Raw genomic sequence first — 72,089 nt, 5'->3', positions numbered from 1 at the left:
AGCCGATGGAATCGTGCAGACCCTAGCCCCTAAGCGATTAGCTCAGCAGTTAGTGGGGAGAGGGAGTGCACCCACAGTATTCCAGCACCGAAGAAGCAGAGATTGCCAACTACTCAGGCTTATAAGCCACCTTCGCCTGTGGTGTTGGAGCAGCCGTCGCAGAATCAAAATCCTCCGTCATAAAAGGAAAGTGCAACACCACTAGATCTGGACTTGCAGCAAAGAAATTAACATACTTTGCATCTTCGAGGGGGCAAAACCTTCTATGGTAGACGTGGTAAGTGGAAATCGTTCTCTACGACAAGGATTAACACTGAACTATTATCCCATAATCTTGAATGATGGAGTCAAGGTAAGCAAACTAAACCCTAAAGGGGTTAGAGAGCAAACTGCTAAATGGAAAGTGGCACTAGTAGGATACATAATATGTGGTAATCCCAAGTTCAAAGAAATTCTTCGCTTTATATATGGGATATGGAACTTTGTGTCCACTCCACAAGTATATCTCTATGATGATGGGTATTACATATTCCGATTTGATTGTGAAGAGGAGAAAGCCAAGGTACTTAGTGAAGGGTCAATCACTTTCAATCATAGACCTATGATCCTACAATAATGGAAACCTGATTTTTAACTACCAACTGAACCTATATTGGCGCTGTTGATTTGGGTTACATTTCTAACTCTCCTTGTTCAGTTTTGGGACCCTGAGAATTTGGTAATGATTGCTAGTTGAATTGGTAAACCTATATGCACGGATAAACTAACATCATAAAGGGATAGGATATCATATGCATGAATGCCGATTGACATTGATGTATCTATTCCACTACCTGAGGATGTAGTGATTGAAGATCCAGCTGGGTGCTATAGATACCAAGTAGTGGATTATGAATAGTGGCTGCTCTTTTGCCAAGATTGTTGCCTGTTAGGGCATAAGAGTGGAAGTTGTAAGCCTAAAAACCCACAGCTTGAGACAAAGCAACAACCAAAGAAGAAGAAGTAGGACAGACAGGTATAGAATGCAAAGCTGGAAGAATAGGTGATTGTAGAACACCCAGCTCCACAGCAGCCTATTGAACATGCTATGATGGGAAAACAATGAGAAATAGTAATTCTAACTATTGTTCAACATGCTCCAAGTGCAGAACCAGCAACACAGACAATAAGTCCAACTGTTGTTCAACCTTCTCCAAGTGCAGGACCAGCAACACAGACAGTAAGTCCAACTGTTGCTCAACCTTCTCCAAATGCAGAACCAGCAACAAAAACAGTAAGTCCAATTATTGCTCAACCTTCTCCAAAAGCAACACAGATAGGAGGGGACGGGCTTGCTGAGAATGAAGAAGAGCAGGACCCTGCAGCAGTTGAGAAAATGAAAGCTAAATGTAAGAAAAAGATGGAAGCAGTTGAGAAAATAAAAGTTAAAGGTAAGCAAAAGATGGTGGAACACTCAAGGAAATAAGAAATTGGTCAAGATTTGGCAGTAGACATTGAAATGGTTGCACATATGCTGAGTCACAATCAGGCTCGAGCTTTGGGAATCCATATGATAAAGCCCCCCCCCCCCCCCTTGATAGTCTTTTCATGGAATATAAGAGGGCTCAATAGAGTTGTCATGCCCCGAACCATGGCGTGGGCATAACACAGTACTCGGTGCCTGACTGCATGTGATCGAGCGAATTACATGGCTTGCTGAATCATCATGAGGCATACATGAGCAGAAATATAACATGAAATACATGATGAGCTTTTGTAAAACATAGTAAGTCATAATATTAAACATAAGTACTTGGTTAAGTCATGAATGCTGATAATATCATAAATGAGCCAAACTGGCTAACCGACTCTAGAAGTCTAACATGACACTTGTATTATCTATGAAACCTTTAACATGAGTCTGAAACATGTAACATACCTGCTGGAACAAGGCCCCCAGCATACTTTTAGATGCAAAACTAAATAAAGAAAGACAATGTCTAAACCCCGAATGAGATGGGGCTCACCAATAAGCTGGTACGTGCAGATCCTAATGAGCAGAGGTATCGTCCTATAAATTCGTACTTGCATAGTGAAATGCAGGCTCCCGGGCAATAAAAGGGGACGTCAGCACATTGAATGTACTGGTATGTAAAACAATTGTCATACCCTATTTTAACCTAAGTCAAAATAGTTTACAACATCCGGGTAATTCCGGGGTTATTTAAGGTTAAGGAGTCGCCACCTAATTATTATGGTGAATTAGGGCACCTAAAGATTATTAAAGTATTAATCTAGAGTTGATTTTATTAAAGTCTACGAAACCAAAAAGATCTAGGTAAGGGTTCAACTAACCTAGAGGGAAGGTATTAGGCATCCTCTAAGTTCCATTAATAATGGTTAATCCGACCGGACTCAAATTTTAATTAGGCTAAGTGTAAATATAGTATTTAAATTTAAGAAAAATGGCTTGTAAATGTTGCTGAGGTTTTTAAAAGAAAATATAATAATACTATTTAAAATAATACTTGTAAATATTGCTAAGGCTTTAAAAAATACTATTTAGAATAAGACTTATACCAAATATAATGATCTTGCATAAAAAGGGAAATAAAACTTATAAATATTGCTAAGGCTTTAGCTAAAGATGCTATTTAAAATAAGATTTGCATAAAGTATATAAGTGGAAGAAAGTGGGATTTATGCAGCGTTTTAATAAATATCTGACATAATTCAAGTGGCGAGGTATTAATTGGTTTTTGCATTTCTGGTAGTATAAACAAAATAGCGGATGAGAGTTTTTCTTTATTTTTTATTAATTATTCTTTAAGAATATGCATAATTGATTCAAAACTTAGAGAGTTATTTATAAAATATATTTGATTTTATGTTTGCGTATTAGTGATGTTTCGAAATTTCTAAGATAGTAAAAGCGAATCATGATTCTTTTGACTCAAAATATATGGTCATGTTATTTGGAAAATCCGTCATTCTAAAATAAATATTATAGATTATAAATCATTTTATCCTAAAAAGAGGAATGAAGCCTATGGGGGGTAATTGCCGGTTTCTCTACCATCGTACTAATCTACTAATTCTGCTAAGGTTCATCTAATCTAAGCAAATAAAACAACTAAAGTGTTAGTCATGTAATTGCAAATCAAATACATAAATAAAAATGAAATAGAAGAGTAAAACAAAAATGATTTAAATGGGCTCAGCCCATTTTAGGACTGCTACTGTTCATGCTGTTGGGCTTCGGCCCAGTGAGGTTTGACAGATTGCCTCGGGTGGCTGATGGGCTGACTCGAGAGAGATTTCGCTGGGCTTTGCCCAATACCAAATGCGGGAGGTGACGAGTCCCTCGGACTCGTATGCGGTGGTCATGCATACAAAATGAAAGAAAAGAATTAGTATATGATCCACAAATAAGGTCAAACGCATAAAATTAAATTCAAAGGAAAGGATAGATCAGTGACCCATTTTGACCACAGTTCTGTCATCTCAGTACCATCATCATCGTTTTGGGCATCACAATTTATATTAAAAACCTCGACAAAATTTCTGGGAAGATCACAAAGTAGACGGCATGCTCCAAGTAAAAGAAAAACTCGTTTCTTTAAGGATCAACAGCTTAGAAGTGCCTGTTCACGCTATTTTTTATCTCCAAAATATTGACCGCATATGATTCTCCGAACCTTCTAACCTTTTAACAAGTGCTTAATTAAATTAAAATGGAAATCTATCATTAAGGACTTTTAGGCCAACTGTTTCACAATCAAGTAAATTTACTAACCACAATAACTAGATGAAAGGTTACTAAGACCATGTAATATCACCATGAACGCGTATACATATTCTATATCAAACTAGATTTATCTCTTGTAGGCTTTAATCTCAGGCAATTATGGCATTGTGTAATCGCTACATTTATATGGAACATCTAAAGGCGTCGTGACAGCATTGTGCTCCAACATAAACGTAGCAGGCAGTAATCGAACACAGGTTCTTAACTAGCCTATTCGACTTTTAACAACGGCATTTAGATTGAACAGGATCATTTAACCAATATATCATATAAACTAACATCTTATTGCCTACTTTGCTAATTAGCAAATAAATCACAAATGGATATGCTGCCCTGCTGTCTATTACACCAAAAAAACATCCTAATACCACATTTAGCCAAAATATGACCAGGAACAGCGAGAAAATTAACTAAGACAACTGAAAGGGGAAAATCACCTAATAGTAGTATTGTACCAACTGTTTCATACAGTTATCCACACGTCATAATGATGAGAAGCACAAAAGAAGCTATTTTAATGCTAACTGATATTCAATAAGACCACTCACTTGGAACACGAAATTTCAGTCATATCTAGAATAGTAAATATTAGCCTCCCAGGTTCGCTACGATTCTTTAAATAGAATTCTTATCAGAATGAGAGTGAAAGAAAAGACCAAACTTATGTCGAGGTGTGCTAATACAATCTCAAAATAGTTTCAAATTCGAACATGATACTCAGCTAGGATTCAGCTAACCATCAAACTGTAAAATGATGTCCTCGTATCATAACGACTACTAACAGATTATCCCACTTTATTCAACTTATCAATTGGCCGAAATGGAATCACATAAGTAGATGCATCAAACACAGCATATTAAAACTCAGAGAGCAGATTGACAAGAGAAAACTTAATTTACAAATGAAAGACAGTTATAGAGATGATTCAGTGCTGATCTGTTTTTAATCATATACATAATATACCTAAGATATATATACCGCGGTGTACATATCAGATGTATACCGAATGTATATCTTTTTACCTTGATAATCTACTGTATATCCTATGTATATTCGACTTTAACTAGGTTCTGAGTCCTGGAAATTCAGTCCAAACAATCAAGCTACAGTATACGTCTTTCAAGTTCATTTTAGCAGTTATCATCCTATTCTAACAGCTCCCAAACATCAAATAAATAACATGACGACAAAGAACTACATAATCACTAAAGAAATACAACCGAATAAGCTGAAAATTTAACTAAAACAGGAGCTAGAGACTATGAGCCATGAGTGTATCGAGGTTTACCTTTTTTGTGTGCAGTGAACTGAAGGCTTCGAGTTTCGAATCTGAACGCGACGAACGATTCGAATCTCAAGTCGCGACGAATCAGAAGCCAAACGCGAATTTTTGCAGAGACAGTCGGTATTTGTTTTTCTAGTTGTAAAAAAAAAAAAGGTGTTTAGAAGGGTTCAAAGAGGCTGAAGGAACTCTTACCAGCTAAAGCTCGAAAGGAAGCAAGCTTTTTGGGGAAGATGATGGTGTATTTTCAATTCGTCCCCGGCTAAAAAGTTGAGGTGTATTTATAGGAGTCGAAACTAGGGTTTTCACTCGTTTTTTTTGGGCGGGATTTGAAGCTGAAGCCAACGTTTGAACAGATTCCTACTGCTCAGTAAATCAGATCTCTGAAAAGCATTCTTGGCTTCTTGTGATCGATGTTGACCGAATCATTGAGATGATATCACGAAAATGCTAAGCGAATAGCAAAAAGAGAACGTCTGAAACAAAAAAAAGTCTTGCACTAAAATGGAGTAGCAAGGTCTGTCTATGTTGATTTCAATCTGGTCATTTTCTTGAAGAAGAAAGGGTGGTTTTTCTTGAATTGGAATGAAGAGAAGAGGACAAAAGGGTGCGGCTGAAAATGAAAGGGAAACCTAACGATTCTAAAGAGAAAGTTGGACCGGGTGTAGCTAATTGGGCCTGACCGAAAAAAGAAAATGGGCTGCTAAGTTTGGCTGAACATTGGGCCAGTTAATGGCTGCATTGTTGGCCCCTGTTTTTAATTCTTCATGCTTCCTCATAAAATTATAACTTGGAAAGTGTATTTAATAATCACACAATTAGTAATTGATAGTAATAAGGATATAATTCAATGTTACAAATTTATTAGCAATGGAAAACTATAGATAATGTAATAATAGCGTAAGAAATATTATCCAGCTTAACTTTTACGATTAACAAGTAATAAATAAGTAGTAACGTGAGGGTAATATAAAAATACTAATTATGATAAGGCAGCGTTACCTGCAAATAATAGCAGCAATAATAATAACATAGTAATGAGTAAAATTATTTAGATTATCAATAAAATTAGAAGCCCACGGAACTAAATCGGAATAAACGAGGGACAAAATTGGGTGTCAACAACAATTGAATGAAATAAACGTGGCACATGAAAGTAACATGATAAGGGCGGAAACTGAACTGAAACTTGGTAACGAAGATGAGTATCTGACATGAACATGAATGCATATATAACATGAGTAAAAGCATTTTAAGTTGGGAGAGCATTAATATAACCGACATGTAACCACCACGTTAACATGTGGCGTCTGATCTCTACCCGACCAGCTAAGCCATTTTATACCTCGCTGGGGTACAAGACATGAATGGATCCAAATCCCTCAATGGGGAAAAAAAATGAAGGAATCGTCCTAACTGGGCGAAGCGATCCTTATCCTACGATAGCAAACGAATTTTCAGGCTGTCTGAGCCTTCTAGGTAATCTGTGCAACTCCCAAAAACATGAACATGATATAGTTGGCTAAGAAGCCCATGATTTTTGTGAAATAACTTGTAAACATGGTTTCATGAAATAACTTGTAAGCATGTTCTGAAGTGATATAACATAAACATGGTTTCATATCAAATAGCTTGTAAAACATAGGTTTGAACAATATGGTTACATAATATACTTGCATGAAAGCATGTAAAACATGTAGAGTGTTTTCTTGAAAACAACATAATGATTTATAACTTGCAGGTAGGAACCCATGGAATGCAAAGTATGGGTTTTCATGGATTGCAGACTGATTCTCAATAATTAAAATGATGTATCAAGAACACAATGAAGAATTTATAATAATTTAATACATAATATCACATGGGGCATGGACCTAGGGTTATCATGAACATGGATAAAACCCTAGTTTTGGTGTAACTTATATGATCATGGAAGAATGTGGCGTCGGGGAAGAACAAAGATGTTCTTGCACATGGATAGAAACCTTACATACCTGATAATGCTCCAAAACTTGAATTAAAGACTTGAACTTTGAAGAAGATTTCCAAAATCTTGAATCTTGAACCTTGAGATGGGTTTTCTTGAAAATCCTAGGTTAGGAATGATTACTTCTTGTTTAGATTACAAGGATATATATTAGAATTGACTTAGAATGATTAGAATAGGCTTACCTTGGTGTTCTTGATGATGGGAGAGGGTAGGAGGTCGTTCTAGGGCTTGAAGGAATGAAAAATAATGATTTAGACTAATTTGGACGAATATATACTGTTCTGGAACATTAAATTTTACGGCCAGCAAAATACTAGCCGTATTTTGAAAAATGGGCCATATTTTAAAATACGGTCCGTATTCTGTGTGGACTGCATTGCGACTCTTCAGTAAAATGGTCATAACTCTTTGCACAGATGTCCGTTTGACCCTCATAATATACCGTTGGAAAGGTATTTCAAAGCTATACAACTTTCATTAAGAAAGTTTTTCCAAATTCCAAATACATTTTGAAATACGGTCCGTATTTCAAAATACAATCTGTATTTAACAATGAAACCTTCCAATGCCAAATTCCAGAATGCTCAATGATCTTTGGTGCCAACTTACGACTTGAAATACAGGCCGTCTACTAAAATGCTGTCACTGTTCATGGGCGTAAACCCCCATCTTACAATTGAAGAGGAAATTCCAATTCCTACATTCTTTTTCTGGTTTTCTAAGTCTAGAATCATGATCAAAGCTTAGGTTAAAGGTACCGGGTGTTACAAGAGTCTTTAAACAGAAGGAACTAAAATCCTTCTTAATAAAGAATAAAGTTGATTTGTCGGGATATTTGGAAACAAAGATTAAGGAAAGGAATGTAGAGCGAGTGAATAAAAAGCTAGGGGCTGAATGGGTGGTTGCCACTGACTACTCAATCAATCCTAGTGGTAGAATATGGTTATGTTAGAGAGACAATGAAGCAAGGGTCATAATATTAATCTCTAAACCTCAGGTTGTGCACTGCTTTGCGGAAGATAGAAACTCTCAATTTGCTAGTTATGTATCATTTGTCCATGAGAGACATGAAATATAGGCTGTTCTTAGGCAAATACACACATCCATGGATGCATCTTGGTTGACCTTAGGATACTTTAACGCATTACTTACAGCAGGGAACATAACTACTTCAGTACACCCTACTGAAATTCAAGACTTTCAGGACTGTGTTGATGACATTGGACTGGGGCAACTGAGTAGGAAAGGGTGCAGATTCTCTTAGTGCTATAAGAGGGGAGTTGAGGATAGAATTTTTAGCATGATAGACTGGGCCTTGGGTATGCAGTATGGAGAATTAGAAGCATATTATCAGGATCCTGGGTGCTCTGATCATTCACCAATCCTAATCAACACTAGCACTATTAGACATAATTTACCCAAACCTTTTAGGTTGGTGAATGCTTTGTTGAAGCAAGAATCTTTTAAAGAAGCAGTGCATCAAGCCTAGACTCATTAGGTTGAGGGATTCCCTATGTTTAAAATATGTAGGAAACTTAAGCTAATTGAAGAGAGTACTAAGTCAATGCAGAAAGAATTGACATCAGTAGACAAGAAGATTGTTGAACTGCAGGATTAAGTGCATAAGATCCAGCAGGCAATGCAGAATGACTTGTACAATGAACAATTAATTTAGAGGAGAAGAAAACTTTATGTGAACTGGAGAATGGTCCAATGTTCATGAGCATGTTCTTAGACATAAGTCAAGAGCTACTCGGATCTCACATGGAGACTCAAATGAACAAAGGGTGAGATTGCTTCTATCTTGAATCAAGGGGTGAGATTGACTGATCCTGTGCAGGTTCAAGCAGGGTTTATCCAGTTCTTTAAATTCTTGCAAGGAACTTGTGCTATATAGGTGCCTTGTCTTGGTACCAATATTGCCAAACTTGGACCTTGCCTGACCTTAGGCCATGAACAAGAACTGATTCAGCCGGTAACAAGGGAAGAAATACTCCAAGCACTGAAAGATATGCCCAGTGACAAGGCACCTAGCAAGGATGGATTCAATGTGGAATGTTTCATGGAATCTTGGGAGGTGATAGGAGAGGATGTATTACTGGTTGTGATGCAATTTTTTTTAGAATGGTAAACTCCTAAAGGAAATCAATTACACAACCATGTACAAGCTAATTGCTAAGGTGCTCACTACAGGTTGAAACTGGTGGTGGATTACATAGTTGGGCCATCCCAATCTGCTTTCATATCAGGAAGGAATATACTAGACAATGTGTTGGTGGCTTATGAACTGATCAAAGGCTTTACTCAAAGGGATTGTCCTTAAGATACATGGTCAAGATGGGTATCAAAAAAGCTTGTGACTCGGTTGAGTGGGTATTCCTAAAAATGGTACTGTTAGAGTATGGCTTACCCATGAAGTTTGTTAACCTGATTATGCAATGTGCAAGTACAGTAAGTTACTCCCTTTTGTTCTATGGTGGACAAGCACCAAGTTTCATGGCCAAGAAAGGACTCAGACAAGGAGACTCGATGTCCCCATACCTCTTTGTCTTGGTGATAGAATATTTAAACAGGTCACTTAAGCAATTACGACACAATCTAGCCTTCAAATATCATCCAAGGTGTGGAAAACTGAAGATAGTACACATCTGCTTTGCAGATTTGCTTATGTGTTGTTGGGCAGATAAAGAACCAATCCAACTCATGCTTCAAGCCTTCACTCATTTTTTAGATGTTTCTGGTTTGAGAGCCAATATGGACAAAAGTTTCAGTTTCCAATTTCGTGAACAGAGCATTTGCGATGGTTCAAGTAATAATAGTAATTCTGGCACTTATAGGAGAAAAGGAAATCGATCTCCACCTTTCGTCTCCTTTGAATCCACTATCTTCTATAAGTGATAAATTTTTTTTTTTATCTGTACCGGTGATAGATTCATCTTCCGATTCGATCTATGTTGATGCCAAGATGGCTTCCACTAACGCAGAAATGAAACGTACAACATGAAGCAGAATAAGAAGACTAAGTATCACTATGTTCCGCATAATTTCTCATCCCTTGATCAGGTTTGCTCTTCGTTTTGTTAACCATTAGTCTTATTAATTAAATAGATAACAAAAGTCCAACATTTCATTGAAATGATGGCCCACTTATTGCGGCTTCTTCTTTCTTTTGATACTAGAGAAAGCTATTTTTGTGATTTAAAAAAAAAAAAAAAAAAGACTTAAAATTGTTGCCGACCAAGAGAGAGATATCTTTTTGTCTTTACAACAAGCTGATATTATTCAAAAGTATGCTTCAAGGTTTGTCCTCTTCATCGATGATTTCTGCCAAACAAAAACTTTCATAGAAAGAAAACAAAGACACTCTTTAATGAGGATATTCATTTTCTTTTCCTTTTTGAATACGTTCTTGGAATGAATTGTAGCATACACATCATCTTCCTTCTGTTCTTGAAAACAAGTATAGTTTTTAATCTTTTGTAAGACCGTAATATTTTTACTTAGAGGATTCACGGTTATTGGTGAGATTTTTTCATTGTTAATGCAGAGGCCATGTTAATTTTTATATTAAATATATAAATACTCATACGTATATGAAATGTCAATTCGTTAAACAAAAAATATGTATGTAATGTTTGAATATCTTACTAATGTTTTTGCAGGTAGTAAGACTTTCTTGATAGATTATGGAAGTGTTTAACAGGAATTTGCTCCCTGAAGTGTGATACAAAAAAGAGAAATCATATCATGTTTAAGTCAAGGGACATGTGCATACTATTAATAGGACAACACATACATTTGAAGAGGTCGGTCTTTTGTGGTAGTAAATCAAGATATAAAATTAGTTTTTTCCTACCGTGACAACAATTTATGCATTGTGAATAGCTTAATTCCATTTATCTGAAGAGGAAGTGATTTTGTGGTATATGTTTCTATTTTCAGCATTCTAAATCAACTTTTGTTGAATTTTCTTTTTCAAATGAATAACATTTTACTTGTATGTTGCTTCACATCAACTACTAACTTGTGGCTCTTGGTATGTCTTTTATTTATGCTTTTCTCCGTGTTTTTCAATACTAGCAGTTTAAAAGTTGTTTATTCTTTCCACACAGACATTTGATAGAAATAGTTATCACTTTTAAGTATTTCTTGAAAGAAGAATATAATGTCAGTTAGACATTTACCAAAATGAAATTGAGCTTCGCATCTGACTTTGTTTATAAATATTTATTAAAGCAGAATAACGAAACATAGCAATTGAATTGTTTTATTAAACATTCCAAATATTCACGTGCTAGATGGTCTTGGGATATTTTGTCTGGTCTCATGTTACAGGAAAGTCGTCGCGCTTGAATCGGTTGGTAAACTTACGTACTATTGTTTGTTCAAACATTTTGTTGAGCTATAAGTTTGTTTTGGTGTGTTCATTTGGATAGGATATTTACTCAAATGGTCAAAGATAAATTTGGCCATTCTTTTCCGTTACAAAGTAAATTTATTATTGGGTTCGGTGTTGAACTACATTGACGAGTATACCCTACAGTACATTTTTCAGGAGAATATTCACATTTATGATATGCTTTTGTACATTATATATAGAGTTGCAGAGAATATATTGAGCTTGGTTTGACTTACTTTTTCGATCTTGACTTTAATATTATTATTCTTTGAATAGATATCAGCATAACCACTGCTATTTCATAGTTCAGTAACGAAAAGTTGACAAATTTTTAATGACCACGCGAAGCGCTGGTCAATTAACTAGTTGAATGTGTATAGTTGAACGATCGATCCTTTATACGATTGTGGTTGGTTTATCATGTAAGATTGTGGTTGGTTGACGACGTTGGATCGTTCGAGCTAAATTTTAACAAACACATGAAGCTTATAGGTGCGTAAACTTGAATTTGTGAAACTAGTATAGTAAATATTGGTTTGTTTGGGGTTAGAAGGTGAGTTGAAGCCTTGAAGGTAGAAGGAGAAGCACATAACGGACATGCAGAACCCCAAAAAACTAAAATTGTTCATTTACTATCTCTTTTTTTTTCTACGTTAAATAAACACGCATTACATAGAGTAATGCACTTATTCCCTCACTAATGGGTCATACCAAAGTATCAGAATTAAACTCAAAATAAAATAACTACTACTACACCTTAGTTCCAGACAATTTTGGGATCGGAGCGAATAATAAACCACTTTTGAATCACCAAGTGGTAATATTATAAATTTTCGGATTCATTTGTGTATCACCTTGCAAATAAAATCCATCTTCCTTCACTATCCATCTGCACATATGAGTGTGAGGATCAAGTTGTGAACCTCTAATACATCCATGGTAAACATTGAACACTTCAAAAGCTTTGTCTTTTTGACCCCACCAAAAGTGACAAAAAAATAATGTGTCAGTAAATATTGTCTCACGAAATGACCATTCAATTTTGTCATTCTGAACAATGTCATGGAATCCAATATCAGTTTGTTTAGAAGCACAATGAACTTTCAAGATTGAATTGGGAGGAAGGTTATTCACAACTTGAATATAGTATTTTTTGCCGGCAAAAACTTCGCTAAACTTATTGCTTTTTACTTGTAAAATATTTATGAACAAAATGAATAATAGAAAATATGTTTTGATGTAGGAATAATTCATCTTGAGAGGTGAATTAAATCATTTTTTTGCAGCAAGAATTGGTTTGTTTTTTCTTTTTGTTGTTGTTTCTTTTTTTTTTTTTTTTTTCCGAAGGAAGTTGTTAGCTATAGCTTACACTTCTTTGTCATTGATACTTGAATTTATGGTGCACAATTGAGGCACTCATAGTTACAATGCAACGGTAATGACAATTTCAATGTGAGTTATATAAGGAAGGCCGTAAAAAATGCGATCATTTTTCCTGTTATTTTTTAGTTTAAGTTTGGTGCATCGTCAGTGTACCACTTTTTTTACACAATCATGTAATTTTAAAGGTATATACAATAACTTGCTTACATTATTAATTAATTGTTTGCCTTTTTAAATAAGAATGTAATTTACAAAAGATAAATAGCATTAAAGGAAAGTTGAGTTACTTGTATTCTAACCAAAATTATCTCCTTATTTGCTGGTAACGAAATTAATTCCTTCTCTAATGTTGTTTACGATTTTGATTTTTCATGATTTTTCTCAGGATCATTACTGAAGTAATTCTTTAACTCTTCAAAAATTGTGAACCTCGTAATAAGTAATTCTTCAAGCACCTCATATATTGCAAACTCTGGGGGAGCTTCTTTTTGTTTAACAGCAATTCTTGCTGCATTTCCAACAAATATCGAATTTTTTCTTTCCGTTTATAAGTATCTAAAGGATCACTGTATCTTAAAAGGATTTTCATACTTTCTCCAATATTTTGCCATGCTCTTTAGTTAGATTAATGGATGGAAGTTTTGTTAAGGTTGAATACTTTAACAATGGAAGATGAGATGAGACGATAAGAAAAAGTAAAGAGAAACCAAAAAAAATAATAGATCTAAGGAAGAGACAATTTTCTTCAGCAAAAAAACATGCAATTCAAAATTGAATTCCTTGAAATCCATTTTAAAGTCATCCTCTTCCAAAAGTTTTTCATGAATATGGGGGGATTGGAGAAATCGAAGTTCACGTGGTAAAAGAAGTCAAGAGAGAGAGAAAGCATCAATTATTTAAGAGTGATGATGGAGATGGACGTTTAAGGGAAGAGAGAGTAAGGGAATAAAGAAAAATTCACTGAGTAAATTTTAGAAAAAGAGAAAAAATAGGCGTATCAATATTGGTACCTGCTATAGCATGTCAATGTTACCTTATAGTGCAAAAAAATGGTACACTGACGGTGCACCAAATTTAAACTCGTTATTTTATAACAAGTTGATAACCCGTGAATTACAGTGTTGTTTTGAAAGATTGTAAAACACCTTTTTCAATTTAGTGTTTTACAATATAGGGAAAAGGGTCAAAAATGTCCCTCTATTTTGGAAAATGAGCTAAAAATACCCTTCGTTACAAATTTGGGTCAAAAATACCCTTCCCATCATTAAAGTTTTCAAATATACCCTTGTCTTAACGGAAATCCACAACATAACCGATTTTATTTTTAAACCTGCTTCATTTTAACCGACCCAACTACATAAAAAATCCATATGCGATCAACTTGTTCTATAGTACTACATTTGGAGCTACTACGCACAGGAGTGGGTAACCCATATGGGTTTTTATTTAGTTGGGTGGAGTTTAAATGAAGCGGGTTTAAAAATAAAATCGGATTATGTTGAGAATTTCCTTAAGACAAGGGTATATTTTAAAACTTTAATAACAGAAGGAATATTTTTTACTCAAATTTATATCGGAAGATATCTTTATTCCTTTTCTCAAAATAGAGGGCTATTTTTGACCTTTTTCCCTACAATATACCTAAAAAATGTGCATTCCGCAAGGTAATTTTTTTTAATTGAAGTGTTGCTCTTGCTTTTGTAGTTTGGACACGACCTACTGTCTCAACATCACTCGTCCATAGAAACTTGTGCATAAAAACTTAATTAATTGAATTAGGACCCTTTTGGCCATGAGAATTTTTCACTTTATTTGGAAATCAGCATTTGACTATGAAAATTTCAAATAACAACTTGAAGTTGTATTTGAAATTTGAAAAACAACTAAAACCTTATTTTCACTTATTTTACTTTCATTACATTCAAACAACCAAATATTCTTTGCAAAAACTATAACCAAACACAACTCCAACTTTAAAATTCCAAATAAAGTGAAAAATATTTGATTTTTAAGACCAAATGCATACTTATACTTCTTACATAATACAAACACCTTGGAACAGAATATTTGAATAGAGGATATGTCACTTTTAATGATCTGCAACCTGCCAGCATAGTACATGTATCTAGATGTCTAGGAGACATTACAACTAAAATAAGAATAATATTGAAAGAAAACAATAATATCCAGAGGGCTGTGAGAAGACCCTGCATGTCAAGCTTCTATCCAATTAAGGATGGAACTATTGAAGTATAGACATCCTTTCGGTGCTAAGGGATATCCTTAAATATCTGAGGGTAGTTCACCTTTTGAGAATCCTAGATTTTGAAGGACTTCATGTTGTAGTAGTAAATCAACACCTTTAAAATATAAATAAATAAATAGAGCTCTTCTCTATGTTTGCAACTAATTTAGAAGTCATGGAGAACCTTTGGAACGGATTTAACACTAGTTATACAAATATAGCGTCTCCACTATAGAAAAACGAAAAGTCATCTGCACATTCCAACTGATAATATACATTTTGGCACACTTTGAGTGGTATTTAAACCTTGGTTATTGCTTAAGAGTAGCCTAGTTAGGTATTCTATTACTAAGCACAAAAAGGAAGACACAGACTCACCCTGTTTGATCTCTCTCTCTTTTTTTTTTTTTTTTTTTTTTTTGATGAAATGGTGCTGAAGGTTTTCCATTAACAATGATAAAGTATGAGACAGTTTCACATTTTACATTACCCAACTAACAATAACAGACACCTTAGCGGAACTGTAGAACCATTGGGATCTATTATAAATATCACAATTCCACAGAGTGATAGGTTTTCCTTATGTCTATATATCTTCACTACTGAAAAATCATTATTTTTTCATTGAAATTTTTTACTGAAAAAATGTTTAGAGGCTATTTTCACAGATATATTCTGATTGAATCACTGGCAAAAATAGTACTATTTTCACACAAAAGAATTAAGAAGTTTCTCAGCGTTTCAATAGAAATATGCTTTCCACCATGTGTTTTTTCAGTGAGCTGGTTCAATAAAATTGAGGAGAAAATCATGTCTTATAACACAAATTTTTCATTGGATGTGGGTGGGAAAACCTCTATTTTTGATAGTGCGTCTAACATACATCTACGGAATTTATTAGTCCTTTATTCCATATCCCTTTTTTTAAGATATTCTTCCATATCCTTTCACCAGTTCACGACTCAATATGATATTATTAGTAATATTCCTTCCTGGCACAAAGGCAGATTCTCAACTATCCACAAGCAAATTGTCACTTTATGCAGTCTCTTACTTAGGATAATTTTGAAATGATTTTATCCAGTAAGGTACAACAAGAAATAGGTCTAAAATCAGTGATTTTAGCGGATGATGTACCAGCTTTGAGACAAGGTTGACAATGGTGTAGTTTATGGATTTGTACCTCGGTGTAGCAGAGTAAAAGAACTCCAACAAGAGATATGTTTAAACCCGGTAATTACTCCATCCTCCCTCCGTCCTAATTTAAGTGTCTTAATTAGACTAAACACGAAGTTTAAGAAATAAAAGAAAACTTTTGAATCTTGTGATCTTAAATTAAAGTTGTGTAAAGTAGCAAAAAGTCATTTAAATCCTGTAGTCTTGAAACTTGTCATGTATGATATTTGAATTGAAAAACTTACTAAATAGAAAGAGACACTCTTTTTGGGACAGAGTAAAAGCAAAAGACACTTAAATTGGGACATATGTGTAGATATGGTTTAAATTTGGGCTTTTAACATATCTGACCACTCGGTCAAAAAAAAAAAAAAATTACAGTCGCAAACCAATATAAAAAAAAATATACATTAATTATGTATATAATATACATAATTATACAATTTTCAGCTATCATTGGTGGACGGCTATACAAGGTAAGAAACTTGAAAAAAAAAAAAAAAACATAGTGCGCCATGATATTAGAAAGTTCCAAAATTGTCTACAAACTAGAGATTTAGTACATTATTTTCCTACTTAAAAAAAAAAAAAAAAAAAAAAAAAAAAAAAAAACTAATTTGAGGATGTGAATTCTCTGTTTAGTCGCCTGTGTATGAAAATCAATTAGTAGATGTTGGTTCATACCTAAGTGCCTTAGCCTACTGCTAATTAATTTAGTAGGGGGGAATTGGGAAAGTCTGATTCAAGAATAACATTTGATGATCTTTGAATTATATAGGGTGATAAAGGAAGAAAAAAATATGCTACAAGCTGAAGAGGATGAAAGCTAAGCTACTTGAAATTTTCTCTTACACCTTTGTGTTACTATATTGTAAGCCAGAACAGAACTTTTTATTAATACACATATATATACAAACGACAACAACACAACAACATAACCAGTGAAATCCCACAATGTGGGATCTGAGGAGGGTAAAATGTATGCAGACCTTACCCCTATATACGGAGTCTAGACAAAAACTACTGGGTTATGTGTGAACCCACATATTCTACTTTGGATTCGCCCCTGCGCATTACATAGAAGAATGCACTTATTCCCTCACTAACGGATCATGCAAAATCATTCAAATTCAAAAATATAAAACAACAATAACAACTATTACTACACATACGCCTCACAACCCCGGACAAGTTGAGGATCGGAGCGAATAATTAACCACTTTTACATAACCCAAGTGTAAACTACATATTTTTTCCCGTTATCATCTTCCAAAAAAAATCCTACATCCGTCACTGTCCATCTGCATAGATGAGTCTCAGGATTAAGTTGTGAATTTTTAATACATCCATGGAAGGCATTGAACACTTCAAAAGCTTTGTCTTTTGAACCCCACCAAAAGTGACAAAAAAATAGTGTGTTAGAAATATAGGCCTCATGGAATGACCATTCAATTTGGCCATTTTGAACAAGGTCATGGAATCCAATATCATTATTTTTAGAAGCACAATGAACTTTCACGGTATTAGAGATGTTTGTATTAGGAGGAATGTTATTCACAACTTGAACATGGAACTTTTTGGCAGCAAAAATATTTTTGCTTCTTACTTGTAAAATATTTATGGTCAATATGATCAATAGTAGAAGAGAAGCTTTGATGTAGGAATAACTCATCTTGTGAGGTTAGTGTTTTTTTATTTTGATTTTTGATTTTTTTTTTCTTCTTTTCCTAAGGAAGTTGTTAGCTTACACTTATTTGTTATTGGTACTAATTGAATTTATAATGCAAAATTGAGGCACTCATAGTTGCAATGGAATGGTAATGAGGATTTTAATGAAGAATGTGAATTATGTAAGGAAGGCCATAAAAAAATGCGAGGTTTTTTCGTGTTATTTTTGTGATCAATCAATAACCCGTGCGCTGCGTAGGGCAGTTCGTTTTAGTGAGATGTAAATATTTTTTGTAATTTGGATACATAATGATTTATAGGAGTAATATTGATAATATTATATCAATGACATGCTAGTGTAATCCATATAGGTATTTATCCAATGCTGGAAGATAGATGCAATGATCTTGATTCTTTTTAATCATCGCTAAATAGAATTAGCGACAGACCTTATTATTTAGCTACAATATTTGTCAGTCGCTAATTTTTATTTTTTAATAATGAAACTGTTAAAGAAATGGCCAAGTAACTCAACCCCAAAGCTAATTAGAGGAAAGGATTGCCCAAGCGAGGTCCCACCCCCACACCCACCCCAAAGCTGGATATTTGGAGCGTACTGAACAATTTAATATAGGGGTCAAACATCGAAAAACAAGAATTGGGATGTGTCGTGCTCAGATATCATGTTAAAAAAAATGAACTTTGGCCTAACTCAGCCTCGAAAGCTATAGCTCAAAAGGTGAGGATTGGCCAAGCTATATTAAGGTCTATGATTGATGTGGAACTCTTTCACAGAGACAATGAAATTGTGCATGAGGTAAATGACTTCATAATATTTTAGATTTCAGGAGAAGCGACAATATACCTTAATTCTATTTAGTAATACTAGTAGTATTTTTCTGTAGATAACTTATCCTGAAAATTGATTGTATAAATTACGTACTATTAAAGAAAAATGTATGAATAGGTAGGAAAAAAGATGTATGAACAGTAGTAGTATTTTTTCTATAAGTCTCACTGATCAGTAAATAAATTATACGTATTTAAGTCCACCTTATCTTTTGTGGCCTGATTTGTACATATTTAAATATCTTAATGTGAAAAAGAACAACGGGTTTTAGTCAAACTAAAGTCGATTTTAGAAGTGATAGGTCTAAACTCAGTGATTTTAGAAAGATGATGTATCTTTTTGAGACGAGTTGACAATGGTGCAGTTTATGGAGTTGAATATACGGTGGATCATATCCCTTCCTTCCATTCCACTTTCAGTCCCTATAATAATAGGAGAGGGACTTATTGCAACAAAAAGTTACATGGCCTTAGAGGATTCCAACAAGAGATATGTTAAAACTCAGTAATTATATTCTTAGCTAGATAGCATTAATGACATAAATTTTATTAAAGAATTGTTTTTTGGGTACCTTAAGGTGTGAAATTATATTGATTAAATAAGTATTTTGAGGTAGCGCGAGTGAAATAATATAAATTAATTATTTCCAGGTACTGTCCAAGAAATCCCAGAAACTATTTTTCACTTGTAACCTTTCTGAAAGGTTACAACCTTCTGTCTACGTTCTTCGTAAAAAGAAACATTATTCACCCCATAGACACACAATTATTAGAATAGTAATTGTATCATGTCTCAAGCTTTCTTTTTCATTTTCTTTTGTTTCCGCATTTCTCTTCTTTTCTTCCTTGCTTCTAGCTCCATCAAAATTTTCTAACAGTCTATTGTTGTGTTGGGTATCCCTAGGGGTGGATTCAGAGACTAACATGCGGGTTCACAAGAATTCATATATCATAAATAGTTAATTGTGAACACAAATAAACTTTAAATTCTGGATCTGCCTCTAATCCCCGACTATATTTTGTTATCTGCTTTTATGCAAATATAAATAAGGTATATGCTTCTTATATAAATTACTTTTTATATTAGTAAATTCAGCGATTAATTTCCTATCGTGGATTGATCGATTAAAGTGTAATATTGGTTTGTTTGGAGTTAGAAGGTGAGTTGAAGGTAAACATATCAGAATTTGCACACAATTAATTGACATGCATATATATAGACCCAAATATATATGCTTGCGCTAAGAGATGAACCAAAATATATACTAAAGTCATTCATTAATATACAATAATAATTAGGTCACAATTAAATATTTATAGATATTTGATAGTTTTTTGATGCATATATACATGCTGATCTAGACAAAAATCATTGGGTCCGTGAACCCATATCCTACTGTGGATTCACCCCTGCGCATTAAGAATTTGCCCTTATTCCCTCACTAACTGATCATACAAAAATATTCAAACTCAAAATAAAACAACAACTATCACTACTACCCCAAAGTCCCGAACAAGTTAGGGATCGGAGCGAATAATTGTTAACCACTTATACCCCCAATTGTAAATTAAAAATCTTCTCCCGTATACATCTTCCAAATAAAATCCTACATCCGTCATTGTCCATTTGCATAGATGAGTGAAAGGATCAAGTTTTGAATCTTCAATACATCCATGGAAGATATTGAACACGTCGAAAGCTTTGTCTTTTGAACCCCACCAAAAGTGACAAAAAAATAGTGTTCATAAAATATTCCTCACGGAATGACCATTCAATTTTGTCATTTTGAACAAGCTTATGGTACTCAATATCATTATTTTTAGAAGCACAATGAACTCTCAAGATATTGGAGGTGTTTTGTAGGAGGAATGTTATTCACAACTTGAATAACTGTTTGGCCCATTTAACTTGGAATTTTTTATCAACAGAAATATCATGTAGATTGTTGCTTCTTACTTGGGAAATATTTATGGACAATATGATCAATAGTAGGAGTGGTGTTTTCATCATGTAGGAATAAGTCATCTTGTGAGGTTATTAGTTCTTCTTCTTCTTCCTTTTTTTTTTTTTTTTTAAGCTTACACTTCTTTGTTATTGATACTTGAAGTTATAATGCAAAACTTGAGGCACTTATATAGTTGAAATGCAATGGTAATAAGAATTTTAATGAAGAATGTGAATTATGTAAGGAAGGCCATAAAAGAATGCGAGGATTTTTGTAAACAATCAATAACCCGTGGGCTGCGTTGGACAGTTTACTTTGGCGAGGTGTAAATATTTTTTTTGTTATTTGGAGATTATGGTTTGTAGGAGTTACAACAACAACAACATACCAGGATAATCCCACAAGTGGAGTATGGGGAGAGTAGGATGTATGAAGGCCTTATTTCTACCTTTGTTGGCGGGGGGGGGGGGTGCAGAGAGAGAGAGCTTTCCGCTGCATCAAATTAACAAAAGAAAAGACAAGAAAGCATGGTATATGGTTTGTAGGAGTAGTATTGATAATATGATCAGTAACATGCTAGTGTAATCCATAAGTATTTATCTAATATTACATTGAAAGATAGATACAATGATGTTTACACAAAAAAAAAAGGGAATTAATTATGATTTTTTAACTAATTATAGCTAAATTGTTCGTAGCTAACATATCTTTTTAATACTTAATCACTAAATAGAATTAGCGACGAACCTTATTGTTAGCTAGAGAATTTATATGTCGCTAATTATTATTATTTTGCAGTGAAATAATGGAATTGTGAGTGAGGTAAATGAGTTCATGACATTTTAGATGTCGAGAAGCCATAACATACCTTAGTTCAATAGTAGTATTTCTTTCGTAAATAACTTATATCCTGAAAATTGATTGTATAAAATACGTACTATGAAAGGGGTAAAAATGTATGAATAGGAGTATTATTATTTTTATAATCCTCACTGATCAGTAAATAACTTGCATGCATTTAGATGTGGAGAAAATCAATCTTATATCGTCTGTTCTGATTTGTACATATTTAAAAAAATCTTAACGTTATTAAAAAAAAAAAAAAAAAAAAAGAGTTTTAGTCAAACTAAAGTGGATTTGCCTTTTGCAGTTTTGAAAGGGTCATTGTCGTTCATTAAAAATACAGGGATTAGTTGAAAATATTACTCCACAAATCTATCAGGAATACTATATTATGTTTTAAGATCATGGTGGCAGTTATTTAATTATTCTAGCAAAGATAAATAGAAGATGGAATAATTAATGTATAGTCAATTGCATCGAGGTCGCCTTCAAGTTTTTGGTGAAAAATCTCAGTTTGACTTTTCAATTACATTTTTTTAAAGATGATAACGTACCTAATCATCAACTGTTAAATTTTTATTCTAAATCTTTATCAGATAATATTACATTTGTTCAAAGTACTACAATAAAAAATAAAAATAAAAATAAAATAAAAAGAAGGAAGTGTTTAATAACAAACATTGATTACAATTATAGTACTATTTATTTTCCCTATAAGAGTGAAAATGAAATAAACTTATCTTGTAACTTGCAAGTTGCCATGTTTCCTAATTAACAAAACAACACCAATAACACATAAGATTGCATAAAAATCAAAATTATTAACAAGACAATACCAAAAAATCAAGACACACATAAATTAACTTAATTCATGAAGTTATGTCGAACAAACATAACTTTATGCGGAACCGCATAACCGCATTTCAAAAATCATAAACTCTCACGGACCCGGCATATGTTGCCTCGGACAAAAACATTCTTCAAAAAATCGAGATTATTAAACAAAAATAAAGAACAACATAAAAAAGTTGTTCGCAAAGAAAACTTCAAAGATTCAACAAAGAGAAAACCAAAACGCATATCAAAATCGGCTTAAAATATATTACGACATTCATAATACGATATTCAAAAAATCAAAATATATACATGGGGAACGAAACTAAAGTTGAAAAAATCATAGAGACACTATAACAAAACACTATAATTTTAAATAAAAAAAGGATCAATTAAATATAAAAAATGACGAAGACAAAGATATCAATTCAACAAACAACAATTTAACATAAAAACAAATATTGAAACGAGCAAAAGATCAAATTCGTACCTAAGTTTTAGAACGATGAGATAGACACAAAAAAAAGAGGAGGAAAGAAGCAAAAAAAAAGAAAAAAAAAGAGCAAATGACGAAATAGAAAGAGTTTTAATGGGGTAAGGGTAATTTCGTCAAAAAGCTTTCATTAAACGATGAAAAAGAGGCAAAAATTAAAGAAGACATAAATGAGAGCCAAAATATAAGAAATATAAAAATAAAAAGAAGGCACTCCGTGCAAAAAAATGAAAAAAAAAGGGCAGACTTTTTTAAAGCCATGTTGCATTTTTTTAAAATTAAAAGATAAGCTAAATGATTTTTTTTTTTTAAATCTATCAACGAAAAGGCTATATTGTCACCATTTGTGTTACGGCAGGGATATATTTGCACAATTTTATAACGACAGAAGTTATACACTATTTTTTTAATAAAGGGTATATCTGCTCTAAATTGCAAAGTTTAAGGGCATAATTGCACCTTTTCCCAATAAAATAAGATTAAGAAAAAGCTGGTAATCTGTTATTGCAAGTTAATTTATCTAATGGTATAAATAAATAAATAAGGGAAAGAGTCAAACATATCTCTCTACTTTGCTTTAATGGCTAAAAAATCCTCCGTTATATTGGGTCATTTATGCACCTACAGTTATGAAAGTTAATAAATATATAATTTCCCAAATTAATTTAAATAACCCGATTTCACAAAAAATAATCCACTCCCATATTTTACCCGCCCCGACCCGCCTCCTAAAATACCCAAGTCTTCCTTATCCCTCATATTTTCTCCTCCAGCAACTTGGCTCTCAAGCCCACCGCCCCCGTGAACTCCACCTCCGACCAACCACTTCTCCCATTTCCTTTCCGAATCCCAACGCACTACAAGAAAATGGGCCTTTAGCGAGGGGAAATTTGGTCGTTAAAGGCGGTAATCCGGTCGTTATTTGTCAATAACGATGGGAAAAAATCCGGTCATCGCCGGTCACTAAAAGCTCCGTCGTTAACAGTTAACGACCGGACTGAAATCCGGTCGTTAAAGAATCTTTAGCGACAACGTAAAAGCCGGTCGTTGTACCCTCTTTAGCGACCACATTTTCCCTTCGTTGATTATATTTCCAGTCATTAAATCTTTTAATCATGACAAGAAAACCAATCGCTAAAACTTCTTTTACCTTCACAAACTGTCAACAATCCTCCACTACATCCAAAGATTATATTATGACATGGTTATACACACACAGAGACATCCAAAAAGATACAACATACTCAATATTTATATAAAATTTTATAGTCGATTACATAGAACTAAAGTATCATGTTTACAAAGAATATACCTATCTAAACTGTGTGACATTTTTTTTAATCAACTCCTAACAAAATTTAATTGAAACATGTTCAACTAAGAACATCTTTAAACAAAATATAATATAGATCTCTCTTGTGCTTCAACTTGTTCTTTAACATTTTTGGTTGCTTATGCTTTGCTCTGCACTTTCTTCTGGGACAAATTCTTCGAAATTCTTCATCTGTTAAGAGAACAATGTTAAATGAATTTATTAATAAAAGTACTTTAAGTTCTTGACAAGCATATACACATGCATATATCCACATCACTCTATTCTTGAACGATTAACAGTATAATAAGCCAATAAGTATAACATCGACTTGGCTTAATAATTTAGTGAAAAGGTTAAACCGTGACTAGTAATTAACTTTTTATTGGAGTATGAATGCTTGTTTATAAATATGGTGAATAACTTTATACTTTTGGATTTTAGACAAGCTAGACAGATGTATTCAACTAAACAACTACATGAGCAACAAGAGATAAGATTAATAGAAAGAAGCAAAGTCCATCATGAAAAGAGTATGATACCTTAACCAAAGTAGGTCTGCCAAACACTTGCAGAAGTTCTTCTTTGTAGAGAAAGCCAAACACCAGTTACAAAATCTGTTGCACCTTGGCATTATTAATTTTTTGCAGCTTGCTTGAAGCAGTATAAAGTTATAGAATAACCATGAAACTTTATGCCTCTAACCAATTTGACTTGTTCAGCAATTTTCAAATAAGATTTCAATTAAGAGAAAAAGTATTCATTCTACATTCAAATTTTCTAATAAATCAACACCATACAAACTACATAACCCACCTAATTCTACCACGTCAAGATCTTCACCAATTGATTTGCCTGCACATGGAATTTTTTCCAAAATTTCTTATGTCTTTTGACAAGTAGATCTTTACTTCTTATGTTGCTATCTAGTTTCCCTTCACAACAAAGTCAATTCTTCTTCAATGTATGAAAATAGAGTTAACATAAGAGAGAATCATTTAATGTATGCATGAATTTCCACTACTATTACTTGTGATCAAGAAAGACATAAAGATTCCTGCAATATTTTATCAAGACTCAACAGTACTTAACAACTATGACAAAAACACAACAAATATTTTACTGCCGCAATTGACAAAAGCAAATCCAAAACCTTAAAGTTTACAGGATTCAATTATATAGAACTTTATTGAGCATATAATTTATGTCATCCTCTCTAAATTTTAAATATCTTTTAGTTCAATAAGTTCCCAACTCAGTCCGAAATGCAACAAAAGCAGTTGACAGGAAATCATTTGAACAGCTAAGAAGGCAATGAGTGAGATGAGACAACAGAATACGATTTTCAATTATACTTTTAGCATTCTCATTAGGAATTACATAGTGCAATGTCTTCCTTTTATACCTAATATTGAAAGGCTACACCTCTAATTGTATCACTGCCAATATTCAGGCAAAAAACAAAGAGCACCTAACCCAACATGGTTTGTGAACATGAACAACTCTAACCACATTCATGCAAAAAGTTATATGCTACATAATGCTAGACACAGAAGTACATATCTAAATTTTAAAAAAGATTCTATGAAAGGCACTATTTAATTTTCCATGACACAACTATTATTCATAACAAGAAGAAGAACAAGAGACAAAATCACATCAGCTTGACCAAATGAGCTAAAATAAAAATCAAGAGATATACTGCTATTTAGGATGAAATAAAGCAAAAATAGAACTTACAGCTTGTAGCCAATGCTGTTGTGTTCTTTAGCTGCTTAGAAACTATCAGTATTTCCATGCCATTAACAAGGTGATATGATCAAGAAATTGAGCTAGTTAAAGATTCCTCTTGATATTTATAACAAAAGGAAGAACTATCAAGAACCACCCCAATTTCTTTTAGCTGTAGTCTTTGTATGTGATTCATGTCTGATAAACGATGGTAAGCTTCACTTTTTATGAACTATAGAGGACGTAAGAAGTCTGTGTCTAAGTCTTCCTTCCTAAGAAATCACGAAAAAAGGAAAAGAAAAAAAATATTTCAGTTTGCTGTAGAACGCTAAACTGAATTTGAGGGAAACTAGGATAGAACATTAACAGAAAGTCAAGGTTACTCACCGTGATGAATTTTTATTGACCTCTGTACTATCTGTTTTTCGCCTGCTGTTCCCCAAATTTAAATGAACAAAAAAAAAAGAAGATGGGCTGCAGATGCTAAGTCCAATGATCTAAAATGTAGCAGTCCATGAAAAAAAGATAAAGTATTAAAAGATAACCACGGGACAAACCTTGATACATCTAAGGCCAGGAACCATTATTCCTTGCTCTTGTTCCTCTCTGTCCTCCAAGTCACTTGATGACTTCTCAAGTAAGTCATATATTACCTACGTTTACCATATTTAGATGTCAAAAAGCATTGCCTAGACCACTTTAATCTAGAATTGCTTATACCATGCAAAAGACATCAGACCTATTGCCCACTTTAATCTAGAATTGCTTATACCATGCAAAAGACATCAGACCTCATTGCAGACTTCAAGGTAGGAGCAAGTAATTTGAAACACATCAGAGCTTTTGTCATTTTTGATAAGATCGAATATCGTGTTAAGACTTAGAACCTTAAGTCCAGGGTCATCTTTAGTCCCAACCATTGTATATGTTTTTCCACGGAAAATACAAACACTTGTTTAATATTAAGATTATCTTACAGAAGCACTCAAAGCCTCTCCAACTAGAATAGGATTATTAGAATAGAAAAATAAAAACATCAGCTATAAGAGAAAATAAGTGAAGAAAGACAAGCTAAAAATATCAGTCATCAGCACAAGTTTAAATTCACCATTAACCAATTTTTTGTACTAACGAACACCAGATTAAATTCACCATTAACCAATTTTTTTCTACTAACGAACACCAGATTAAATTAATTACATAGTTTCTTCAGAAGAAAAAAAATAGCATACATATAAATGACTAGCATAAATAATTTTCTAAAATGCTGGATTCCTGAACTCAACAGGTGAGTTTAGAGTTCTCAAAGTAAAATCTACCACATTATTAATAGGAAAGTAACCATTTGTTATATTAATGATGCAAGTAATACAAAAAAACCAGAAAAAGTAAACTTACAGTTTTAGAACCAACATCCATCTTGTAAAGTTCTGCCAAGTTTTTTTTAAATAATTGAATCTTAGTTTTAGAGCAATCAATAAGTAACTAAGCCTAGTTTAATGGAGACAAGAAAGGTGATCAAAATGAAACTGGGGTAAAATTCGAGAAGATGTGCTCTATCAGAGAATGAGGCTTGTCAAATTAGCCGATAATAGACTACAAGACTACAATCATGAACCTTTTTTCAAGTCAACGCAAACAAGGCAATCAATTTCACAGCCAAATTTCCATCTGCAAGACAGATAAATACATAGCTACAGCTACTCAAGCATAGGAAAAGCAGATTATGTAGAGAGAAATTAGACAAACCATACAGCTATCTACTTGTTCTGCTTTTTCTATGTTTGATTAATCTATAGATATGTATTCTCTGTGCCTTGTTGATGGAAGTTTTGTTGCGACCGGAACAATGCACCTAAGATTTCACATAGTTTCTTGCAAGGAATTCAAAGGGAATCTGAATAATAAACCAAAACAATCAGTGAAACTAGCAAGCTAAATACAAAATCAAAGAAGAGCGAAGATTTTCAAAATAATAGGAATGAGAATAAATCATAACCATAAAAGGACAGATAAGGGAAAACAGGACAAAGAGAACTTAATTTAGTGCACAAACAAACCATAATTTTCGCAGTGAATAACACAATAGATGCAGATAACAAACTTGAATGAGTTTCCTCGGGTACCCAATTGCAGATTAGAGCAGAAAACCTGCAAAACTGAAATTTCTCCAAGATCTAATTTACCACTTCGTTTGGAATTCGATTCAAAGAGAAGGGAGACTCAAAAATCTGCCAATCAAGCTCAAAGACATCAAAATAAAAGGAAATTAGGAATGAAAACACCACATCAGCAATAGTAGAATACAAAAGGAGATGAAAATTTAATGGGTACCAATTTGGGAGGTGAGTGGGACAAGTTTCCACAATTAGCAGTTAGTAATTCAGGAAAAAAGGTTCAAGAGAAATTACTACCATAAAAAGGGAACTTCAAGGAGAGAAGATGAGAAAATTACCTTGACGAGAAGGAGATAAGCCCATACCAATTCATCAGAAGCGCAGAAAAAGGCAAAGTCGTAGAGAAGAGAGGGAGTCCAAATCACCACTAGAGCCTGTACTTTACTTAAAGGATTGTTCTAGGGTTACTTATTTTTTTGGGGGGAAGTGGGAGTTGGGTTTTGTGCGCGCGGAGCGAAGGAGTTTGACCCAAAAAGGCAAAAAGTGTCGCGCTCTTTTTTTGGTTAATTAGAACTAGCAATGGGATTTCATAATTATAACGACGGGGTATTGTCCTTTCGTTATTGTTGAACTAAAAATTGACTTTTAATGATGGTAAAAATTTCAGTCGTTATAAGTGTACTTATAACGATCGGATGCATATCCTGTCGTTCAGAAATGGTCATTAAAAGTCAACTTTCTTGTAGTGACGGTAGCCGCCACTGTCAAATGCCTTAGAATATCACCACCAGGTTGTCCTTTTTACTTCCGTTGACCATTGGGTGCATCCTCAATTGGCTGTGCTCTCAAGCATCTGCAGTGGCATCAACCTTCCATTCGCTTTTGGCTGGGTAAGGATCTTTAGCTGAAACAACTCAACTCACCAATAGGTGTTGGATATATTCGTCTGCCAATGGTTGCTGCAAATAGAGTTGTGTGAGAACTGTTAAAATGCTCACTGCTATCTCACCATGTAACTTTTTTTTTTAGCTTAGCTTATGCTGTGATGAAGTTACCAATTAATCACATGAAATTCTTGTAGATAAATCTAACACATAGACATTTTCGCTTAAGTTAGTTGTGGGTTTCATGTTCATTTCATCCGTAATACATTGATGATACATCATATAATATGCATTTGTTGTAACTGGCAGGGAAAGAAGAATCCCGGAACCGACCAGAACTCGGTTATCTCGTTGATTAAGAAAGTATGAGAGAGAAGGAAGACTTGGATTATTATAGGAAGCAGGTCGGGACGGGTAAAATATGAGAGTGGGTTGCTTTTTGTGAATCTGGATTATTTAAATAAATTTGGGAATTTTCGTCAAATGAAGCTATATTTATTAACTTTCACAACGGTATGGACATAAATGACCCAAAATTTAATGAAAAATATTTTTAGCCATTAAAATAAAGTAGATGGATATTTTTGACCCTTTTCCAATAAATAATACTCCACGTGACAATGCACAAAATTTAAACTCTTTTTGAAAACCATGCAACATTTTATTAATATACAATCCTTAAACTTGGAATGAGCCAACGATTCACTAAACATCTCGATATCTTCACAATAGGTTCCCTAATATTCAGGCCATCTAGGATCGTGATAGTTTATAACTATACTTGGCCCTTTTTGGTTGCGTAAATTTGAGAAGTGCAAATTTCAGGCTCAAGTTATGTGGCTCTACAATTTTAAGATTTAGGCTCTCAATTTAGCAAGATTAGAGTAGGTGAAAGTTGAGACTAAAATATCTACTAATTTAGTTCATGTTTCAAATATAGATAATTTGTATCCGACTATATAAAGGCGGACATAGATCTATCATTAGGAGACGTTGTACCAATATCTATAGAAGTCAAATTTATCTTAAGTGAAGGAGTCCTCAACTAAAAGATCATAAGTTTCATTCATGACATTACGAACTCTTTTATTATCTCTCAATAGCCTTCTCTCCCATTACCTTTTAAGTGGTCGTTTGGTGCATGGCCAAAATTATCCCGGGATTATAATTAAATTTATCCTCTTGACCAGATGGTATAAAAATAGTCAATAGATAAGAAGGTATATCAACTTTCCAAATCATTTTATCTTTTGTTTGGTATAATGTATAAATTTATATCTTCCTATGGTACATTTTTATTCTTGTGTTTAGGGAAAAAAAAAAAATTCTACCTACCAATTCAATAGAGTAACAACTTTCCAAAATTATACTTAACGTTTTAAGGAAATGCTGCCTCATTTTTTTTTTCTTGTGTTACAAAATTTCCTGTTGCAATTTATCGCGTGCAATAAACTATACTCAATCTGTCCCGATTTACGTGACACAATTCAAATTTCGAGAGTCAAACAGTTTAATTTTAATAGTAAACTCGATCATGAAATTTTTAAGTTTTTCGAAATAAAATTTACATATTTGGAAACTCTATAAAAAGTACCATAAGTTACAATAATAGATAACTCAAAATATTTAAAAGATACAACAACAATATACCCAGTGTAGTCCCATATGTGGGACTGGGGTACATTTGTGGGGTAGAGAGATTATTTTCCGATCGGCTCAAAAGAAAAGAAAAAAATTTGAAGCATGATATCAAAAGAAATATGACAACAAAATATCAAAGATTAAACAAAAATTATTTAAAAAATATATGAAAAAACTATTGTCAAAGAAAAATTAGTTTGAATATCGAAAATCCAAAATGTGCCACATAAATTAAGACGGAGAGTATATTTCAGCCCAAAAACTTGAAATAAATAAATAAATATATCAACCTTAAAGAAAAAGAAAGGAAAAAAAAAAAAGAGATTAAAAGATTATAATAAATTAGAGTATATAGCAAAATAAGGGAAATGAGAGAGAGATCTGCTTCAAAAATCAAATTTACAAAAATTTGATTACCTCTAATCAAATTTATTGATTCCCTTTAATCGAATTTAGGGTTCTTTTTCCACCTCAATCTTTTAAAAATTTCAAATTTTCACCCATTAATTACCGGGAACCGACAATTCAGTCCTTTATTCATTCCATTTGTGCACCAAAATTTTGATCTACAGATTCAATTACATTGCTAATTGATCTGATAATTATGAATTAAATTAATTCTTTTATTTAATTTGGATTTAATGGCTTCAGCTCAGGTGATGCGAAAACAAGAGCATTTACAAGCTGGAAAAAAAAAGGTATAAATATTTTTGTATTTAATTTAATTTATTTATTTAGTTGGATTGTTTGGACAATAATTAATGATTTTGATTTATAGGATGTTTTGACTATTTATTTGATTATTGTTTTATGTTATCATTATGAGAAAATTACGCTCTGTGTCTACTGGGAGAAAATATTTACGCCATGTAGCCCAAAATTTGAGTTTGTTACCAGGTTTAGTCCATATTTGTGTATAAACATCTTTTATACACTTTATACAAGGTTGATACATAATGTACAATACTTTCCCCCAGGTATATTGGGCTACGCGGCGTAATATTTTTATGTTGGGCTGTATATTTTTGAAAATTTCGCTGAGTATTGGGATGGAATTGGTAGAAAAAGTTGAATGGTTATTGAGGATTCATATAGTCAAGCCCAACTAGTGTTGTAATTGAGCTATGATTGGTTTACTTAATTTTTTTTTTTTTTGAATAATATGAATGAGCTTGTTATGATTTGTGATAATGTGGGAATTGCTAGCTAGACTTTTTTTTTTTTTTTTTTCCGTACGTAGATTAACAAAAAATAATATTGATGTATCAAAATAGGGCAGGCCGGAGCACAAAGCATTTTGTGTCCAGGGAAGGGCCGCACTCCAAGGGGTGTGATGTAGACAGTTCTTGGGTTAGGTTTGAACACATTAAATGCTTGTGGTTAGTCCCGAATTGAGTAATAAATGTGTTACATAACTATACAAGGTTCTTTGGAAGTAATTTGGGCTGTGAAGAATGCCAAAGTATATGGGCATTAGCTGATAATTGACTTTGTTGATTTGATCGTTATGTGAGATATGAATCTCTTAGTCTGCTTCCACGGATCGAACCTGTGACCTATAGGTCACACAGAGACAACACCTATTGATGTGTCCTGATGATGGGAAAATTTTAAGATGGGCTGCTCTGATATGCTTTTATCTTAGCTTTTCCTTTGAATAAATGCTATAATAAAGGGTGGAATGATCTAACTGCGGTTACTGCACCCCATTTTAAGCAAAATTTCAGTTAGTATTGTCAAAGACTCGTTTAAGGTGTGCTTAAGCTCTGAAAAGCTCACGGAGGGCGCTTCACGTCTCTTAAGATGTGTTGTAGGCAAGGCACTAAGGCTTGCACATCATTGCCCATGAGTTCTAGCTTGAATGGAGAGGTAGTAAACAACAAATTTAATTGGCAAATAAGTGTATTAGTTTTTAAGGAAAACACTATGAGCCCATTTGGATTGGCTTATAAGTTGCTGAAAATAGCTTATAAGTTGTTTTCAGCTTTTTTAGTGTTTGGCTGGCCAACTTATAAGTCATTTTGTGCTTAAAATAAGCCAAAAATAATAATTGGCCCCGTTTGGCTTAGCTTATCTAAAGCAGCTTATAAGCTGTTTTCAGCTTATAAACTGCTTTTTTTAAGCCCAACCAAACAGGCTGTATGAATGAATTTGTTACCTATTACTGAATTACATCTATACATATATATATATTTTTTCCTTTTCATTGCGCCTTTTCTTACTGAAGCCCACACTTAAATTCTCTTTGCGTTTAAAGGCTCAATTGACATAAAGCGCTTTTTAGAGCTTTTCGCCTTTGACAACACTGATTTCAGTCCCTTGGTGCAAGTTTCAGCTACATAATTAGTCGCATCAAAAAATGAGGTTGTTGCTTAAGAACACATCTTGTAGCACAGTTTTCTTTTATACTAGTTTGAATAATCTTTCAGCAGTCATAGAAGTTCTACTTGGGTGAGATGCGAGGGAAAGTTATCATTGGATACACCATTTTCTATGTCGGCGAGAGAGCCTCTAATATCACAATATGTAAAGGGAACTGGTATGAAATGAAGAAAGGTAGGTGACACTAGTGAGTAGTGACACTTGAATAAGTTGCTTCTTGAGCTACTCAGTTTTGGATGCTTTGTTTTGGATTGAGTTCAGTCGAATATGCAACATGTGATCGTTGTATAAAGTATTCATGGACCGATCCAAAGGATAAAGAACCATTGAGCCTTAATCGGTCCGAATTTCAAATCAATGAGATCTTCTCTTGTACGTTCATCGGGCTCGGAACACGTCTGCTAAAACAATCAATTTGTCCATTTATATTTATCTAGGTGGAATAATCAGAAAAGGTAAGGTTCGACAGTAGTTCCACGGGCATCGAAAAGGAAGAGTAAACCTCACTGATTTTTAACACGTAACAAATTTATTCAGAAGATACTTATACTTACTTTGTATGGGTCACACCAATAAGATGAATGATACGAGATAGGCATCACAAGCTTTGTACTGCACATTACTTATATGGGCTTTAGCTTTATATTGAGTAAGTGCCCGAGTTGGAAATAATTAGACTCGAAACAGTTGATATTTTTCATGGTTGCAAGAAAAGACGATCTTGTTCTATGCTCTGGTGAGGGGTGATCTCTTGCTTGCCAGACACGTTAACTCCAATCATTCTCCAAATCATATTCCGTGATTCCAAAGAAGCCTAGCCATCTATGAGCTTCTCTCATAGATCCAGTGCGGTTTTAGAAAACATTTAATCCAAGTCATTTTCATTGATCAATCAAGATAGTTGCTGCCACTCCCGAAGCTTAATTGTTGGATCTTGTTTTTGTCTCATGCTTCATGCCTTTTCGTAATGGTAGATAAATTGCTAATCATCATGAGTTGGAGTATCGTAAGAAGCCATGACCTAATTTTCCTTTAACAATCAAAACCTTGTTGGCTCTGCCGCCCTTCTTGTCGTCCTATCGATGTGGTTAATTTGCAATTGTCTTGCCTGTATTCTAAATATAGAATGGCTCTTCCTTTCATTAAAATTTTGCTGTAATTTTTCTTTGATCTTATAGTTCTTTATGTTGTATCATTTGCAGCTGGAAGAGTTCCGTAAACAAAGAGCAGCAGAGAGGGCTAAAAAGTCAACTTCCAAAAATCGAGCTCACAGTACAGATGGAGGGTTTGAGAATCAACCTTTGGAAAATGAACACGCAAGAATCACTGACTCTCGTGGAGCTGGTACATCTGATGCAGTTGATGGAACTGTTTTAGAGTTATCTCGAGTAGATGTTAAGCATGATTTCAAGAATCCTGATCTTGTGCAGAAGAGTGGCTTTGCTTCTTCTTATGATGCTAATGCTAGTTCTACTCATAGTTTATATAACAATGACAATGATGCTAGCGCTACTTCTACTGCTAGTGGAAACAATCATGGTTTTGATTCTTCCATCTCTGTGTCGTCTCATTCTGGAGATAAAGTGTTTAAGGGTGATGAGAATCGAAAGTTGTCTGAACAATTCAGCGACAGTTATAATTCCTCTGAGAAGACGGAGAATGGTGGAGCCTTAGGAAGTGTTGGATTTGGATTTAATACTAGTCATTCTACAGCTAATTTTCTGTCATCAAACCCCAGTTACAGTAAAATTGCCGGTCTATTTACTCATGATGGTCTGGGTAAAAGCGTACAAGAGGAAGACAACAGAATGGATCTTTCACCTCAAAACTCTGTTGATCCTCGTCTGCAAGAAAAACCAGGTTATATGAATCGTTGGTCTAGTGGGTTAACTTCCTCATCATATGAAGGTAATTTTGTGGTATGTTGGATTTCATTTTAACCTCCTTTTATCCTTTGTATTGTGCGTTCCTTTTACCTAGCAAACCTCATTGCTTATGTGCTATTCATCTATCTAGTTAATCAATTGGGTTTGCATAATCTGACATCTATTCCCCTTTTTTTGATAGATTATATGCGCCCCGCAACCAGCAGTACAAATTTTTCGTCAGAAGCTGGGCAAAAAAACGGTGCTATGGAAGCTAATAGTTCTATGGTTTCTGATATTGGGTATGACCAGCTTAATGCCTCTGGTTTTTACATGACCAATAATTCTTCCTCTTGGGCATCTGATTCTAAATATGATGGAATCATTTCTGAAGCAAGAACTTCTTCTTGTTATTCAAAATTGTCTCCACCCACTGTTGGGAGGAGATCTCGTCCATCTTTCCTTGATTCAATCAACATTCCAAAAGTTCCTGTGGTATCCCCTTCTCCAGCTGAATCAGTTTCTGCAGACAGATTTGATCCAAAGGTCCATCCCATGGACACTTCGGAATCATCCAACTCCAGGAACATGATGAATTCTTCAACTTTTTCTGTTAATGGGTCTGATCAGTTGAATCATCATACTGAGAAAGACACGGGGAACATGGACAACCATTATCATTCTTTTGCACAAAAACAGAATGAAGATTTTGCTGCTTTAGAACAGGTTTCTCTACATTTATTTCCCTTGCTTTAGAAAGTGATAAATCTAGGTCAGGATGTCTTCGAAGTCAAAATTGAGTTTGAAAATACTGCTATTTGATGGCTAATATATGAAAAGGACTGTGCTGCTTCAGGATATTGCATATTTACAGAAATCAGTCTATGAGGATGAAACCTTTTCCTTTTGTTTGGCTTAGTCATTTTAAATTGTCTCTATCAATTGTCCCTTTATGAAGCTGGCTTTCTTCGTTTGGCTAGGATGTTATGAATCCTTCTTTACTTTCTTTTCATACTCTTTTTCCCCTTTGTTTCTCTTCTTTCCTTCTTTTATTTTTAAAGTTTAGGGTGAGTTCTGATGTTTTTATTTTTTAATTTTTTTATTGTTATTATTATTTTTTTTTAAAAAAATAATTATGGTGTCCGGCCAGCTTGCGCGCACCTCGACTAATTCCATAAGGTACCTGCCACCTCCCACCAGCTACAGGTACCGGGTAACTCTGTCCACCAAGGCTAGGACAGATGGGAAGAAATAACCTAGTGTTTTTGTCTTTGCTGGATTTGAATGTGAGACCTCATGGTTCTCAACCTACTTCATTGACCACTAGGCCGACTCTTAGGCGCTGGGGGAGTTGTGATGTCTTGTCAGCAAAAGCATTATAATTTGAATATTGTTGAAAATTATTCTTAATAATCAGAATGTTGCACTAATAATAAAGCCGTCCAGTTACCAGTTATGTGATTTGTCTTGGAGAGGACTGCGGAAGTTGAGCTACCAAATTTCTGTATAGTGTCCAATGATGCAGATTCTGAATTGAATGCAAGATTTTGAGTCTTTCACATTGAAATATGAAGACTGAAAAGTTTCATTAGTAAATATAGTTGATTGTGGCTCGATAAAGTTGAACCCGATGCAAAAAGATGTTAGTACGCTAGAATACTGCCGTTAACCTCGAGGTGTGCATTAGTCAGATTTGATTTTAATTTTTATATTGTTGTACATGCACTTGGAAGGGTCTGCATTTGTACACAGATTAAGCTGAACGAAATAGACTCTGATGTGAAGTGAACACTGGCCAATTACATCTCTTGTTCTTTAATCTTAAAAGAAGATCCTTTGTTTACTAGCGCTAGAATACTCACCTCTATCTGATAGTCATTTCTCCTGTTGAATGTTTGTCAGCACAAGAGCACTCTTGAAGTGCTTGTCAGAGAAACTGGCAAGATTAAGAACAGTTTCTTGCATTTACATTGAGGGGCAGTGAATGAGGATAATAGAGGACATATGCATGATTGCATGACTCTCAAGGATATAGGATTTTGCAGCAGGGTCTTAAATTGTTAAGTAGTTGCATGATGTGTAGTTTTGCATTTTTGACAGCATATTGAAGATTTAACACAAGAGAAGTTTTCTTCACAACGTGCTCTTGAGGCTTCACGAGCTCTAGCAGAGTCTCTAGCTGCTGAAAATTCAGCCCTGACAGAGAGTTATAATCAACAGGTACACATTCTGTTCATATATAGAACATATATACCCACGCACAAAAAACACATAATTAGGCTTAAAGGAAGTTGAATGAATTATATACTGTGAAAGCTTGAAATATGTAGTACATTGGCCAAGTTAGTTTAGTCGTTAATCATTGATCCAACAGTTTGCAAATAGGAAATTCTTTTGCTGTTTTTGTGGAAAATCCATTCCATATATATGTGTGTCAATGTGTGTATATATATTGTGTTTATTAATTTTTTGGTGCACCCATGAGGTTCCTGCTAGTATAGACGACTTTTTTTTTTTTTTTTTTTTTTCTCAAAGAAAATCATCTATACTAAAAGGAACCTCGTGGGTGCACTGAAAAATTAAGAACACAAGATATGCCTTCATTTCAACAAATCATTTTCCTTCAAAGGATCTTCCATTCCTTACCCCCAAAGTATCCAGCATCTTCTTTTTGCTTCTTCTAAAAGCCCAGCTGAATGCCACATCCTTAACTATAACCGATGTTAATTACTGTACTCCAAAGAGATTCAGGTTATTAACAACCTGATAGTGTAGCAACAAGTGGTCCATGTCTTCTCCTTGAGGGTTTGCTCATGTAACACCAGCTAACATTTGTTGCGCTAAGTATAGTTTGTACATGTCTAACATTCTCGAAATATTTTGTCAGGAATTAAAAGAAATGATATTTTTCCTTCAACCAGTTGCTTAATTTTCTTTTGCAGGGCAGTTTTGTTACCCAATTAAAGGCCGACATAGAAAAACTGCAGGAAGAAATTAAAGCACAACTGGTTTGTACAAATCTTGATTGTTCTTCCAATTATTGCTATTTTCGCTGATCCTTATTCCTTATTGAATGTACACCTTAAGTTACATTGCACAACATAGCTAAAACGGTCAATTGGTGTGTTGGTGTCAGTGTCTTCTACTGATTTTATCTCGGTGCATTTTCAAGTTGATCGGCAAAGGAATGAAATGACCTATTTGCTTTACTATTGTTGTTATGACATCTTAAAAGTGGTAGCACAAGAAGGATGTCTCGTAAAGTTAAGTGTAAATTTGTTCGTTTGTTTCTAAACAGCAGAAATATTTGTGATCAGGCATTCCGTACATTGCTCATCTTAAAAGAAATGCGTGGTCACAAATAATTATCTGATTGACCTAGAGAGTTGATTTGAAGCATCCAATTATTATTCTTGTCTAAGTATGTCAGATAGGTGGTTTATATTTTTATTAAAAATAAATTTCTGACAATAAAAACTTGGACATTAACCTTAGATCTTGGTCCCCCTCTTTCTTCCTTTTCTTTTGAGGGGGCTTTGTGAAGTAGATTTACCTTTGTTTTGTCTGAATTTGGTCAGCAAGGTGCAACAAATTCTCTAAGTGATGTTGAATGGCTTACCAGATACAAATTTTGTAAATGTGTACCATTTGAACTGTATGTTCTATGTTAATGCCTGTTGAAGCATGTGTTCGTTCATCTTAAGATTCTTAACTCTATATTCAAGGATACAGCTGCGACCCTTATGGTGGAGAACACTTTTGGAATTGGAATTGTGCAATGAACTGGTTTCTCATACTGTTCAAAAATATATTGAGATTAGTTGAGATGTCTGACAAGCTATCTTTGTACTAACATAGCCTGTTGAGTTTAAACTATTCATAGCAATGGACTTGATTCTTACCATAGTCTTTGAGGTATGTGATTTTCTTTGTTGCATCTAATGTAAGCAGGTTGAACTTAAAGCCGTGAAAATGGAATATGCAAACGTACAATTGGAATGTAACGCTGCAGATGAACGTGCTAAGCTATTGGCTTCTGAAGTGATTGGATTGGAAGAGAAGGTAACCAACCATCGAATTGCCTTGTATTGACCCAATCCTTCACAAAGCCCTTATTTTATATTTAAAATGAGTTTCAACATCATTTATAACTGCTTAGTTATCCTATTTGATTAAAAGAGAAAGTTAAGTTAAACATAGTCTTTTTTGCTTATACTTTTGGAAGAGGACATACCTTTTTTTAAAAAAAAAGGGAATTGTATTCCACTAGAAATATCATATTTAAAATCTAATTGTTGATAGAGTTTAGTTTTTATTGATATTTCATGTTTGTTGAACTTTCAAGCAAACTTAGTTTTGTGAGTGTAGCCAGCAAAGTCTGTTTTATTGATTACCCAACACATCTAATGCGCAGTCACTTGCTATATTCACTTTAAAGTGTAGAGTGAGGCTACGTAAGAACCCATATGGTAGCCTCATAAATTAGCATTGGTCGTATGCGAAGAATTTAGCCTTTTTTTCATCAATTGTCCAGAAATTTGCAAGAGGATTAAATTTGACTTGAATTTTTGTTTCACATTCTCTACTAAGGGTGTATTCGGTGTGGAGGAAAACATTTTCAGGAAAATGTTTTCCAATTTTCTCATGTTCGTTTGGTCAAAAATTTTGGAAAACACTTTCCTTAGGAAAACAAGTTCCTTAAAAATGGGGAAAATGACTTCCCTAATCAAAGTAGGGAAAACAAGTCCACAAGTGGCATTTCACTAACCACCCAAACGAACATGAGAAAATAAATAAGAAATTCACTTATTTTCCACTAGCCAAACGAACATGAGAAAATAAGTAGAAATTCACTTATTTTCCAAGAACACATTTTCTAGGAAAACATTTTCCTCCGTACCGAACACACCCTAAGTCCTCACTGATGTATCTTTCAATGCCTGTCACATGTAATACTTAGTTTTTGATAAATGTTTGCTACATGTAATACCGGGGGGTGGGTGGGTATGTGAAGTCTGATATTTTGTCCTTCTTTTAATGCTTTGGAAATAAAATTTAAAATCACTTGGATCAAGATGCTGACCTGGGTAAGGTATATGTCCAATGTTTGTTGTCTTTTTTGTTTTTCCTTTGAATCAGTGCGAATGGCTGCTTTCGTGTTTCTTGTTTGATTATATTTCCTGTTGGTATCAGAATTTTGGGACTGTCTACTCACCTTTTTGTGATTGTGCCTTTTCTAGATTTCTTTTCTTCAGAATTGATGATTAAGTGCGACCATTTATTTGCTGATAGATGATAATTTTATCCACTTTGAGATAATAACTCTTGTCTAACCAATCTTGCAGGCACTTCGTCTGAGATCTAATGAGCTTAAACTGGAGAGGGAATTAGAGAAATCACAAGCTGAAATATCTTCTTTCAAGTATGCTCAAAGCTTTACTGTGAACACGATTTGGTCACAGTCATCTTTCGCTTTTATTTGTTCATCCCCTCCTCCCATATCTCCTTTATCCATTGCCTTGTCCTTTCTGGACAACTCAACCTTTAGGGAGAGTGGGGCGCACCCCTTTTTCTTTTGGAGTGAGAATGGAAAATGGTTTTTGGTTTTGTTGTTTCTAGTTAGATGCAGGTGGGAGTCACTGATAACAGAGAAGATATCATAACTGGGGATAAAAGCTAAGGGGAACAAGATAGCAAAATCATTTTAATGAAGTTAATATTTATTACTATGATAGGGATAACCCACATACTAGATATTCATGTCTATTTTTTTTAACACCCATATTGTGGATGTGCTGTACATTAGAGGTACACCATTCACTTTCATATAATATTGAAGTGCTGGCAAAAACTTTCTGTGCATTTTCTGGTGCTTGCAATGGAATAAATTTTAGTGGTTGTTGTAAGGCATATCGGTTACTTCCATCTACTTGTAGTATAAATATATAATAGGAAGGTTAGCATTAAGGTGAACATTGATATTTTAGAAGTCAGAATTGAGTCGTTTTGCCTTACTCATTGACTTTTAAATTGCATTAAATGTGGGTGTTGATCTCATTCAAGATTCAACTTTCTCTTAATTTCTGCAGAAAGAAAATGGCTAGCCTTGGAAGGGAACGTCAGGATCTATTGTCAACAATTGATGCTCTAAAAGAAGGTAAGATGCTGATAGCTAAAGAACATTTTTTTGGGCTTGAGTGATTTTGCTTGGACTTGGTTTAGAGTGATATAGAGTTGCTATTTCTTTCCTCACCAGTTTCTTGTACGTGTAACATCTTGCTGTCTTTCTCTCAACAGAAAAGAAGCTCTTGCAGGCGAAACTACGAAAAACTTCTGATAATGGCAAGTCAGCTGATGTTAGCAGGAGTATGCCTAGTAAAAAAGATGTATCAACTTCAACAGAGGATCTCCGTATGTGGTTTCAGATTTCACAGATTACATCTTCAGGATGCCTCTTTATATTTGTTTTTACATTTCCATAGAATTCAATTATATGGTGTTGTATGGATTCAGGTGAAGAAAAAATTGTAAATACTACCATAGATGACCCTAACTTGGGAGCTCACAGTACTGAGGGACCCACTTTTTCATATCTGTCTGAGAATGACCAGCTCAGTCTTGAAAGTTTATCGACAGCCATTCCTCCAGATCAGATACGGATGATTCAAAGCATCAATACATTGATTTCTGAGGTAGATTCTTTGCATAAAACCCTTGATTTTTATCATTGCTTCATCAACTTCTTTGTCTGCTTAGATGTTCTGTATATTTTAAGACTTTTTTACCATACCAAAAAATTGAATAAATTTGTTCCAACTTTGATGCTTATAGTTAGCCTTGGAGAAAGAAGAGTTGTTGAAAGCCTTGTCACTGGAATCATCTCAGTGCTCTGAGCTGCAGGTAATTTGAGGAAGGATATCCTTGTCACTTGTCAGTATTTTCATCCAAGTATTTTTCTTTTGGATCTATTATGTGAGTCAAATTATTTTTTCACCTTTAAGATTCTCTTGCATCTTTTTCCCTCTCTGTTGCTTCTATTTAACCCACCAATGAATAATTGCAAACGTAACATTTTCTGGGCCACGTCTGCAGAGGCGGATCCAGAATTTGATCACTACGGCTGCCACTATGTTTAATTCAGACCGACTACTACTGAAGAAGATTGAAGTAGGGTGTACATTTAGTCGTTTGAATTTATTTGGGTCGGTTCAGTTCGTCCATTTTGAATTAATTACTCTGATTTACAATATTTTTGGTGCATAAATAAACACGTGATCACTAAACCAAATAACTTCGTCCAAGTCGATCTAATTCTTTTGATGAATTCTATTGAAAATGTGATTATGTAAAAAGAAAATTAAATTAGCAAATACACCCTTTGATCTACATATAGCTTAGATTAGAATTTGAGAATCAAGAAAAAAAAAATAACACTAGATGGATAAAAATAGAAAATAATTAGACTCGCATCTAAACAAAATTTTGAAGGTCTAGAAAGAAAAAAAAAAGGGAGCAGCTACATAATTTAATAAATAATAGAAATGAATTTGTAAAGAGAGGGAATTGAAGGAATAAAAGAAATTAAGAAAAGGAGACAGAAAGGAAAGAAAAGGGAATAAAAACGGATAAGGATCATATAAACTGCATAACACTCCCCTACTGAGGCTCGATCCTGCATCTGGTACCTGGGGCTTCGGCACTTTAACCGTGGCACCTTGAGTCAATTTTTGACTTTGGGTGCCATTCGCTCTATATATAGACAATATTATGTAAAATACCTATACATATATAAAATTTTACCCGAGAGTCTGGGTGGCTTGGCATCCTCAAGCCACTACATAGATCCACCCCCGCACGTCTCCTTTTTGTAAGCCAGCCCTCTAATATGTTTGCACATGTTTCTTCAACATCTATCAATCTTCATGTTGTGCTTTGTGTTGGGAAGTGTAATTATTCAGGAAGTTCACTTTGCTAGTTTAAAGGAAGATACTCATATTCTCTCTCTACACTTGTTTGGTGGATATTTCTTTTGTTCCTTGCGGAATAAAGGAGTTAAACAAGGACTTAACTCGAAAGCTTGAAGCTCAAACACAAAGATTAGAGCTTTTGACTGCTCAAAGCATGGCAACTGGTAACAACCAAGCAAGGCAACCAGATGTTCTATCTGTGCAGGACAGCACCACATATGCTGATGAAGGTGATGAGGTAAAATTACCTACCCTGAAACTGATCATCCTATAGCGATGCTGTGTGAACCCTTCTTGTACTGTAATATGAATTGTAAATATAACTGCTTCCATATGCTTGTAAAATGCCATCCTCTTTGTTATTTAAAAAAAAAAAAAAAAACACATCCTCTTAAAGTTATTGTTGCCCCTTTTATCTATCAATTTTTACAGTTTTGCTTCTATCTCACCTTGTATTTCGATGTAAAATACTTATACCTGTTTTTCATCCGCAAATTTTGGAAGTTCTTACATAGCTTAGCAAGTCACAGCAATGACTATAAGCAGCAGTGCCTCAAAGAATCTACCTAAAGGACTAGTGCTTTGTGCTTTCTCGAACCAATCAAGCACTCTTTTTTCCAACAAATTCTTACCTTTTGTAAATTTGTGCCATTTAGAGATCTCGGAATAACAGTATAACCCAGCTTGTCAGCTGGTTATCCAGTGTTCATTCTTTTTGTCAACCATTCTCACTCTTAGGCCTCCTAATCTCATTGTTAATTGATAGTTGTTGCCTCGTCTTTGAGTATACGTTCCTTCTTTTGCATCAGGTGGTTGAGCGGGTCTTGGGATGGATGATGAAGCTATTTCCTGGAGGACCATCAAGGCGGAGAACCAGCAAGCTTATTTAGTTTCCATGATGGAGTTTAAGTGTTCAAGGAATGTTATACATCATAAGCTCTTTTTTCTCCTTTGCGCCTTGTATTTTTGGTGGCCAGATGGAGATGGTTTATGTGTACCATTAGTGATTAACAGTCCCATTTTTTCCCAGCAGAAGCAAATTGCTTCTCAGAGGCATTTAGAATATATGATAAATTACTTCACGGATTCGGCAACAAAGCAGAACCTTCCGTTCCATTCTTTCTACCTGTCGAATGCTGAATGGTAGATCGGAGATGATCAGAAATTGCCTTAGAGAAACTAAGGGGTGATGAAATATTACTGCAGAGAGACTCGAGATGAAGTTTGGTTTATATTATATTTAGAAGATATAGTTTTACTTGTGAATTAATAGGGGGAAAAAGAGGAAAAGGATCAAATGTACTATCATTTACATTCGAGAAATGATGCTCTTTTACTTTTGGTGTTGTCTTAATACTAATGTGTTTGTTTTTAGGCCTAAAACCCAACCTAATATATCAAATGAATTATCTCGTCAATTCACCGGACACTATCAACTGTGTGGTGTGTGTATGTGGCAATCCAAATGTCTAATGGCATAAAATTTTGTCAACAATCTCATGAATTAATTCATGTTACACACAATTTAACATAATTGAATACAACCTGAGTGTTGTTCTAATACTACGTCAAAAGGTCTGTGAGAAGATTCTTTAAATGATTTTTTTTGTTTAACAAATGACAAAAGGCAGCTAGTATATTATTAAGTCTAAAGGAACTGGGTAGTAACTCAATAGTAAAGTTTCAACTTTAATATACGTGTGCTAGTAACGAACTTAAGTTAATATATAATAATTTCTAGAGTCAATCAAATATTTATAAACTCATAGGTTTTTGTGCTCTAGATCAGCCACGTGTAAGGTTCGATTTTTATCAGATGCTTCTGCACACATTTGTTCAACCCAGTTGAACTACTCGAATTTTCTGAATAAGAAAGCCAATTGAAACCGCTCTGCTGACTTGAAGAATAAATCTTCATGTTGTTTGGTAAACATCAATTTCGTTCCAGTGCACATTTTTCTCATGGTACCTAACTGTTGAAGAATTATCTTTGACAATTATTAAATTCGTCGTAGAAACATGGATCCAGGCGCGGAGCTAGGGGGCACAAGAGCTTCACCCAAACCCTCTTCGCCAAAAAAATTATAATATTGTATATAAGGTCAAATTAGTTTTTATATATATAGTAAACGTTGAATTCCTTTGATATTTTTGTATATGTACAGTGTACTTTATATAGTAAATCTCATTAGTAAAATTCTGCTACCCCCACTTGGCCACTTGTCTTTTTAGTTTATGTGGACCACTGAGTAAAACCTATAGTAGCATCTTAGTGGAAATGTTGTTGATGGATCACTAGAAAACAAAGGCTTGCTTTCTTTTTCTTCCTTGAATAAAACAGACTTAGTAGTATTATTTTTAGTTAGATTGGTGGCCTGCCTAGAATTTTGAAATACTCTATATCCTATGTATGACAATAAAACATTAAATATTTGTAAATGTGTTGGTGCTTCAATCTAGCTATGGCCTAAGAGCATTCGCACCAGAATACATTATTCTCTAGTATGATTGTGATAAGTTTTTTTAATGTCTAGTATTGTCTTAGAAAATCATTAGTCCTAGCCTCCTAGGTACTTTTTGGGAAGAATACCTCGGGATACCTCTAATTAGACCATCTGCAACCCAACAACATTTCTTACACCAAATGCTATTTTGGTGTAATATTTGGTGTTTTGATGCTCCAATCCAACACCATTTCTTACACACCACTTTGGTGTATAAATAGTGTTATACCAAATTTGTTGTAACACTATTATCAACACTATTACTTTCATCAATATTTTATTATTATATAACACTTTTAATTTAACACATCAATATTTTATTATTATATAACACTTTTAATTTAACATATTATAAATTTTAATTTTTTCATTTTGGTACCTAATATAACTAATTATTTTTTATGTAATATCTTTATAATATTAATTTTACATCTTAATTTTGGAGTATAATTTTTATAAATTAATTTTCCTATATATTATTTTTATATAAAATTGTAAGTTAATTTTATTATAAGTTATAATTGTATAAAAATTATAACCATCAAAAAAATGAAAAGTGCAAATATAAAATATAATATGTTGTTAATAAATAACACAATGTTCAATAATATAATAATTTAGAATTGAAAATACATTAAAATTATAACAGAATGTTCAATAACATCAATAACGCAATGTTCAATAACATAATAATGTTTAATAGATTAAAATTGAAAATACATTAAATAACATAATAATTTAGAAAATCATAACAATAATTTAGTACTCTGGTAGGTCAATTCCAGATCGACCAATATCATTAAAATATTGAGTGTATAGGATAGAGGATTGTTGTGGTTGTGGTTGTTGAAATTGTTGACTTCTTTTATCCATTATTCGTTTTTGTTCTTGTCAAATAAATTCACGAATATTTGGATCATCAATAGAATCTAAATTCGACAATAAAATGATATATTAACTACATATATTATACTGCACAACATGATAATCGAGGACGAGCGTGATCTTAATGCACCAATTCAAGATGCTTGGGTAGGTCCAACTCCAACAGTAGAAATGGTAGTAAATGAAAATCACCGATTTGAACAATTTTTAGCTCGATACAAAAAAATTAAGGACAAAGATGCTCATTTTGCACTTCGTAATGCATTAATAGAGCATTTATGGGAGCAATATACTAATCCTGGAAGTTGAATATTTATTTAGAAATTAAAATAAATTTTACCACAATGTAATATTTATTTAATTATATTTTATCAATGATTTTACTTTTATTTGAATTATCCATCAATATGTATAATGTATAATATTTGCTTACAGTTTATATTATTTAAAAATTTAAGGTATAAAATAATTTTATATTAAATGGTTATATAAGAAAGGAATATGAATTATATGGGATGAATATGTAAAAAAGAAAAAAAAAAGGATTTGTTTTATGAAATAAAAAATAAAATTTAAATAATAGAAAATAATATAATATAGAAGAGAGAGAAGAATATAAAAGGGATATTCTTTTTTGGTGTAAAAAAATAGAGTAATGGGTTGGAGTTAATTTCCACCATTTTGGTGTAAAAAATAGTGCTTAGGGTTGGAGATGCCAAATTTGGCACATTTTATTTAATGTTTATTCCCTCCTAATATATTAGTTGTCAAGATTACTAAAAAATACTTGTCATTTTACAAAATCACAATGAAATTAATTATTTTTATCCATTTATATCCTTGACACGTGTTCTTGAAAATAACCACTATTAATTAGAGTGCAGTTTATTCGAGAGAGATAAGAGTAAGGTAGCCAATATACACTTCTTTAGGGGGCGTGCAAATAATAAATGTGACAACTAATATGGAACGGACTGAGTATTTAAACTTTGTCTAGTTCTAATTATCCCTTGAAGTTGGCATTTCAATATCCTCGACCCTCTAGATGTTGCCGAAAAGAGCGTGAATATACTCTCTTTTAGGCACATAAATTAAAAAATCAGTTTCCAAACAACAACAGCAGCAACATACGTAGTGTAATCTCATGAAGTGGGCTGGGGAGGATAAAGTGCACGCAGACTTTACTCCTTATTAAAAAATCAGCTTCCAAGTGATGTATTTTCCAACCATTGACTTCTCATTTGTGGGTTTAATCTTTGAGATGAAATTCGTTGTGTGTGTTTTTTTTTTCTTTTTTTTTTCACAGAATCAATTCTTTATCTTTTATTTCACGAGTTGAATTTCTACACATTGACAATTTAAAAAGATATTACACTATCGGATTATCTAAAAAATGTATGGTACCTGTCTCTAGAGAGATTCATAACTTGAAAAATAATGAAGATAATTTGCTATAACATGTTAAATTTATAGTGTATCACGAAAAAAAAAAAATCACACTGTCAAATTTAAATAATTTAAAAACCAAATAAAATATTATTATAATGTTGAGCAACACCATGCTGAAAAAGGCATATATATACAAAGAATATTTGTTTGTTGCCCACCATGTTTGCCGCCGTGAATGTAGGGCCCCAAAGAAGAAAAACTTGCAAAATAAATACTCTACAAAAAAGAGATCTAAAATTCAATACCCTACACACGCTCCTATAAATAATTTACATGTGATTTTTTTGGAAATATATGTAGATTTAGTCTTAACAACCTGTCGTTTCATGTTCAAAACTTTCAAAGTCTTGGCTTTATTTGTGTTTCGCAAGCATCTTTCACAGTCCCATTATTAATAATTGAATTAGTGATATCACTTCACACTTCACATTCTCTATTGTGTTGTTGGAACCTCTTTTTCAGGCACTTAATGTCCCTTCCCGCACTCCTCTTTTATTCATCCAACACACCACCTGTTGCATTTCACTATTAATACACAATGACAGTTTAAAAAGTTTCTATAATATCAGCATGTTTTAATATGTTATATTCTCTTTGTTCTAATTTATGTAATATAGTTTTACTATGCACGAAATTTAAAAAAAAAAAAAAAAATTTAAACTTTTGATCTAAAACAAGTCATAGATATTTGTGTGGCTATAAATCATTTTATTAAAGTTAAAAGTTAAATTATTTTTAAATATAGCAATGTATCATTTTTTTGGGATAAACTAAAAAGAAAGAGTGTATCACATAAATGGGGACAAAGGGAGTAGCAAGTTGTCTGCGGCAAACGCACCTCTTCGGCAATGGGTTCATCCAAACAAATATTTTTCACACAAAGCATAATATATATGTAAAATTATTAAAGTTACAACAAATATAAGATCCAAACCCATAATCTTAAAGGTGTAATGAGCTTAATGTTAAGAACCTTAAAAGTTAAAATCATCAAAATCCTCCTCTGGCCTTATATTTTAGGTAACTAGTCATACCTATTGTTATATTTTAAGTGACGTGATTGTAAGAAACTTCAAACTATGCATATAAGTTTAACTCTTGATTTAAACCAACGATAGTGTTTGAGCCAATAAGTGTTGGCTAAGTAGAGAGAAGTGGAATCAATGATTCCCCTTCGTTGAGGTAATTATAATGTGTAAATAGCATAAAACCGACCTTTTCTATTGTATATAAATATAAATTATTGAATTCTAAAAGAGTCTAGTGAACTGACAAAGACATCCAAAAATTTGTCTGATCACTGATTCATATTCTAAATGTGACATTCTATTATTTTCTTTTAAATTCCCTTATATAAATTTTTGGCTCGTCACCAAGCCCAACTTTACTGGGAGAATTAGTTATTTAGTCCTTTACAAATTTTATTTAGTTTTATGACCTTTTTATAAGAGATCTTCATTTTTTTACACATAAGAGATCTGAAAAAAACACATAAGAAATTTAAAAAAGTCATTTCTTCTATTCAAATTGTAAGAGGGTAAGAGATTCTATTTTCACAACTTTATTATCAGAACAATACAAAACCTGCACATAGCCACCAAGTACAAATAGTTCCATTAGGAGAAAAGAAAAGGGCATAGAGTTCAAAAGACTTTTAGCAAATGGGAAGTCTTCAAACAAAAGATCATAAAAGCAATCCAAATGCAAAAGTTATTGAAGGATTGAAGTATAAAGTAAGGCTTCTTCAAGAAGAGGTGAGTGAAATAACGCGCATAAGGGAAAATGAGAGTCAAGTTTACCAGCAAGAAATGATTATTTTTGCTTTGAAAGAGGCAGAGTGGAAGCAAGAAAAGAAGAAACTTAAAGAAGAAGTGAATAAGTTGAAGAAGAAATTGGAAGATCATAAAGAAGAAGAGAAGTTTAAAGGAGTGGAAAATCAAGAAGTGGTAAGTGAAAAATGTGATAATAAAGAGTGTCATATGTTGGTGAGAAATTCATTATTGGAGCAAATTAGAGAAGAGCAAGTTAGAAGAGATGAGGCTATTGAGAAGTGGAAAAATCTCTATTTTGTCATTAAAAATGAGCTTGATGAACTTATTCAAAGGACAAATCAAGGTAACTTTCATTTTCTTATTTCATTTTCAGCTGTATATGGTCCTCTTTGTTTTATGCCCTAATGTACAAGAATTTAGATAGAAGATGACTTATAGATTCTTTAAATAATTTGCTATTCATGTATTAAAAAGGAGCTCTTTTTGTTAGTTTCATTTTTGCCTTTTCATCCACCACTTCCCTCCTTTTGTGGGGTGGGGAATGGGGTTTAACAAGGGGCAGAGCACGTGGTCCTAAGTGAGTCAATTGAATCTCCTTCATTGAAAATTGCAAAATATATATAAAGTAGAAACAAGTTTTTGTTTACATAATGAAGCTTCTATCGATGTTGTAAAGGTAACTCAAAAGCTTATTTAGATAGTTCTTTACACTGACCATGTACCTAAATTAGTTTTTACTTATCATTTGCTCCTCATCTCCTACAAAAAGAGCTCTTTTTTAGTACTTTCTTTTTTTTTGCCTACACCACTTCCCTCCCTACCATTTTTCGTTTATTTTCTTTGGGAGGGGAGGGAATTTATTTCTTGTTTTGGCTTAAAATTTTATAATTTATCAGCTCTTTGTATCTAGTGACAGATGGCAAAAAGGTGAGTTCTATTGTTAACTAAGAAGGCAATAAAATATCTGGTGTTCAAAACAATCTGGTCCAACTAATTTAAATTCGTACCATTTACGTTGATGGGGTAAAGCGTTCTCGGACTCCACTTTTAAGGCTCGAACTCAAAATCTCTAATTCAAGGAGGGACTCACCATTCCACCACATCCTTCAGCGGTGGGAGGGGGTTTAACTAAGGTTCTATTTTTGCATTTATTCAAGTCGTGTGACATTTTACAGTCTAACCTCTTATTTTGAGTTCTAAACTTAATAGAACTAAGACTTTACTGATAAGACTGATAAGATTCAAAAAGGATTCTATAGTATATTGTTAAAGTGATATCTTATTGTTTAACACTACCATTATTTATGTGCTTAATTTGTTTCATAGGAGAAAGACTCTGCTGGAGAAGAGAGGAAGTGGAATTACTAGAGGATCTACATATGGAGTTGAAAGCAAAAGAAGAAGCCATTGCATATTTAAAAGAAAAAATTGCTTCAATGGAGGAACAAGAACTAAAGAGGGAGAGGGACATTGATATTTTGAGGCAAAGTTTGAAAATTATGAGCTACAACAAAAAAGTTTCAAGCCTTTCTAAAGGTTTTTACAAAAACTAGAATTTATAAACTCATGCCAGAAAAGAAGAATTTGCAAGTAAAGATCATAGAAATACCAATGTTTCTTTGGTTCCATTTAGTATTAAGTTGCTTCACATAATAGCTTCTCATGATATGTTCTTCTCAATAACATTGTTACTTGTTAACTTCACATACCCGTCTAGTATACTGTGATTAATTTATGACCAGGGACTGTTCTTTTTTTGCAGTTTTTGCTCGAGATGAGTTAAATATGATACTTAGTAATTTACAAGCTTTGTCGTATATTTACGTTTCCATCCAATCAATGACATTTACACCATAGAGAATCAGGATCAGTAAAAACGAGACTAGGAACCATGCTCCCTGTTTCCTTCTTGTGGTTACTCTAGTATCATAAAGAAAAATAGTTTCATTATAGCTACCTGGTGATTTTACAAGCACCCTCGTTGTATACTATTTATATATTTGTCTTTATCCAATGAAAGACGTCTATATTATAGAGAATAAAGCTTGGCAAAACAAGAGAGGAGACCATGATCCCCATTTTCTTCTTGTGATTACTATTATATAAAAAAGAAAATAAGATATTCATTACGGCTACCTAGTAATTTTACAAGCACCCGCATTGTATACTTTTTATGCATCTGTCTTCATCCGATCAAAGACGTCTATGCCACAGAGAATCAGGCTCGCCAAAAACAAGACTAGAGACCATGCTACAAGCTTTCTTATGTGGTTATTATTGGAACTCAAAACTACAACCTATTGTTTGTAAAGAGCATGACATACTCTAAAACACCTGTGGAATCCTCAACCCAAACACCTCGAACTCTGAAACTATCCTTCATCGGTACCGAAAGCATAATTATATCTGACCAAAAGAGATAGACAAGAAGGGAAGAAGATGGAAAAGAAATAACGCGCATCTTATATTGAGGTATTTTTTTTAAAAAAAAAAACAAGTAGTTTGATACCCAAACACAAATAAACAAATTATAACATGCTTAAAATATTAACATAGTGATGATAATTCTGATTAGTTACAAATGCTTATAACATAGTGATGATAATTCCCTGGAAAAATGGTAGTATTGTCTTTCACTTATTTTTGTTTGATCCAATTCCAAATGTGTTCTTCACCCCATCAACAGCATCTTGAGCCATGTGCATCATTTGTTCTCCAGTCTAAAACACAAACCAACAAGAAAAATAATTAAAATGTACCAAAAGTATTTTTTTCAAAAAAAAAAAAAAAAAGATATCATTGATAAAAATAAAATTACATGGTGAAGGAATCCAGAATTTTGTTCCCTTTTTTGTTGAGCTGATTCACGAGCTCTTTGGATTGCATCTTCAACTTTGTTAACAGAGGCTCTACTGTTACCTGATTCTACCCATTGCTCTGATTTGGCCTACAAAAAATTGCAAGTATATAAGAGTAAATGAAAAAAAGAAAAGAAATTAAGAACTTTGTCAAACCGTAATTTTTATAATAAAAAATTATTTCCTCCGTTTTATTTTATATAATGATGATTTGATTAGACAATGAGTTTTAAAATAGATAAAAAAAATTCTTACGTATTAAAAGTATTCTTAGAGCTACGGATATTAAACACGTCGTGATATTGCTATGGCTATAAGAGCATACCGTTAATAGGGAAAATGAAGTTTAAAGTTTTAGACTTCCCAAATAGAGGGATGTATTGTTTATGGTACAAGTATGACAGAATTCAGTATTTTTGGTTCAGACTCTGTATTTGTCTTTAAAAATCCATTTAATATGTACAAATACTATATTTAGAACTCAGCAATCCCGAATGGCTAGAATCCAGAGGCCATAAACTTCAAATCTTGAATCCGCCTCTGCTTTCTAATGTATAAATATATCGTTCTTTTATAACAAATTAGAAATGAAGTAATATCATATAAAATGAAACGAATGAAATAAATAATGTATTTAAATTCCTTAGTTTAATTGAGACAGAGATATTAACATATTCTGGGACATGATATTTCACCTCAGCTTGGCTATTGAATTGATCACGATTGCATTGAGCACTTGCCATCTTGATTCTTGATATATAATTATAAATATAAATATATATATTAAATATTAAAACTCCTTTTTTTTTTTTTTAATGTTTGTGGTATTCAATATACATGACAACCTTCTAGGCTGATGAAAAGCTTTTATAGAGAGGTTCTTCAATGATTGGTTTTCAGATAATTGATATGCACATTTTGCTGCTATTTTATCTGCATTTTTGTGGCTACTTTTGTTTGCCATTGCGATAAGTATGTGTAGTCCATCTATGTTTAGATGTTTTCATGTTTTATTTCATTCCATTTTTTGTATTTTATCTCTCTCTTTTTTTCTTTTTCCTTTTTTTGAGAATAGAGTCTAAAAAAAAAATCGTGATAATGACAAAGATATGTTAAGGGAGTAATATAAATACAATAAACTTTAACTATAACTATATATTTGGAAAATGTTTATTTCTTATGACATTTCCTTATTAAGAAAAATAATAATAACATTTCATTTATATATATATTAACCGCATTAGAATGATTGACCTCTCTAACCGAAAAAATAATAATCGCAATATCAATTCGACGTAAGGTAGAACCAAAAACCCCAAGACAGATATACATGACAACGTACATTTCCCGTGAAAGACCAAAGTGCAAAGATTCCAGAAAAAGAAAATATTATAGTAGAATCTAAAAATGTCGTGCTACGAACAAAGACTTTTAGTTAGTAAGATATATTATTGGAGGGAACCAAATGTGAATAACTAACAGCAATTAACATCTATTGTCTCGGATAGTTCATTTCTTACAACATTTCATTTTTAGGAAACAACAATCTAAATAAACTTCAGCTTCTTTTCTTATTTTATTTTTTTAAAACTAAAACGTCAAACATTAAGGTAAGAAATTTAGACATGACCTTAACCTGTAGATTAATACCAAAAAATAATACATGAAGGATTGGGACAGCTATTCTGTCCATTTCCTGGTGAAAATGTCTGAGTGGGGCATGTAAATAATAAATAATAAACGTCATTTAGATGGTACAGTTTGAGAACTTGTCGAATTCACTTTAAGTACAAGTTCTTATCCGTTGCAGCCATATCATGGATCGATTTTCTCAAGCCTTTCTTTCTTTTTAATTTATTTGATTTTCCATCTGGTATCCCAATTTGTGCTAATCTGAATTTGTTTTTTTGCACGGATTGCCCTTCGTTTGGAGTCGTCTTTAAATTTTGAAATTTGTGATCTTTAAATTTTGCCATATTTGTAATACCAAATTTTGCGATTTTTCTGAGCGAATACCCAAAGCGTAAAATAAAAAAATAATTTCAACCTCTAATTAAGAGAGAAAAAGTTAAAGTTATCCATCCATCTAAATGTCCGCCCTCACCACATCTGCTTTTTGCCTTATAAAGCAAGTGCGGTAGTTTACTCATAACTGGTTTTGGACCAAAAAAGTTCTGTTTTGAAATATGGACTTGAAGCCTTTCCTATTTGATTTAGCCTACTTGAAATTTGTCGGTGGAGAGTATAAAACAACCTTTAATAATCTTTCCTTCTGTCTTATTTTTCTTCTTGTCTACTTCTCCTTTGAAGGAGAGGCAATTGGTTCATGGCTGTTATGCCTTCAAAGACCGATGGACATAAAGTAGAAAACAACTTTGTACATCTTTGATAAACTTCATCTAAATTTTATTTTCCTTATTTGAAAACTCCTTTCAATGAGGAATAACTCCATCCACCGCACCAAATATACAGAGTATAAAACAACCTGTAATAATATTTCAAAAAGAGATGGAAGATAGAAAATCTAGACCTTTGAAAACTTCATCTAAATGTCCTAAAAACTCCTTTCAATGTATACAACAAAAAGAGATGGAAGATACAATATCTAGACCAATCCATGAATAATCATCCGATTTTGATGAAGAAAATTTGGTAATAGAGTACGACCGCTAATACTGAGGAGAATGGTTAACAAAGGAAACAACTCGAACAATTGCATTCATCCTCAAGCTTTTACCTTTTGATATTGGCTACTCACAGAGTCGCAGTTCTACAAACCAGCCTACTTGGTGCAGTTAGTTTACTTGTTTCTTTAGTTATCTACAGTACCTATAAGGCAGGCCATTGTTCAAGTCATTGCCGTTTCCCCCTTGAAAAAATTAACTATGTTCTACAGAACACAGCGCCATGGGTAAGAACAACACAAATATCTCAAGCATCACAAGGCTGTAAATCGAGATTCACAAAGGATCGTAATGCTCAGGTACCTACACATGCTACATAATCACATCAATATAATGTCCTAAATGAGCTCTAGAAGTTTGTTAATTCACCAGTCTTATTTCAGTCCTTTTCATGGGTGTAACCAGAAGCAACTGACGTGCAACCACAGAAACATTCACTAGAGTAGTATTTGCAATCGCAAGATATTCCTGATGTATAGTAGGTACTCCGTGGAGTAGTCGAGGCACGCACAAACTGGCTAGGACATTACCGTTATGAAAGAATGGGTAAAATGTTTCCTAACTTGCAATGGAAAGCAGAAGTTTCAATTTCAAACTAGCTTTGGCCCTTGGTACTTACTATGCATCAACAACCAAGACATACATAACCTAGATAAGAACATTTTGAAATGCTTTTACGTTCTCGCGATACCTAAAAAATTCTTTAACCTTACAACAAGTGGTAAAATGCACAGTACTGGCATATGAAAAAACATAAGGTTGTAAACCTATATTAGCAATCAAATTCTCCAGAAATGCATCTTCAAACAACACAAATATCAGCATCATCATAAGGTTGTAAATCTATATTAGCAAAGGATCCTAATGCGACCAATTTAGGATTCAAGTACCTACACATGCTACATAAAAAATCAATATCAATGCTAAAAAGGTAAATCTCCTCTGGAGGTTGGTTAAATCTCCAGTCATATTTCATTCAAGGACGTAATCAGAAGCAACAGAAACTAGACACTGTTCATTGAGAAAATTCACTTAGCTTCCAACTATAAGAAATTCCCTAGGTTCTGTTATGAAGGAAATGGTAAAATATTCCCTATGATGGAAAGCAAAAGTCCCAGTCTTGCAGACAAAACCAAACATTCCTTGGTACTTGCTATACATGAACAACCAAGACATGCATAACCTAGATCAGAGCAATTGAAATGCCTTTATGTTCTCGCGATACCTATTCCGTTGATTCACATTTCAACATTTGGTAAAATGCACAGTACTGGCATATGAAAAAACAAGCTTCAAGAATGACATGTATGATATATTTTTTATCAGTACAAACGACATATATTATTAAACTAAGCCAACACGGATCCCAAACATAATTGTGGAATCAGGCCACCCAGAGTATTATCCATGTATACCATAAGCAATGAAATGCCAGAACATAGTAACCGAAACTTAGATGTTGCCTTCAGCAATTTGACTCACCAAGAAAGTGATACTACAGAAGCTGACGGCTTTTTCTACGAGGAAATAGTGAAATACAATGAACGGTTCACGCAGTTGGCTCGAAAAGTATCAATTGAAACTCTAAAGTGCAGAATTACAAATTTGGGCAACCATCAGTTAACAAACATGTAAACTGATTTGCAGTCAGGCACACTCAACCTACACAACCTTCCTTCTATATCCGGATTTGCAGTCAACAAAGTTTGCACATACGCACATTTGTAACAACAATGTCAAGGCAACAATAAAATTCCCAACAATAACACAACAGTTATGCCTCAATCACAATCTAGTTCGGGGTTAGGAGTAAGAATCTTCATTATCATGAACAGTCGTTTGGATCCATAATATTCCGATACTCCATACTTGAGGATTATCTAACACTAGGGGATCTCCAAAACACTTTAGTGGTTATTTATCTAATATACCGAGAGTCCTCTAGTAAGCACTAGTCTTCTAGTTGGTGGTACCTCTACGGATTTTCAACCTCCATTGTTTTCTATCTTTTGCTAGATCTGTCAGGTTTCAAGATATCCTATACCTATTAGGCTATTAGTATAGATGATTGTCTTCAAAAGAGAACCATATTTTTCTGGTTGATTTGCTTCTTTTTGGTCTACTGCTTGCATATGGCAGTTTGCGCCAAATCACTAAAATTATTACTTTACCAAAACAAATTCCAATTTCAAAAGCCTAAAATCAAGCAATTAATCAAACGGCAAGACCACAATCAACTCTTACATCTTAGAGACTGCCTACACCCCAAAATTACCACAAAATCTAGTTTCAGAACCCTAAAATCTAACAATTAATCAAACAGAGAAACCAAAGCAGCTTAGGAACTGCTACACCTCATAATCAGCTAAATCCAACATCCGACTAAATATTGCTTCATCAGAAAAACTAGAATATAAAGGCCCAACCAAAAGCTTTAAAAAAAAAAACACAAAAACTAATGCGAATAAGCATATAAAGTTATAAACTATGATAAAATTTATTTTGTTCCTTCAGAAAATCAAGTACAATGTTCAGTAATAGAGAAGGAAAAAAGGGCCAAGTAAATCCTACAAGGGAGAGGAACATCACATACAGTTGTTCTTTTTTAGGGGAAATTAAGGATGGAATTCAGTTGATATCGGAATCATCGAAATCATTCTGAAAGGAATTGAAGAACACAAACAGCTAAAATTCAACAATTAATCAAATGGAAAGACCAAAGCAACTTAGAATACTGCCTAAACCTATTAATCAGCTAAATTCAACGTCCAACTATATTGCTTCATGATCAGAAACTCAGAATACAATGCATAACCAAAAGCTTAAAGGAAAAAAACACAAAAACTAATACAAACAAGCATATAAACCATGATAAATTTTCTAGCTCATCCAAAAATTAGGTCTATTCCTTCAGAACATTAGCTACAACGTACCATAACATCACATACAGTTGTTTTTTTCAGGGGAAATTAAGGTTGATATTCAATTTAGTTAATGTTGGAGTCATCGAAATCATCCTGAAAGGAATTGAAGAACACAAACAGAAAGACAAAAACAACTAAAATTCAACAATTAATCAGCTAAATTTAGAACACACGCCAAAACCCATTAAAAACACGATAAAATTGATGTGAATAAGCAGACAAACTATGATAAAATTTCTAGAACATTCGAAAATTAAGTTTATCCTTCACAAAATTAAGTACACAACGTACCACCATTAAGTAGGGGAAAAAAAGGGTGACCAAACCCTAAAAAGGGAGGAACAGCACATATAGTTGTTTTTTTTAGGGAAAATTAAGGATGATATTCCATTAGTTGATGTCAGAGTCATCGAAAGCATCCTGAAAGGAATTGAAGAATCCGCCTAAACCTCATAATCACTCCAAATAATCCACTTTCCGAACCCTAAATTACAACAATTAATCGAACGTAGCTATATCCACATCCAACAAAAAATGGAAATTTTCAAACATATACAGCCCAACATAAAAATTACACCACGTAGCCATATTTTCAGTTTATACACAACATTATACCCGGGGAAAACAGTATACATAATGTATCAACCTTATATAAAAGCATATAATAGTGTCTAAACAGGGTAACAAACTCAAAATATGAGCTACCTGGCGTAAAGGATACTTCCCCCCCAAAAAACAAAATCACGATAAAAATTTATGTGAAGAAGCGTATAACCAAAAAAAAAAAAAAAAAAAAAAAAAGAAGAAGAAGAAGAAGCAAAAACGCTATTATGAAATTTTTAGAGCATCCAAATTAAGTACAACGTACCAATCATTAAGAAGGGGAAAAAAAGGCTTAATAAACCCTAGAAGGGAGAGTAACAACACATACAGTTGTTGTTGTTGTTTCTTAGGGGAAATTAAGGATGAAATTCAATTCAATTAATGTCGGATTCATCGAAATCATCGTGAAAGGAATTGAAGAACACAAACAGCTAAAATTCAACAATTAATCAACTAAATCCAGTTTCAGAACCCTAAAATTCAACAAATAATAAAAAAAGAAAAGACGAAAAAACAGCTTAGAAACTACCTACACCTAATAGATCAGCTAAATTCAACATCCAACGAAATATTCTTTCATGATAATAAAATTATAACACAACACCCAAAAGCAATTAAAACCCCAAAATCGATGTGAATAAGCATATAACCTATTATACTAGGCACTTTCTCAAACTCCGTGACAAGTGAGTAAAAAAAAACGCGAAATAATTGATGTAAATAAGCATAACAATGATAACTAAAGCATATAAACTATGATAAAGTTTCTAGATTATCCAAAAAGTTTCTTCATGATAATAAAATTATAACACAACACCCAAAAGCAATTAAAAACCCCAAAATCGATGTGAGAATAAGCATATAATCCATTACTACATACTTTCTCAAACTCCATGCCAAGTCAAAACCAGATAAACAAATTAAAATGAAGCGAGTAAAAAAACACAAAACAATTCCTTTTCTAGAGCATATAAACTATGATAAAAGTTTCTAGAGTATCCAAAAATTAGGTTATTAAGTACAACGTACGAATCATAGAAAAAAAAAAGGCTTAATAAACCCTAAACGGGATAAGAACAACACATACAGTTGTTTTTAGGGGAAATTAAGGATGAAATTCGATTTTAGTTAATGTCGGAATCATCGAAATCATCGTGAAAAGAATTGAAGAAATCAGCATCAGCAAGACGGAGTACATGTTCACCACCAAGTGGGTTTTCACCGAAAATGTCAATAGCGTCAACTTCATCAACATCCATAGCCATAGTTGATCCTTGTTCTTCCATATCTGCTAAATAATCAACTACCATTGGCTTCATTCTTCAACCTCACGTATTATTCTTGTTTTTCGATTGTGAAGAGGTGAATTGCAAACGAATGGTCCAAACGGCGTATTTATATAGTTGAAGAAATCGGGTCAAATATGGCCCGAACCCCACAATCGAATGATCCAGTTTTTTTTTTTTTTTTTTTGGAGTTCAAATAATATTTGATTTGTTTACATTATCAAGTCATATTACGTGTCCTAACTCCTAATAAATACTCCTAACTACTTTCTTTTTTTTTTTTTTCTTTTTTTGAGATTATATTACCTCCGTCCCATAATAAGTGTCACCTTAACAAATAACAGGGATATTAAGAAATTAATAATACGGTGTGAAGTTTACTAAATTATCTCTATGTACTAAAAATAAATAACTTTTTTCTCTTGATTAGAGCAGACATCGAGAATCCAATAATAGCAAATTATTATGTGGCTTTTTCGATTATCATTTAGATGTTACTTTAATTTGTCATTTTTTGTCTAAGGGTAGAGCGGGAAAAAATTAATCACTTTATGTTTTGGTTTCCTAAGGTAGCACTTATTATGAGATAATTTTTTAGCTAAGGCGACACTTATTATTGGACGAAAGGAATAATTTTCACTTTGTTGTGAAGGATTACATGTAAGAAAGATTATGATTTTGTCTTTTTATGAAAGGTTATAATATAATTATGTATTCTTATTTATTTTTAAGATTGTAATACCCGTTTTAGCTAATATGATTGTGTAAAACTTTATTTACATTATCGTTATATATAAGTTGTACGTTCTCTCTGCTGTTGAAATTGGATTTTGTGATTGTGAAAAGATGATTCCAAACAAAAAGGTGCAAACGGGCTATTTATAGAGTGGCGCTTTAAGTTGAAGGATCGCGAAAAATATGTGGGAACTCCAATTTTAGTGTTTACATTAAATTATGTAAATTTATTATAATTATGTAATTTAATGATGTGAGTATGCATGTTAATTAAGCATAATTAAATGCTAAATGTTTATGTACAAACATATGTCATGCATTTATCTATGTGGTCAAGTTTTTACGAAGAAAGAATAAATATTATTAGGGTATTTCTTTGTTGCATTTGTTGGATAAGTACTTACACGAAACAATCTCAATGCTAAGCTTTTCTTTCGTTAATTTTAAACGTTAAACTTACACTAACACAATGCTAACAAACTAGTTGTGTTTGAAATTTATTTATTTGTCTTTTGGGTTAAATTTATATTAGCTAAAAGTGTGACTTTTCGAAATTCTCCACTTCCTCCGTTTCACATTAACTATGGCTTTTTTGTTTTACACTTCCAGTAAGAAATATTAATTAGGAGGGGATATTTGACTAACGTTACCCTCATTTATGTCTAACTTATAATCTCTTTCCATTAAATGTTTACTCTATATATGCCCATTAATGCAAGGGTAAAAATGGGGAGAGGGTGTTTTTTTTTTGGGGTGGGGGGGGGGGGGGGGGGGGGATAATTAATATTGTGTTGACCTTATAAAACGATAAATAATTTGAGACAACTATTTTTAATAAACACTACAGATAATTTGAGATGTAGGAGTCATTTTATGTAGGGAGTAATTTTAGAAGATTTTATAAGATAAATTTAGTATCGTCATGAAATGAGACCGCAATAGAGGGGAATATATTGAAACTTTGCATTGCAGACTTCAACTAGCATGAAGTTGAGAGATACATGAACTGACTTAAAGCAATACTTCTTGTTATTCCATCCGAAAAGGTTTTTGAGCAACTGTTAGGACTGTTATTTACCATCCAAACTGGAGCAACTGTTAGGAAGACATTTTTGAGCTATTTGGCTAACTGCGAGGGTATTTTTGAGATACTTGATTAAAAGTGGAAGCTAAAACGGAGGGAAAAGTCGTTCCATTTCAAATAGTTCAGGAGCAAAATTGACCCCTTTTAGAGCAAGAGTTCAACAATAGAAATTGAAGTTGTCCCTTGTTCTTGGTTCTTTGTATGTACAAACATCAAATGCATGCAAGCAAACTCATCAACTTGCATCTGGTAAAAGAATCAATGGTATCTACAAACAATATGTTGAAAAGTAAGGTATTTTCATTCATTTTGAGAATAGCTCGACTCAAGGTATTTTCAGTCATTTTGAGAATAGCTTGACTCGATTTAGGTGGCAAGCAGAGGCGGGATTTTGAAGACAATTACAGAAGCTCTCGTCGTCTTTTGGAAATGATGCTGGCAAAGGATGGTCCGGGATTACACCAACCTAGAAAGACGATGCATACAAACAAACAAAAACGTCATTCGATTACCCTATTCGGGTGCGCACGGGGTCCCACATTCGTGCTCATGCAACTACGTATCAGAATGAGAGTGAGAGACAGAGAGATTGGACCTTGTCTATATCGTTGTGAGCAGGAGTTTCATACCGAGCAACTGTAACAGCCAAGCCAGAGCCATCTGATAGCTGGAATACCGACTGGATTTTACTGTATCAGAAGAAGAAACACGTAAGAATAGCATTCTCCTTTTGCCAGCTATGGCATATTTGCACATAATAAAGTTGTTACCCCTTGCCATATGTTGGTTCGCCGAACAGCTGTGCACGCTTATTATCTTTCAACGCACCTGCTAAAATCTCACTTGCACTTGCAGTCCCCTTGTTTACCTGACAAATGTATGTTGGAAGCATTATCAAACCTTAATCCATGTCGACGTAAATGACTGAGTATGAATAAGCTTACCAGCACAGCTAGGGGTTCTGAAGCAGCTACGACATTGCTCCCATCCGTGTCATAAATATCTCGAACACCACGGCTGTCACAAATGTATACAATCACACCCTTGTCCAACCTGCTTGCCAGCAGATTCATTGCATGACGTGGTTTAGTTTTCTTGCAAAGCAGTAGCATTAGTGTAAAAGTGTAAAATGCTCAAGCAATAACATGTTGAACCAAGGTAATCTCATAATCTTTCTTTCATTTTTTTTTTTTTTTTTTTTCCCAGATAAGGTAAAGCTCACAATATCTCTGCTCTGAATTCAGTATCTTTGTTTGACGTTACTGTAGTGTATTAAAAGAAGAGATGCAAATACGCGTCATCTAGGATTTCATAAAACATGGACCTATATGTCACAATTTAATTGAAGAATAAAAGAGGGAAAGAGTTTTATTGACAAGAATAAACATGGTCCGATGTAACTTTTTGTTTAGTGTGTAATGTTTGAAAAGTTATCAGAGTCAAATGGATGTTAATTTGGAAGTAACTGAAAAGGAGAGGAATACATTCAAGTTAAAACAAGGTAAGTGCTGAGAATGCACCAGTTTTCATGGTGGTAAAAGACATTTAGGGGTAACTTAATGGGTTGTACACAGAAATCCCGTATGAACTTCCTTGATAGTACTTTGGCAGAAAAGGAACAAAACCACAGAAATCCGGTAAGAACTTTCCTTGTTATTAATAAGGAACCACTGGGCACTGAGAGTGCAGCTTAGATTATAAGAAAACTATTTGTAGTTAAAGAGCGCATTCAATTCAGTAAGCTAAAAGAAACATTCGAAAGTCTTTCATACCTCTTTTTATCCACAAACCAGTTAAGAAGTTACCACAGATAACCGAAATTACAAAATCTAGTCATCTGGAACAATGAAACTTAAAAGTTCATTGTCAACACCTACATCAAACCTTGAAAAGATGTGCTAAATACTAATTGAAAAAGTAGCATTCAAGTACTGAGACTCCATTTTGTATTTAATTTAGTTTTACTTTTTGCATAGAACTGGCAATATATACGTTGATGGTTACAGAAGGATGGTGCTCCATATTTACATATTGATACTCCCTCCGGTTCAAAATACGTGTCCACTTAGCCTTTTTCACACCCCTTACGAAAACGCTAACCCCTACAAAAAAAAAGATATATTCACTGAACTACCCTTAATTAATAAGACTCTTGCTTATTTATTGCCTTGAGTAAATAGGGGCAAATCTCGAATTATAAAACTAATTCCTTCTTGTGGACACTTATTTTGAACTAAAAAGGCTAAGTGGACACTTATTTTGAACGGGGGGGAAGAAATAGACTGGACACAGCAAACTGGAAAATCCAAACACAAAAAGCTTACCAAATTTTTGCTATCTCAACTCCTTCAGGGAAGAGACCCCCACTGCACAAGATTTCAACTTTCAGATTACAATTAGAGATTATCTAAAATGAAGACATGGCGAGAGCTCATCACCTATTATCCCGAAGATCCAGGACAAAGGCATTAACATTGTTTTTCCTTAAGGCTTCGATCGCCTCTCTTACAGCACCTACAGGGAGATCCGCATAACTATTTAGCTGAAATTTATGAAAAAACTAACGTACATGTTTAACTCTTTGAACATGTATTGAAATCATCACATTTCAAGAAAATTTTAGTGGAAGTATGCATTGACACGATAGAGGAAAGAAAGTTCAGAAGTGGTTCATAACATAGTTTACCAGAAGCATTTTGGTTGAATGATGATAGTTTGATGTATCCGATCTGAGGAGCATCATCTCCTCCAGTAGATAGCTTGCAGATTCTTGATTTTACCGGATTCAGAGAAACTTTCTCCCGTCTGGAAGACAGATTATTAGTATTTGCTAAGACTATGAATCTCTATCTAAAAAGATAAAAGAACATAATCATACAAAAATTAATTGAACATATATACATATCTTTACTTGAAGCATTAATAGCTTTTTCTTTAATGTTTAAAATAACAGATGTATGAAGATTGTAAAAACTTTAGAAGAGTTCAACAAGATGAACACACATCAACGGTAGCTGCCTTGTCTCGGATCCATGAAGTACGGTTAGTTCCACGCTACTTCCTTCAGGTCCTCTGAATATCAACAAAAATAATAAATAATAATATTAAATAAGGAGAAAAAAATATATCAAAAAGAAAAAACTTATGCTACAAACAGAATCGCTAGGGGAAACAGTCTACAAACCTGTTGATATTAGGATCTTAGAATCAGAAAATATTTTGAGATATTGACCTACAGTTGCAAACCTATTAGCCACACGATTCTTGTTTATGAAATCACAGGTATGAAAGAAGATTAAAAAAATACTTCTACTTCAATGTTTCTCCCTCATTAATCAGAAGTAATACTGTTTTCCCCAGGAATATTTCCAGTTCGATTCAGTATAAAGTGACCAACGTTTAAAACCTCTGGCTTAAAGTTATAGCATGTCGACCCTAGCATTAAATTTCTCAGGTGCTAGTTATGAGTAAGTATATTACTCCCTCCATCCCAGAACAAATGTCATCTTATAAAAAATACGCCCATTAAGAAATCAATAAATACAATGTGGAGTTTACTAAACTACTCTTATTCATTAGATGTTTTTTGAGAATTGAGCAACATTAAAGAGGACTACTTTAATGCTATGGGCATAGTTCGAAACACTTGCCAATTTTGTCTTGAATTCTTAAGGAGACACTTATTTTGGGACAAATTATTTTGCTAAGGTGACACTTATTTTGGGACGGAGGGAGTAATTGTTTTTTGATAACCGTGGTGTCCGGGCCAGCTTACGCCGCACATCAGCTGATTCCAGGGGATACCTCCCACCTCCCACCAGCAACATGTACCAGGTAACTCTGTCAGCCAAGGCTAGGACAGATGGGAAGAAATCACCTAGTGTATTTGAACCTGAGACCTCATGGTTCTCAACCCACTTCATTGACCCCTAGGCCATACCCTTGGGTGCAAGTAAGTAAATTAATTATTGAAGAGATATGATATTGTCTACTGATGTTGCCCTTGCCTTCAAGCTCTGTCGATCGTTGTGCTTCACTTGTCTAGGTGAACCCATAATAACACTTGACTCATCAAGAATTTGAACTGTGAAGCATAAAATGACACTGCACTTTAGGACCAGAAGAAAACTTACTGTAACCGTTCTGCTGCATCATATATACCCATGTTTTCTGTGCTAGTATTGTCAATTTGTAGGATGATATCACCAGATGAGATGCCAGCCCTATTTGCGGGGCCTCCTGGAGAAGCTGAGATAACGACCAGTCCGGGGGCTGATTCATTTTTCCCTGTTGGATAGCCAATTGACAACCCTACTCCAGTAAGCACATTTTGAGTTCCCGACTGCCTTCAAAAAACATATGATGAAATCCGTTTAGGCAGCAAAATTTTCAACCAATCAGGGTGGAATTAATTCAGCAGTTAACAAGACAAGAGAAAACAAAAACCATACCCGCAAACTTTTGAACTTTTCGGGCTCCAGAAAACGGGTGAAAGGGTCATCTAGAGTGGCAATCATCTTTTTTATTGCTGCATCTGGAGGCAGAGTAGTGCAATGATTTAACAATATGTACATTTAAGGGATGGAAAAGGAAAACTAACAATATGTACATATAAGGGATGGAAAAGGAAAACTGCTGCTGTAGCTGAGGAAAGTCATTTCAGACTTCAGACAAGTTTAATGCTTCCAATTGGGCGGGTTGGGCTAGATTTAGGCGGGTCAAAATGGGTTAAGTTAATAAATGGGCGGGTCAAAAGTTACCTTGCTGAAATGGGTTGAGCGAAATTGGGCTAGATTTAGGCGGGTCAAAATGGGTTAAGTTAATAAATGGGCGGGTCAAAAGTTACCTTGCTGAAATGGGTTAAGCGAAATTGGGCTAAAAATCGGGTCATAACCCAACCCGCCAATTCTTACTAAGTTTGAATTTCTTTGTTTGTTTTATAATTTTTTTTTTTTATGACATGGGAACCCGCAACCGCTACCCTTCGGGTGCGCACAGGGTAAACCCAGCTCCTGTGCAATAGCTCGCAAATCACACAGGAGAGATAACCCGCACTAGGCAAGCCCTGTGCGCCGAGCTCGACCCGGCAAATCCCATGTTGTCGTAGGCAGGGATTTCAAACTTGAGACCTCCATTATGAAAGCCTCATACTCAACCAACTGAGCCACCCTTGCGGGTTGTTCTTTTATAATATTTTAAGTATCTAATAAAAAAAAATTCCTTATTTCTGCCTATATATAACACATCAAACAAAGAAAATATCTTGACAAGGTTTCTCATACAATCAATTTGGGCTACATATCAACCCAGTTTTTAAATGAGTTGAATTGGGAGGTCAAAATGGGGTGAGCCAATAAATAAGCAGGTTGGGCGGGTACCAACAGATCATCAGAAAAAAGGGCAGACTTACATGTTTCCTGTCTTGTGTTCATTGGTTCATTTCGTAGTGCGTCTTCTCTGTACCTAAACCAACTTTGACCGTTGAAGGTTTTGTCAATATATGCACGGTCAATTGTTCTCCATGCCTCCAGGAAAAGTATATTTTCTTCGGTGAGAGCAACTGTAAAATGTGAATCAAATAGGAGATCCATTACTTATATTCGAATAATCGAGTCCTACAAAACGGAAAAGCTTGACATGATCCACCAAACTGACAGACTTACAAGAAGGCGCTTTGACGACAGCAGAATTAGCTGCCATAACCAGCATTAGTCCAATGCAGGACCGAACAAACATATCAGGTACTTTACTATTAAATATTTCCGAGTGCTTTACTGTTTTGCGGAGACTGGTTATGAATTTTCTTGGTAGAAAAGCTAAGCCGTTTTGTATAATAAGCAAACCTTTCTTATCTATGAATATTTTGCTGCGCCTCCAGATTGGCTGAGAAAACATTTCATTTTTGTACATTTGCTCAATGTAGCATAAAGGAGAGTAACTTCCAGAGTTCTCATTGCCACTTCTTTTCAGACACAATATGGGATATAATCGAGAGTTATTACTTGTGGTGCACAAAGAATTCCATGAAAGCACCTGCAAAATGTTCAGAGTATTTGATATTTTAGAAAGTAAGCAAAAAAGTTCTATTGATTAGACATAGCACTAAGCTGTGCTAGGAGGATTTAACATTAACCATTAACTCGGATTCGTTTCTTTCTTGACCACTGAAGTAACTGAGGAAGTATACACATCACGTAAGTTTTGCATTAATGCACCAAAAACACAAAAGAGAAAGACGGGTATATTTTAGTCTGCGGATGTTTCCTTCCTGTGCTCAAAAGTCAAAACATCTGTGATTTTGTTCCTTTCAGGTATGATTCCTCCTAATCTTTTCTTAGCCTTCCCAGCTCCTTTACAATTAATTAAAATAATGTTCAAAATATAAGCAGTATTTACCAGTATTGGAATGCAAGAGGCACAATAGAGCGGAATGGACAAAAAGGACTCATATAACCTGCCCCAACTAGTTTGAGACTGAGGCATAGTTGATTGATATATTTCTGTATCTTCGTAATAAACTGAATATCTTGAGATATATATAAAATGAACAACAACATAAAGTTTCGATCTTTACTCGAATTTGGCTCCCAAAACTTTAAATTACGTGAGTATTTACTTCTTAAATCGAAAAAAGGATTTCAATGTTTAACAATTGAGAAAACAATCTGCTTAAATAATGAACTCTCTCTGTTTTAATCTATATTACACTCCTCCTCTTTCGGGATTTTCAAAATATTATACAACATTCAGTCGACAAAATTATTTAATTCAGGCCAGCTTGTGCATATCTTTATTATACTTAAGCGGATGAACAGAAATTGCCTCTGCTAAATTCATCTTACACTCCAAACTTTTTTTGTTCTAATCAAACTAAAATTATCAAGCATTACTTTACTATCTTCTTCTACTACCATCAATGTAATACACAAAATTAAAACTGAGGGAAACTAATGTAATCAAGAACACCAACTAAAAAACAATAGTAATATGAAACATAAGGAAATTTGCCTACTTGACCAAAGAGCCCAAATTCAGTCTAAACTTTTTTTTTTTCCTCTCTAAATCAAACTAAAATTATCAAGCAGTACTTTAATATCTTCTTCTACTACCATTAATATCAACAACAACACGCCCAGTATAATCTCACAAAGTGAGGTCTGAGAAGGGTAGAGTGTACGCAGACCTTACCCCTATGGTAGAGAGGTTGTTTCCGATAAACCCCCGGCTCAAGAAAAGCAATTCAAACCAGTCCAGAAAAGGAAATAACGAAGTATTTAGCAAAATACTAAATAAAGCATGACAAGCAGTGTGCAAAAGCCATAGCAAAATACTAAATAAAGCATAACTACCACAAAATAATATGATAATCGAATACGAGAGACAACAGATAATAAAATAAATCGAAGGACCAAAAACTACAAGGATAATACTAACTGCTAGTATGGAAGAATAAGCGGGATAACGTTCAACTACCTACTAACCTTCTGCCCTAATTTAATATCATACTACACAAAATCAAATTAGTATGTTAAACTAACAGTCAAACACCATCCTATAAAATTGAAACTGATGGAAACTAATGAAATCAAGAACACCAACTAAAAAACAATAGTAGTACAAAAAATATCAGGGAATTTGCCCACTTGACCAAATGGGGTCAATTCAAGAACCATCAAAACTTAACTTTCCAAATTTCACATACCTTAAAAGCAATTATCAAGCATTAATATGATATCTTCTTCGACTACCATCACTACACAAATTCAAATTAGTATGTTAAACTCTATTTCCAGTCAATACCATCCTACAAAATTGAAACTGAGGGAAATTAATGAAATCAAGAACACCAACTGAACTATAGTAGTGTGAAATATTAGGAAATTTGCACACTTAACCAAGTGGGGTCAATTCAAGAACCATAAAAAACATAACTTTCCAAATTTGACATACCTTAAAAGCAATTATGGGGTTTCTTCTGGTAATGATGAATGGAGGAGAAGGTGAACTTCCCAGAAGAGCTTCCATTGCAAGCTCACAAACGAAATGATTCAATGGCTTTGCTCAATTTTAGCCACAAAAGATGCCAGTTTTGTTTTCAATTCTGGTTATTATCGTTTTGCCTTTTCTTTTCTTTCTTCTCCTCTTCTTCTTTATCCCCTTTTCTTAGTGGCACAGTCTTTTGGACATTTAAATGATTAAGATGTTGGCTTTAAATAAATTGTTTGCTTTTACAATATGTGATGTGCATAACTTATTTATTTTTTAACATAAAAAATATATAATTTAAATAAAAAGTAATTAAATATTAAAATCATATGTATTTAATAAAATAAAAAATTTATTTGATACAAAATAATTTTGTTTATATTCGCTAGTGATGGTGAAGATGGTTTGTAGTGGTTGCAGAGGTGATGGTCGGTGTTGGTTGCGAGAGGTGATGGTGGGTTGTTAGTGGCTAGTAATGTAGGTGGTATATAAGTTAAATAAAAAGTAATTAAATATTAAAATCATTGTATTTAATAAAATAAAAAATTTATTTGATACAAAATAATTTTGTTTATATTAGCTAGTGATGAAGATGGTTTGACGGTTGGTAGTGGTGGTGGTGGTGATTGTGATGTGGAGTTGATTGATGTTAGTAATTGGTGTTGGTGATTGGCGATAGTGTTGGTGGTAGTTGACGGCGGTGTTAGTTGTGATGATAGAGGTGGAAGTGGTGATAGTGGTTGATAGTGGTGGCAGTGAAAGTGAGAACGGTGGTGGTGTTAGTAGATATAACTATAATGATGGAGGTGGTAGGTGTGGTAGCGACCGACAGTAGTGGTTTGCAGCGATGGTGGTTGTGGTGTTTGTGATGGCAACGGTGGTGGTGGTTGACGATAATGGTGGTGATTGTGATGGCAACGGTGGTTAGTGATTGTGGTTGTTGACAGAGTAATGTTGAAAATTATCATAAAAATCTTCTTAATTATATTAAAACTTTATTCAAAATCTTAATAAGTAAGATCTATTCAGATCAAATAAGTGAATTACAAATGATCTTTAGACCTCCATTAGGTGCAAACAATTGAGGCCTGAGACAGTCTCAATGCTCGAACTCCTAATCTTTGATTAACAATGAAAAGGCACATGCGATCACTTTCTTTTTATGGTGGCTCAATTTTTTTAGATGATTTTTTAAAATCAGAAAGAGATTAAAGAACGTTAAAAAAAACTTGGGATTTGACAATTTATTTAAAGTTCAATTTTTCCTTGTCTGCTCTTTCTATTTTTTTTTCAAAATAAAAAAATAGTTTAAGATGAAATAAGCTGTTGAATAGTTAGGGTCGAAAATAAAAGATAAGCGTGAAAATAAATAAATAAGTTGATAAATTCTGCAGTCAAAATTTTGAGACAAAATTTGTTTCCAATCTATATAACAGATGATAAGGATAAAGGGGGACACTGTAGCCCATTTTAACTTTAAAGAAAGCATAATATAGTTCAAATACTATTCTCTAGACTGATCTATGCTCAACGTCTATCATAGGTTTGCAATACGCGGTGCCCTTGACTTTAATGGTGGTTTAAATTGTGATTATATATAGCAACATATACAAAATGATTTTAATTTTTGCCCTTTAGTTATATGTTTGAGCTTTATCTTTTTGAGATGAAGAGTTCATTTTTATATTAAATGGCAAAAATTAAAAAAAAAAAAAAAAAAAAAAAAAAAAAAAATCACAAGACAAGGTTTATGAGGATCGGAATACTTTTTGTGAATTACAAATTTTTTTCTTTGAAATTTTTTAATATATCTCAGTTATGGTGCAAACTTAATTGCAGTATGATTCGGTCCTCAAATAACTTTGATAATCTTTGATTAAAATAAAAACCATTTTGTATATATTTTTTTTTTAAAAGGCAAAACTTTTTAGATTTTTTTAATTAAATTAATTAAAAAAATTAAAAAAATATATTATAATTTTTTGTATTTGACAATTTATTCCTTCACAAAGTTTCCTTGTCTTAGAAAGATTTCTGATATTTTTTTCATAAATTAAAAAACTTTTAATTATCAAATGAAAATATAAAATAGTTAGACTTATGCCAAATGTAAAGATAAGCATGAAAATAAATAAATAAGTTGATAAATTCTACAGTAAAAGTATTTGATAAAAGTCAATTTAAACTTGCCTTCCTTTTTTTTAAAATTTTTATCATGCGTTAACAGATGATAAGGAAAGGGGTGTTAGCTTTTCAAATTTTAACTTTCAAATAAAGCAAAATTTAAAGACCAAATCATTTTCTCTAGCTGATCTGATTATACGTCTATTGCTATACTAGCAATACATTGCACGGGCCGAACATGTCTATTCACTTTAATTATCAGTTTTTAAGGTTTGTATTTTGAAAATAAGTTATTATATATAGCAACATATACAAAATGTATTTTATATATCATCACTTTAGTTATAATTAAAAAATAGAGTTGATGGAATTAAGTCTTTGAGATGAAGAGAGTCGGATT

At 33.5% G+C, this 72,089-nt stretch overlaps 5 protein-coding genes and 1 long non-coding RNA gene across 7 annotated transcripts; 3 read left to right on the top strand and 3 right to left on the bottom strand.

Moving 5' to 3' along the window:
* Window positions 1–16,024: 16,024 nt before the first annotated feature.
* Window positions 16,025–17,245, top strand: LOC132035240 (uncharacterized). The gene is made up of 2 exons (XR_009409203.1): window positions 16,025–16,320; window positions 17,042–17,245. It is a non-coding gene; the product is annotated as an uncharacterized LOC132035240 (long non-coding RNA).
* Window positions 17,246–30,910: 13,665 nt separating this feature from the next.
* LOC132032967 (protein BLISTER-like) lies at window positions 30,911–44,227 on the top strand. The gene is made up of 13 exons (XM_059422788.1): window positions 30,911–31,279; window positions 34,166–34,871; window positions 35,031–35,554; window positions 36,929–37,048; window positions 37,771–37,836; window positions 38,780–38,890; window positions 40,174–40,250; window positions 40,918–40,985; window positions 41,126–41,239; window positions 41,342–41,520; window positions 41,660–41,728; window positions 42,878–43,033; window positions 43,605–44,227. Exons 1-13 carry the CDS (start codon window positions 31,223–31,225, stop codon window positions 43,683–43,685), a joined length of 2,328 nt encoding a protein of 775 aa, XP_059278771.1. The 5' UTR covers window positions 30,911–31,222; the 3' UTR covers window positions 43,686–44,227.
* Window positions 44,228–49,196: 4,969 nt separating this feature from the next.
* On the top strand, window positions 49,197–51,146 carry LOC132032965 (uncharacterized). Its single transcript, XM_059422786.1, has 2 exons — window positions 49,197–49,748; window positions 50,732–51,146. Exons 1-2 carry the CDS (start codon window positions 49,295–49,297, stop codon window positions 50,956–50,958), a joined length of 681 nt encoding a protein of 226 aa, XP_059278769.1. The 5' UTR covers window positions 49,197–49,294; the 3' UTR covers window positions 50,959–51,146.
* Window positions 51,147–51,898: 752 nt separating this feature from the next.
* Window positions 51,899–53,106, bottom strand: LOC132032966 (late embryogenesis abundant protein 1-like). Its single transcript, XM_059422787.1, has 3 exons — window positions 52,959–53,106; window positions 52,224–52,352; window positions 51,899–52,125 (listed from the first exon to the last, which is right to left on the bottom strand). The coding sequence occupies exons 1-3, from the start codon at window positions 53,004–53,006 to the stop codon at window positions 52,039–52,041; spliced, it is 264 nt and encodes an 87-aa protein (XP_059278770.1). The 5' UTR covers window positions 53,007–53,106; the 3' UTR covers window positions 51,899–52,038.
* Window positions 53,107–59,409: 6,303 nt separating this feature from the next.
* LOC132035239 (small acidic protein 1) lies at window positions 59,410–59,853 on the bottom strand. Its single transcript, XM_059425516.1, has one exon. The coding sequence runs from the start codon at window positions 59,791–59,793 to the stop codon at window positions 59,599–59,601; it is 195 nt and encodes a 64-aa protein (XP_059281499.1). The 5' UTR covers window positions 59,794–59,853; the 3' UTR covers window positions 59,410–59,598.
* A 1,819-nt stretch (window positions 59,854–61,672) lies between these two features.
* On the bottom strand, window positions 61,673–69,743 carry LOC132032964 (carboxyl-terminal-processing peptidase 2, chloroplastic). Of its 2 annotated transcripts, none has more exons than XM_059422784.1 (13): window positions 69,530–69,743; window positions 67,243–67,612; window positions 66,990–67,139; window positions 66,031–66,113; window positions 65,713–65,921; window positions 64,583–64,651; window positions 64,266–64,384; window positions 64,018–64,093; window positions 63,904–63,945; window positions 62,524–62,632; window positions 62,350–62,447; window positions 62,175–62,268; window positions 61,673–62,045 (listed from the first exon to the last, which is right to left on the bottom strand). In XM_059422784.1, the coding sequence occupies exons 1-13, from the start codon at window positions 69,602–69,604 to the stop codon at window positions 61,920–61,922; spliced, it is 1,620 nt and encodes a 539-aa protein (XP_059278767.1). In that variant the 5' UTR covers window positions 69,605–69,743; the 3' UTR covers window positions 61,673–61,919. The 2 variants fall into 2 exon arrangements, with proteins under 2 accessions (XP_059278767.1, XP_059278768.1); XM_059422785.1 differs by lacking the exon at window positions 69,530–69,743 and adding an exon at window positions 69,282–69,290.
* Window positions 69,744–72,089: the final 2,346 nt, after the last annotated feature.

Source organism: Lycium ferocissimum, chromosome 10 (genome assembly GCF_029784015.1).
Source record: "Lycium ferocissimum isolate CSIRO_LF1 chromosome 10, AGI_CSIRO_Lferr_CH_V1, whole genome shotgun sequence".
NCBI classification, from domain to species: Eukaryota; Viridiplantae; Streptophyta; class Magnoliopsida; order Solanales; family Solanaceae; genus Lycium; species Lycium ferocissimum.
Note: the sequence above shows the minus strand (reverse complement) of the source record. Positions and strands in the feature narration are given on the sequence as shown.

Bases quoted from the DNA above. Each gene is read 5' to 3' on its own strand.
- LOC132032967 (XM_059422788.1), top strand. From the start codon at position 31,223: ATGGCTTCAGCTCAGGTGATGCGAAAACAAGAGCATTTACAAGCTGGA. The intron at 34,872-35,030 runs GTAATTTTGTGG...TTTTTTTGATAG, and splicing joins AACTTCCTCATCATATGAAG to ATTATATGCGCCCCGCAACC. The intron at 38,891-40,173 runs GTAACCAACCAT...CCAATCTTGCAG, and splicing joins TGATTGGATTGGAAGAGAAG to GCACTTCGTCTGAGATCTAA.
- LOC132032965 (XM_059422786.1), top strand. From the start codon at position 49,295: ATGGGAAGTCTTCAAACAAAAGATCATAAAAGCAATCCAAATGCAAAA. The intron at 49,749-50,731 runs GTAACTTTCATT...TTTGTTTCATAG, and splicing joins TATTCAAAGGACAAATCAAG to GAGAAAGACTCTGCTGGAGA.
- LOC132032966 (XM_059422787.1), bottom strand. From the start codon at position 53,006: ATGGCAAGTGCTCAATGCAATCGTGATCAATTCAATAGCCAAGCTGAG. The intron at 52,353-52,958 runs GTGAAATATCAT...AATTTTTTGTAG, and splicing joins AATTCAATAGCCAAGCTGAG to GCCAAATCAGAGCAATGGGT. The intron at 52,126-52,223 runs GTAATTTTATTT...TTTGTGTTTTAG, and splicing joins ATTCTGGATTCCTTCACCAT to ACTGGAGAACAAATGATGCA.
- LOC132035239 (XM_059425516.1), bottom strand. From the start codon at position 59,793: ATGAAGCCAATGGTAGTTGATTATTTAGCAGATATGGAAGAACAAGGA.
- LOC132032964 (XM_059422784.1), bottom strand. From the start codon at position 69,604: ATGGAAGCTCTTCTGGGAAGTTCACCTTCTCCTCCATTCATCATTACC. The intron at 65,922-66,030 runs GTATGGTTTTTG...TTTTGAAGGCAG, and splicing joins AAAAGTTCAAAAGTTTGCGG to TCGGGAACTCAAAATGTGCT. The intron at 62,269-62,349 runs GTAACAACTTTA...CTTCTGATACAG, and splicing joins GAACCAACATATGGCAAGGG to TAAAATCCAGTCGGTATTCC.